General features: G+C 38.7%; 1 protein-coding gene and 1 pseudogene across 1 annotated transcript; both read left to right on the top strand.

Moving 5' to 3' along the window:
* Positions 1-4,690: 4,690 nt before the first annotated feature.
* Positions 4,691-16,440, top strand: LOC109058786 (serine/threonine-protein kinase 26-like; the record flags this gene model as incomplete). The annotated part of the gene is made up of 10 exons (XM_042711518.1): positions 4,691-4,943; positions 9,111-9,169; positions 9,267-9,375; positions 11,176-11,333; positions 12,969-13,154; positions 13,858-14,003; positions 15,002-15,095; positions 15,182-15,244; positions 15,393-15,529; positions 16,265-16,440. Coding segments are annotated over 10 exons (1,221 nt in total), but the record flags the coding sequence as incomplete, so codon positions are not given.
* Positions 16,441-36,152: 19,712 nt separating this feature from the next.
* LOC122134799 lies at positions 36,153-41,194 on the top strand (annotated as a pseudogene).
* Positions 41,195-64,973: the final 23,779 nt, after the last annotated feature.

Here is a 64,973-nt window from a genome sequence, read left to right as displayed (position 1 = left end):
AAAACCCATTAAACCCCGGTTTGTCTTGTAATTTCAAACTGTTTGGGGCTTGAGTCTGTTGAATGGGGTTAGCTTTACTTTGGTTTGAACCCCTTTGCTTTTTAAGGGCAGTGGTTTTTTAACCCTTTTTCCTTTTGCAAACCCACTGCTCGGGCACTTTTGGGTAGTTTTTTTATACTTCAGGGTTTTGTTCTTTGGGAACGTGTGCCCTGCGAAGTGGACACCCACAGAGAAACCACCATGTTTCCCAGTTCAAGGGGAAAAAACTTTTTTACATTAAAAAGGCCCTTTAAAAAGCCCGCGAAAATAAATTTGAATAGTTTTTTATTTCCCAATGGGCTATATTTTAAAACACTTCTTAATAAGTTTCGTCTCTCCCTAAGAGTGGCGTAGCTTTTTTAAAGGAAAAAAACCTTCAAGGGAATAAATTTGACTTTAAAATAAACTTCAGCTTTGTGCAGTGCACTGAAATCAGACTCTTTTTGGATAATAAAGTGTATTGTTAAATCAGGAAATACCTTGCCTCCGTTACATATTCTCCTTATCATGTCTTTTATAAGTGTTTCATCACCACATTTTGAGTGATCTTTGCAAGAAACTGTTTATGTGTATATATATTCTGTTTTATGTATATATCGCATTCCTATATTTAGTACCAGACAAAAAAGTTTGACACATGAATGGGCACTTTCGTATACATTACTAAAGAATATCGGTGATATATCACATCGGCCGCTTTCCACATCGTATCGAATTTCAAAACCCATATCAGTCGCGGCTCTAGTTACTACCAAATGAAAAATAGTAAAAGGAATTGTTGACTCCGTGTTTAATAGCAAGCATTGTTTTTTTATATTAATTATGGATCATTATATGTTAAAGAATGAGTACACTAGAAATGAGTAATACCAATTAACAACATGCATCTTATGTAGTTTTTTTGGTGAGTTTTTTTTATGGTAATTTTGGAGTATGTTAATTGATTCTAAGTGGTTTTTTATGTGTGTATATATATATTATATAAAATATATAGTATTAGTAAAATATATATCATATATATATATTATATTATAATGATGGATGGATGGCTTGGCTTAGTCACTGTGAGCTGATTGTGGTCCAGATCAGTCTATATTTGGATATCTCTATTCTCCTGGTCTGATCTAATGATGATATTTGTGTATAAGTTGGCATCTGCTCCCTAAAGTGGGCTAGTGATCACTCTTGTTCCTATCTCTCTTTATAAAAGCACAGGGAACTGCTTTTGCTGGCCGTGATCTGGGATGAGTGGTGCCAATCCTTTGTGTTTTAAAGCTATTTTGTGTGACAGCCTTCCTTGCAGCACAGAGTGTGAATGTGGTTCCGTGTTGTGGCTGCTCAACTTCACATTTAAAAGGCGCTTGGAGTCAGAACCTGTGTTTGGTTTGGCGAAGCATTGGGAGCTTCACCGATATTCCTTTTTTTGATGCTTGAGTGAGGAGGTCAGAAGGTCACTGATCCAGACCAACATAACTAAGCATGTGCTCCTTCCTGGAATAACACACACACACACACACACACACACACACAGGCGTATGTTGACTTCTCTGCCTATGACAACTGGGTTGTATTGGTGTTAATCATTCACGCTGTAGATGGGTAACAGAGGTGGGTAACTTGCTCATTAAGCTTAATACTTGTAGCGCCTTTCTAATGTTTATTTTGTGAGTCTGTCTAGCCGGGTTTAAAGTGCAGTCGTCCTTCTAAATGGCGATGCAATTGTCCATTTATTCATAGAAGCATGAAGGGGAGTGTCGGTCTCAGGCATAGTGTCTGGGTGTGGCCTGCAGGGAAGTGTTTTGAACGCTGGCTTACAAGTGGTTGCCAAGGGTCAGGAACCTGGCGAAGGGGAGAAGTCTGGAGGAACATGATGAAAGCTTGTTGTGTCATGTAGCAGCTTGTGCTCCGATGCACTTGAGTGCGTTTTCCCAAATGCATTTCTCCAGCCCCTGGGGTGCTGTACCTCTTTGTTTACTTAGTTCATGTGTTTTGTATAAGGTGGAGGAAATGCATCCAGCTGATAAAATCCTGTGGGGAGCTTGTTAACATCTTGGATAGCACTAGTCATTAATGTACCGGTCTGTGCACAGAGGTTTATCAGAAAAAGGCCTTGAACTTTGGAGCAGGATGCGAAGCTCATCACTGCTGCTCCACCGGATCTTAAACACTTCGGAGATGCCAAAGACCGATTACTTACTGCTTTTCAGTCCAGTCTAATTGGGAAGGGAAATCTAGCAATACGAGCAAGTTCAATATATCAAGTGAAATATATTTCCCATTAAAACGTATCAATGCACATTATCTGAATTTGCAAAGCAAGCAAAAATGTATCATGGTGTTCTTAGAGTTTTGGTTGACAGCAATTAGGGGGTGCAAATTTTGGCCATTATAACCAGTTCACAAAAAAGGTTAACCGCCCATGATCAAAACATGGGTGGTAAATGCAGTATTTGGGGTGGGAGATATAAGCAAAAGGCCATGTTTTTCCTACTCTTTAATATTTAGTTTATAAACAATATCACAATATGCATGTTTTGTGAAAGAAAACTTGCTTTAAAAAAAAATACTGAAAAACATGCGTCATTATGTCAATTTCCAAATGATATTACAGAACCGACTATATCAACAAAATTGATAATTTTCTAAGTAGTCTTGATCATTAAATGTAAAGCATCCGTTTATTTATATTGTGCTTTATACACTACAGAATTGTTTCAAAGCAAATTCATACCGATAAAACAGATAAAAACTAAAGTTAATTAACCAAACTTCAAATTAGCTGTAGAGCGTTTCACAGAAGACAATGTGACATTATTTAGCTTCAGTCCAGCGTATGATCAGTTCAAGGGAGACTGCACTGTTGCAGCGTATTATTATTCAGCTCAAAGTTTTGGTCTCATTGATAGCACTCAGTGCAGTTGAATCGATCATGATACGGATATTAAAAGGTCTTTCAAACTAAATTCAGCTTTATACACAAGAAATATTACAAAAGTTGCATTACAGATATTTCCACCTTGTGTTGGCCACACAATTTGTGGCGCTTGTTTCTTTGTTTATGGTACAGGTGTTCTTCTGGTCTCTGCTGGTAAAACATGAATAGTAAGTGTACTCCCAATGAATCTGACGTTTAACGGCTCAACATTAAGTCTTATGCATATTATTTTTGTGTCACATGTGCAGATGTTTGAACCATATCATTACACATACCACATGGAACAACTTTCTAAGCACATATAGTACAAAACACACCTTCGTTGAAGCCATCACAGTACAAACCACCACTATTATAATCACATTAATTGTTCAATTCAGTTTGGGCCTTTGGGCAGCAGAATCACAAAAACATTGCTTCCATGAGGTGACATTTAAAATGGTTAGAAAAGGTGAAGGCTCAATACAACAGTACTGGGTAACCAGGGGGGGCATTCTAGTAGGTCTCTGAACTGGCAGAAAAATATTTTAATGGGGGTGTCGTTGGGGACAGTTTTGTGCGTTAAGGTCCCGCAGAGTGCACGGCTTCTTGGTAGGATGGGGTGGTGGGGATAGGGATTTTTTGATTTATGTATGGAAATTTCCAAATAAATATTTATTCAAAAATCAAAAAATAAAAAAGAAACACTGTTTTGTGACAATGTATGCTGTTGCATTAAAAAAAGTCCCTAAGTATGGCACAACGGTTAAAACAATTTTTATATAAAAACTTAAAAGAACTAAAAGAAAGGTTTCCGTCTGATTTTAGTGTAAATCATTCAGATGACTTTTTGTAAAAGGATGGTTTTCATGTCATTTAATTGCTCACTTTTGTGATGACTCTTCACAACACTCCACTTATTCCTTTTAAAATAACTATTTGTCTATTGTTAATCTAAACGGTTGCCATAATTTCTGAATGAAAAATTAAGTTGTTTTTTAGATGAGTGTGAAGTTTTTCATCACAAGTAAGTTGGCATTTCACAGTCCCTGTTTCTTGAAGTGCCTTTGCACACATGCAGAAAAACAGCTCTGAATCATTAAAGAGAGAATCGTGATGCATTGGAGAATCAATCCCTCCCCAACTCCTGTAAATAACCATATTTTGATTTCATGCAGACTTTTCATGTGGACTTTAACGCTAATAAACAGACTAAACTCAACAACAAAACTTTAAATATTTTAAAAGACTAACTGTAAAACAGCTTTTGTGCCTCTTACTGTATGTTTTAATCAGTATTGCACTGGCAATGAAATGACTGTATCTGCAATAGGTAACCCGATATCAGTTAAACAGCTGCATATATTGATTCGTACGAGCTCCCCTCCCAAAGTTTCTTGGAATATTATTGATTAACCCGATTGTGGAATTGGTATTCTCTCTGTTATAAACACCTTATGAAAACTGCGTGTCGTCGATCTTCATTGTTCCATTGAACCCTTTTTACAACACACTGGAGGAATATAATCAAGCAACTACATATGTTTTTGGTGCCACTGAAAACACATGGTTTAAAGAAGAAAGAAAGCGAGAGGTCTTTTATGATATTTTTTTTTATATAGAGTATTGAATATGAGAGATTTTATACAATAAACTTACATTCCAAATATATCATTACAGCAAATTCAGCTGAGATATATTGTTAACTAGTAAACTATCCAATCTAGTCAACTCTAACTCTGTGTAACTTTTGTATTCCAGAACAGCCGAACAGACCCTGAAGAGTTGTTCACTAAACTAGAGCGTATCGGGAAGGGCTCGTTCGGTGAGGTGTTCAAAGGCATCGACCGCCGCACTCAGAACGTAGTGGCCATCAAGACCATCGATCTTGAGAAGCGGAAGATGAGATCGAAGACATCCAAACAGGAGATCACCGCACTCAGCCAGTGCGATAGTCCTCATGTCACCAAATACTATGGCTCTTACCTAAGGTATGGATTGACATTGGCTGTTTCACACATTAGCTTTAGCAAAATTTCAGTAGTGGATGCCAATACCAGTAAAATTCAGTTCTCGGTAATGTGCAAACCTACTGGAACTCTATCTTTTTAATGTGAGTCTTTCGTAATGAGTTAAGTTAATTATTAAATGATGATAATAATAATTTTTAAAAAATTGTTTTTTTTTTTTTGTTGTTTTTATTTTTGTTATTGCAGTTTTAGATTCAGTTCAACATTTAAATACGGATGTCACTCCTGAAACTTTGCAGTGTGCAGCATAACAAAACTCTTATTTAAATTGTGAATGGGTCGTATGCACCTGCTTTCATAATCAGTTCAGCGCAAGCTCACAGAGTTCTGCACTACTGCAAAAACCATTTATAGATGCAGTCGTGTATTATATCATGACAGCCTGCCAAAATAAAAGTTCAGTTTAACTTGAAAAATGACAGAAATATAATGTCATAATAATAATGCAATTTAAAAAGCAACATTAAGAAATCAACACAATTTTTCCTTCATTTTTTAAGTATATAGTAAACCTCGATTTATAGCAAGTTTATAAATAATATAAAAGTGATTTTGTTGTAAATTTGTTTATATTTTCATACACTTTAAAAGATTTATCAAATGGTTAAAGTTTTATGAATTAATTTGATTACCACTAGTTTTTATTTTAGATTTGTATGAAATCATTAATCCAGAAAACAAATCCACATCCAGAAAACAGACAACACAGAATTTGGGGAGAAAATTATTGTTAAAATATTAATGAATTATATCATTTTTTTAACTTTTTTTAAATACTATATGACAGGGGTCACCAAACTCGGTCCTGGAGGGCCGGTGACCTGCAGAGTTTAGCTCCAACTTGCCTTAACACACCTGCCTGGAGGTTTCAAGTATACCTAGTTAGAGTTTGATTAGCTTTTTAATTTGTGTTTAATTAGGGTTGGAACTAAACTCTGCAGGACACCGGCCCTCCAGGACCGAGTTTGGTGACCCCTGCTATATGCTGAGTTTGTTGATATTACCGTTCTATTAAAATCATTTGACAGAAATAACCATAACCAAAAAGCATTATTTAAGTATTGTGTATAATTTTTCCTTAATATTTAAAAAAAAAAAAAGAATTAAATCTTCAGTAGGTGTAGTACACCAGACATTCACAGAGACATGTAGAACATGTGGACTTCATTCAAATAGCAATCTTTTTGCGCCTTTATTTTCACAGACACTAGTCCATAAACCCATTGAAGGATACGCTCTCAGCACTTTGTCCAGATGTCGCACCAGAACTGTCTTCATTTAAGAATTTCACACATTTTGGAATTGTTCTAGATAAGCACCGGTTCTCTGTTCCCAGCCCCAGGTTTTTTGAGGCATGAGTAGCGTAATATTATCATAGCACCATAGTGCTGTGCATTGTGTGTAACACTAGCACATGTGCTGTACGCATGGTTGCCTTTGGATGAAAATGAATACAAAAGTTGGCTGAGGATATATTTTAATGGGGAGTTCGGAAGCAGTTTATAAAGATTTGATGCCACTGGTGACTCATGGCCAAACCCTTTGTGCTATGTCACAATACCTGTATTTCTGGAAGGCTGCCAGACAGAATGTACTCTCATAGATTTTGTCTGGCCACTTTGTGTGCATTGATGGTCAGTGTTTGTTCCAACAAATGATGAAATGTCTGCACCATGGTGAAGTATAAGGTTAAAAAAAGAACAGGGGCCTTGTGTATAAAATGTGCAGATTTCATATTAAAGGTGTGCGTATGGACATGAAGTAGATTTAGATTTTGCGTCCACAGTTTTCAGATTTATAATGTACGTTGGAACCTGCGCGCAATTACCTTTATAAATCCCAGCCAGTTAAAAATTGTGCATACATTGTGCACAGCCCCCCCACCATCCTGTTTCACTTGTTTCACATTGCACTTGCAATGCCAAGTTTCAGTATGCAATACCTTATATGCATATGATTTCCATATGTGTAGTCCCATCCATGTGATGCTACCACTTAAACAGAACAAGACACTCTGAAAATATGAGTTAACGAGCCCCTTAGAGTGTGTTTTTTATACTGTCTATGTTGCTAAGCCATCTTCAGTATTGTTAAATTTGCACTTGGCACGTTTATAAAAAAAATCCCATTATGTGCGAGGAAAATATATTTAAAAAAGAGCAAAAAAAAAAAAATATATATATATATATTATTCGACTGTAAGCATCAAAATAATGGCCTATCATATTGCAAAGCAGTCAATACAGCACAGTTAAGAGGATGCCAACGTTAACTAAACTATGGACTAGCTTTGACTCTTGCTGCTGATTTGAATGGCGATGCATCCCGTTTTAAGTGTCAGTTGGATAGCCTTTCATTTTTAACCAGAAATGTGCACGCTGCTTTTCTGATGTTCATTGAAGTTTTCAGTGTCTTTTTCCCTCGTCACTTGAAATGTGTCTGTTTTGAATCGTGGTTACCAAAGACGAGACACGTAAAAAAAATTTTTTTTTAAATCAGTCGTGGTACTATATTCTGTCATAAATCACATACCATTCATTCCTGAACTTTCTTTCATCCGTTACTGGAAATGAAATTACTGGTAGATATATTTTTGTCCTGTAAAGTAAGTACTGTTAAAATTCACTGGGAACATTAAAGTTAGCAATGCATATTGCAACCATGAGAGATAAAACCAACCTAGTGCAGGTTTAAATGAACACAACCTTAATTAAGCAAAACAAAGTGCATGTAAGAACCATATTGGGATGGGCATTTTATCCTTTCAAAGACTCGATAGGTCAGTAAAACAGAGGAGTATGAGCATCATGATGATAATGAATAGATTTTCATGAAAACATGTTGTGGATGATAATATAATGAGAAAAATAACACTGTTAGATTATTAATCATGTGTCATCAGTGTTTTTGAAAAAGAAAGATCTACAAGGACTATGATTGTTTCAGCTGATCAAGTCTGTGTCCTGTTTGTGAGCTCTGCAAGTGGGTAAACTAAAGCACCTGTGGGTTAATTAGCACTAACCAACTAAATTATGTGCTAGACAGAATGTGTAACTCCTCTTATGGTTGCACTCTTTCCATAACAATGTGCTAAAACACAGACTAAACTTAACACAAAGAATTCACAGCGTTGTATAACAGTAGAGTTCCCACGATAATGTTATGTGTATGACGCTGTACATCTTGCACTTCTAGTTCTTCTTTTTATAGCCATGATGAGCAACTAATTTAAGACGTACTGTTTCCCAGTAATATGACAAAAAATAACACTGCTGGATTATTAATAATGTATCTGTGTTTTTAAAAAAGGGACATTTAAATGGAATGTGATTGTTTCAAATAATCCAATCATAGAGCATTGCCTGTAATTGAATTGCTTTTGTAGTGGGTTAATTACCTCAACCAGACTGCATCCTATATGAGATTAATCAGATACGTACACAACAAAAACAGTATTCTATTCTATTGCATTCTATACATTCAATTACAATAGTGTTCTCTGTATAATGTGATGTTGAAATTTTACTGTGGAATTTTTCATCCTTTACTCGCTTGACAAAAACTTATGTAGGCCTGCTACTAATAATTAATTATTTTGATAGGTTTATTATTTCTTAGTTTAATTAAATGAATAAAAAAGCTGTTTTCTTATGTATGTATTGGGGGAAAAAAACATATCTTGGCTAGTGGTCTCATCCAAATTGAAAACTGTAAACAAAAAATAAAGAAGGCATGAGAAAGTTTTCAAATAAACAGATTATAATAAAGAAAAAGTTTAAAAGCAGAAGGACAAATTAATAAAGAAAAACAAAAGCACAAACTGTGTGTTAACTGCTAAGAGGTTAATTGTTTTGCTGGTGGACTCTCATTCACTCCTCTGACGTGTCATAATCCCATTATAGTTACTTGTCTCATAAAAATGTGATTATTCATCAAGTATCATGCTAGCCAGTGTTTCCTGTTTCAACAACAAGTCAGACAAAAAAATTATGAAACCGTCTCAAACTCACTTTTGAATCAGACTCACTCGGTGCGTCATAACTATTACACAATTGGTCACAATTGATATTTTTCAGCGCTTTCCTACCTCTACCTTTCCTATATCTAAATGTCTTGTTTTTTCCTTTAGGGTAGTAAACTATGGATCATAATGGAGTATCTGGGCGGAGGTTCAGCTCTGGACCTGGTAAGTCCTTTGACTTTATCTGTGAGCCTCCACAGCTACAGAAAGCGGCTGATCGTGTGCCCTAGACCTTCAACCTGTTTTGTGTTTATGTGTGCAGCTGAGAGCCGGACCCTTTGACGAATACCAGATAGCCACCATGCTGAAGGAGATTTTGAAAGGTTTGGACTACCTGCACTGTGAGAAGAAAATCCACAGGGACATAAAAGGTGTGTACGCAGAGGAATATTTGTGTCTGCTTGGTTGAGTGGGTGTGACTTCTTTGTTTTTCCACTGCCGTTTGTTTTCCACTTGTTTGAACTATACGCAGGCAGGGTGAGGTGGATTCCAGCTGGTTGGTCTGCAGATAGCTGCACTGATTGGTGTTGTCTTCAATAGTTTTGTGTTCTTAATATTTATTTATTTGAAAGGGGTGGGGCTCAACCCTAAACTTGTCATTTTTAATGTTTTGAACAGTAGTGTATATTGTTTCTACTTGAAAACCCCTGAAAAAGTGCCACAGGTTCCAAAAAAAATATTAAGCATCACAGCTGTTTCCAACGTTGCTAATAAATCAGCACAGAATGATTTTTGAAGGATCATGTGATGTGTAAGACTGGAGTAATGATGCTGAAAATTCAGCTTTGTATATTAAAACCATTTATAATAATTTCACAATATTACTGTTTTTCAGTAATTTTGATAAAATAAATGCAGCCTTGATGAGCATATGAATCTTCTTTAAAAAACATATATTTATATATATACACGCATCTTACTGATCTTAAACTTTTGAAAAGCGGTGTATATTTTATTGTAACGTGTATTGTTAATAGATCCTTAACCCTTAAAAGTAGGGCTGCAAGATAATGATAAATCGGCCAATCACGATTATTTCGCTCAAAAAAATATTCATGATTATTAAACACAATTGTCTTTTACATTACATTTCATCAGAATTATTGCACTTTCACATAAACACAAATCAAGAGAAAATCAATTCATGGTTTGCATGGCTTGCTCAGATTTATTTATACTTCCTTTTGATCTGAATATCTTAATAGAGATCACTGAACTCCAGCTTACATGTTTGCCATTGTTTTTAGCTCATCAGCGATTTCTTTGTAATGTAAAGAGAGCTCTTTGAAATGAAGTAATATTGCAATATCGCAATTGCAATATATGTGACCATGGACCACAAAACCAGTCATAAGGGTCAATTTTTTGAAATTGAGATTTATACATCATCCTAAATAAGCTTTCAGTTGATGTATGGTTTGTTATGATCGGACAATATTTGCTTGAAATACAAACTATTTGAAAATCTGAAATCTAAGGGTGCAAAAAAAATCTAAATATTGAGAAAGTCACCTTTAAAGCTGTCCAAATGAAGTTCTTAGCAATGTATATTACTAATCTACTAATGATATCTTTACAGTAGGAAATTTACAAAATATCTTCATGAAACATGATCTTTGCTTAATATCCTAATGATTTTTGGCATAAAAGAAAACAATCAATAATTTTGACTCATACAATGTATTTTTAGCTATTGCTACAAATATACCCCAGCGACTTATGAATGCTTTTGTGCTCCAGGGTCACATATAAAAAAAATAATCACAATATAATTTTATGCCCAAGACATTCAGCTCTAAATAATTTTAAAATAATAACAAGCAAAAAAAAGACTTAATAAAAAAAGATTAGTTATAAGATGTGACCGACATCAGAGAACCATGGCCATGCGAATGTGTGAAAAAAGACTTTTACAGAATATGTAAAAGGCATGTGTTGATGTACTGTGGACGATCGCAATCAAAAGGAGCCCAAAACAACATGATGCAAAGATGTTGAAGAAATCCCTTTGACTGCATGACTCCCCACATGGTCTCTTTAATGTTTTCCTGTTCCTATTATGAAAACATTTAATACATTGTAAAATGGAAATTCATCAGTTTTTGACTGAGTAAAATTAAAGCTGCCGTGTTTGTTGATCTCCATTGTCTCTTATTTTCACACGGTTACAGCTGCCAACGTGTTGTTGTCTGAGTCTGGTGAGGTGAAGCTGGCAGACTTCGGTGTGGCGGGACAGCTGACAGACACGCAGATCAAAAGAGAGACGTTTGTAGGTACACCGTTCTGGATGGCCCCGGAGGTCATCCAGCAGTCTGCCTACGACTCGAAGGTACGTCCCTCTGAATCCACTCACACCCCGTCATCTCAGCACTGTGAACGGAAATGTTTTCAGAATCACACTGTTGTTTTCTTTGTAGAGCAGGCTCAAGCTCGACTTTGTTGTAATGCAAACTGTTAATTTAATAGAAAACAGCATGAACATGCTGCAGATATTGAAGACTAAACTGTTACGTGTAAACACATGTCTCTCTGTATATAAACAGATCAGTCACACTTTAGTTTGGGAACCTGTTTTCACTATTAACTACAACTTCTGCCGCAAACTCCTAATTTGCTGCTTATTAATAATTAGTAAGTTAGTTGTTAGGTTTAGATATGGGATGGATTAAATGATTTAAAATATTTGACCCATGCTGGAAAAATGAGTGGGAATGTGCACAGGCTAATTTTGAGTTACAGGCAAAAAAAAAATAAAAAATTTAACTTTTGGTTAAATTTGAGGTTTTCACAAAAATTTGTTCATTAAGCCCTCATCTAGCAATCCTAATCCTCCAAAGAGTACTTAAAGGGATACTCCACCCCAAAATGAAAATGTTGTCTTTAATCACTTACCCTCATGTCGTTCCAAACCCGTAACAGCTTTGTTCGTCTTCGGAACACAATTTAAGATATTTTGGATGAAAACCGGGAGGCCTGTGACTGTCCCATAGACTGCCAAATAAATAACAGTGTCAGGGTCCAGGAAAGTATGAAAGACATCGTCAGAATACTCCATCTATCATCAGTGATTCAACCGTAACGTTATGAAGCGTCAAGAATACTTTTTGTATGCAAAAAAAAAACAAAAATAACCACTTTATACAACAATTCGTCTCCTCTGTCTCTCCAAATCACCGAAGCACCATTTTTGAGCATATGAGCTGAATGCAGGCAGCGTACGCTCTTCTTTGTCAGCTGCGCTGCACAGATGCACTGTTTTCGTTCAAATCAAAGCATAAATACAATTATAAAAAAATGTATCCTTGTGGCACGGCTGACACAGAAGAGCATACGCTGCCTGCATTCAGCTCATATGCTCCAAAATGACACTACGCTGATTTGGAGAGACACAGAGGAGACAAGTTGTCGAATAAAGTCGTTATTTTTGTTTTTTTCGCCTACAAAAAGTATTCTTATCGCTTCATACGGTTGAACCACTGATGGCAGATGGAGTATTCTGACGATGTCTTTCATACTTCTCTGAACCCTGACAGTGTAAGCACACGTTCTGTAGAGTTGTAAAATGCAGCATCCAGCTTTATGAATATTAATAAAAAATTCTGAGTCTGAACCGGTGAAAATGTGATGTTCAAAAACCATGCTGATGAGCATAAAGACCCGTCTCTCAAACAGAGATACATTCATACTAAACCCCCAATTCAGCATTTTTATGATTTTTTTCCGTTATTATGCCCGTCGTGAACAGTGTTTGCTCTGCCTGCTACAGTATTGCTGTTTTTGGCCCTTCAAAACTATTTCAGTTGAAACTGAAAATTGCTGTTTTAGCCGAAAATTTAGGGTTGCTGAAATTTTGGTGCATCGCAAAACTAAACAAATGTCTTGCTCTTTTTTGGGGGGGGTTATTCTCAAAATAATTGTATCATGGCAAGCTCAAAATGTGTAAAGTTGTTTGTTTTGCTCTCAGGCTGATATTTGGTCTCTTGGGATCACTGCCATTGAGTTGGCCAAGGGCGAGCCCCCAAACTCAGACATGCACCCCATGAGAGTGCTCTTCCACATCCCCAAGAACACACCGCCCACCCTCAACGGAGACTTCTCCAAGACTTTCAAAGAGTTTGTGGACTCCTGTCTCAACAAAGACCCTGGATTTGTAAGCACAGTTTGCAGGAATTCCTTTCTCATATATGTGTGTTTCACTTATACTGGAGTTGTCACAAAAGTTTTGATATATGGGGACAAAAAGGGCCCTTTATGAGCTTATTAATATAGTTATGCAGCCAGAATATTGTCAATATTGTGTATCTTTTCTCTGTCGCCAATGAAAATGGTTCCAAACAAAGCCACGACTGAGCCGTTATGCATCTCTGATCAACATGCAGTGTTGGATCAACGATTCAGTGAATCATTCTTTAAGACATTCACTTGTTTCGTTCCCGAATGTATCATTGCGTTTTAAAAAATAGCATTATTTATACAATTGTAATTGCTATATACATACATCTAAATCAGTTTTGTTAATACTGATTTCTTTCAGTTGGTAACAGCCTATAGTGTATAATTCTGTCTGAATTTGATTTAATGCAAGAATCTGTCATAAAACATCATGTATACTTTAAATAGGGAAAGACTGAATGCTTCTATTTAGGTAAAATGCCCATGGAGGTAAATTTAGGGTGGAAAACATATATTATAATGTGCATTAAGTGTAGTTTGCATTCTGTGTGTGAATGGCACCTGCAGAGCTCGGTTGGTATAATACTGTCAGTTAGTGCCACAATACTACTGGTGCAGCACTAACTGATGTGATTGTAAAGTCATAAAGGTAATAAAATGTCACTGTTTAATTTTCTTAGAGGCCAACAGCAAAGGAACTCCTGAAGCACAAATTCATCGTTAAATATGCCAAGAAGACATCCTACCTCACCGAGCTCATTGACCGGCTGAAGCGCTGGAAAGCCGAGGGTCACAGCGATGGAGAATCGAGTTCTGACTCTGACTCGTAAGCATGCGCCCAACACACAAATGCATTTACTCTAAATGATCATTTACAGAGGCTTGAGTTGACAAATCAGTATACATTTCAGCTTTCCATTGCACCAGTTTGCTTCTCTGGAAACAAAACACATACTGCTTTCCAAAAAGTGTTCTGTCCCTAACCATCTTGAGTTAACATTATAGTTCACATCAGTTTTACTGTGGAATACAAAAGGAGGATGTTGAAGAATGTCAATGCAGCTCTTTTTATACAGGGAAAGCATACAGTGACCAAGTTTCCAAGTCAGTGCAGCCCATATGACAGACTGAAATTTAAGTCTGTTCTTAGCTGAAAATGTTCCCCTCTGCAATTAACACTTCAGAAAATAAATTAGTTTTCCCCCCACTTAAATTCTTTCAGTATTCAACTTGTATTTGAATTCTGAAGACTACTTCAGTTAGGGTAAAAATCACTGAACACCAGTTTTTTTTTAAAAACAACAGTCCACAAGAGGGTGCAATGAATAAATCTAAGCCAAACAGCACCATGTTATGTTGTTTATTTTTTAACAAAAAAATGCATTTTGTTTTAAATTAAACTGCAGTGTTTTCAGGATCATTCCAGTAATTTTAGACAGTTTTTTCACGCTTGGTACCTTCACAGTTTTTAATAAATAATATTTTTGTATAATTTTTTTAATGATACTATGCAATATGTATACAGTTTGTATGAGCTATTTTATTTATTATTATTTTATTTTTTTCCTATTTTTTCATTTTTCCCATTCATTGTTTGTCATTTTTGACCGCAAAGGTACCAAGTGTTACTTTTTATTATTCAACCCTTTAACATATTATGTCCACAATTTTTCAATGAAGCGAAAAACTGTAAAACATTTTTTGGTGCAAAGTGACCAAAGAGGCCCAGAGGGTTAAAAGTCTTTCTCTTTCTTTCTGATACGTATTTTAAATTGATCAAACTACACATACACAGCGAGTGTATTCTTCCTGTGTGACTAACAGGGAGCCCAGTAGTAAGGACAATGACTCGTCTCCTGAGTGGTCCTTCACCACTGTCCGTAAGAAGAAGCCGGACAAGAAGCAGCCCAATGGAATGGTGAGTTCTGAATGATGATTTGGATCCTCAGTGTTCAAGTTCTGATTATTGAGAACAAGTTTGTGTTTTTGATCTCCTCCCTTCAGGACGAAGAAGTGCAGAAGAAGTCAAGCAGTTTAACCACCGTCATGGCTCCTGTTTTTTCAGAGGTAGGGGAGCTAGTCTTCTCACATGCTTCTGTTTGGGGAGCTGAACAGAAATTAAAATGCCGTTCAGAATCATCATTTGACCAAACGTCAGTCTAGTTATATAGTTACACAAACAAAAGTGGGATTGACTGTGAGCTTTTTGTTGTAGCTGAAATCACAGCACAGAGACGATGACATGACGAGAGGAGTTCTGGAGCAGCTGGAGAAGAGCCTGCATGTGGCTGAGGACATCTGTCCCGGTGTCACAGACAGGATGATCACCCACATCCTGGAGAGGGTGCAGAGGTCAGACACACTACATACATGTTTCTGATAGCAGGCAAAGGCTTTAATTTAAGACTGTCTGAATGCAGTTTACAAATCTGGAATTTGTGTAATTATCATTAACATTAAAAGCAGCGGTCGACTGATATATCCTTAAAGGGTTAGTTGGGTTAAGAATGTTAATTCTGTCATCATTTACTCACCCTCATGTCGTTCCAAACCTGTATGAGTTGCTTTCTTATGTTGAACATAGAAGATATTTTAAAGATTGCTGGTAATCAAACTGTTGGTGGATCCCATTGACTTCCATAGTATTTTTTTTTCCTACTAAAGTTACAAAAGTGATTCACTTAAGATTGTAACTCTTTTGTTGTTTGATTAACATTAATGACACCGAAAGCAGCAGGTTAATTAGGCTCCTCTCACTTTAAGACCAAATGCACAGATCTAATATACTGATAGAAATGCCTTTTCTTTACCAACTGTCTGTGTTCACTTGAGACATAAACAACTGTTTATAGATGTGCAATTTGATACATAAGTGTGTGTATAAGACCATTTAAGCCCAATAAAGCGCCAGTTCAGAGCTCAGTCCGGTACTCATACAGTATTTGAGATGTGGCTTTATCTGCACAAATCTGGCCAGTAATGCTATTTGTTTGACCGATGAACAATGCTGATGATTTCAGCATCAGATATCTGTGTTGTTTGTCAGTAATCCATGATCAGATCTCTCTCCTCATCTTTCCTCTGTAGGTTCTCTATGAGTTAGTGCTACATTGGGTTGCTGGGAACACGCCACCCTTCTGCTGTCAGCCCTGATGACTGCACCTTAACACACTCACACATGTACAGAGACGGAGGGACGCGGGGTCGCACACACACTATCTTATCATAACCAAAAGGATTTTTTTTTTTTTTTTTTTTTTTTTTCTCCAAAGAATGGAATATATATACATACACACATATTATATATATATATATATATATATATATATATATATATATATATATATATATATATATATATATATATATATATAAATATATAAATATAAATAGTGTGTGTTCAACTGTATTTATACAATTTTGCCACATGCTTTTATATTAGTCTTCTGCTGGTGCCCAAGGATGTGTGTTACTGTTATTTTATTCCACATTTTACTTTGAAAGTCACAAAATATCCTTACCGGTTAAGTGCATCTGCTCTATTAGGTAAATCTTTTGGTTCACATATATTGATATGTATTTGATGTCCCAATCCATTACTTTATTTTAAACTATGATCAGTAATATATACGTTTGTGAGATTAACAGTGTCTTTTTGTTCGTCTTGGTTTGGGATTTCTTTGTTTCTCTCGACACACTGTTAACTGTAGCATTGCAGAACTGCTGTATAGGATCACATATATATCATATCAGTAAAAATGAATAGAAATACCTAATTTAAGCAATCAAAAAAAGAAAAACAGCTGGTTAGTGTAGATCGATAAAATTTTAACTGCTAGGAAAATTGAGAGGAATTTTGCTGTGCAAAAGCTACCTCCACTTCTGGCCCATTACAATAGGGAATTTCAGTTTAATTCTTTTCTCTTTTGTAGTTTCTTTTTTTTTTTATTGGCAAGGTAATTAAATTTCTAGACCTTTTTTATAAACAAGACTGTAGCGAAATGTTTTGCCCTTGATTTCTCAGCAACGCCCTCTTTTTACAGTTTTGTCTTGTTTTTGAGCTAATATTTTTATGCAAGATTAGAATTATACTGTATTTTTGAAGGAAATATGCACTTGTGCACACTTTGTACGGGGTGGGCCTGTTTTGTGTTGTAATTTCAGAGCTCTCTTGCTCCAAAGACATTCCACTCACTTTGAGTAGATCTCAAGGCAGCCTGCTTCTGTAACCAATGGGGAATTTCTACACAAACTGATGCATTTAAGCTACCGACATGACCGCAAGTGATTCACGCTAAGCAGCAGTATAGAATTCAAGCTCAATGCAAACTTCCTGTGATGAGGGATTTCTTTTCTTTTTTGCCAAGAGGGTGCCATTGCTGGTGCGGTGGTCATATGGAGAGACTGTGCCAATGTTGCATCCCATTGTGCCTAAAGCTCACTTTTTTATGTATATGATGTTATTGTCTTCTCAAACAGCTTTAAAACTAAGTTTCACACATGTTGCCAGACTGCTGGAAGATTTTAGAGCAATAAAGGTGTTTAGTGGATTTGTATATTTCTTGATAGCAATGTAGATGCAGAAGCTAGGTTTTGTACATTTCTTCACTAGTGCTTTTGTAAATTTAAGATGCCAGACTGTATCATATAGATGCTGTTCTCTTCATTTTTGGACTTTTAACTGTTACAGATACATTTTTGTTTGGTGTGGCAAATAAAGATTTAAGTTATGTCATTACATAGTTATGTCATCTGTATTTTTTTATTTATATTTTTTTAAATCGCTTGATAAAGGTCCAGACTTATTGCACGTTTAGGGGCCGTTCACTCAGAACGCATCTTTGCATCTAAAGATGCGAGACGCAGCGCTCAGGAGCGTTCTTAAAAAAAAAAATTATTAAAAAAACCTGATTGGCAAGCTGTGTGTCCCGGTCAGAACACCGGCGCGACAAGACAAAAACAATAAAACTCATTACTAACAAGCCATTTGTTGCATCCAGTGGGGACATAATTACTGATTACTATTACTATTGAGTTCTACTATGGCAAACCCAAAGGTTCAGAATTACGCTATAGATTAATCGCGTTTACATAGAAAACGCCGTTTTTTTTTACGGTGTTTAAAACTGTATTAGCGCCGTCAAATATGCCGTCCTCATAGAAGACGCCATTAAAAACTACGTATTAACGGCGAACAAACAAAAAAAAAAAAAGCCGGTTTTAAAGAAGTTCGGCTTGCCACAGGACACCGTAAAAAAACGGCGTTCTGATTGCACAAAGCCACGCCTGCTGATTTCCACAGCCAATAATATTGAACTGTTCTCACCCAATCAATGATGAACGGAACCAGACCAGACTAATTTACCACAGATCGTTTAACCGGAAATAGTACCTGTGAAGTGTTAGGGAATATTAAGTAACTCTTTGTATATTTTCATCTCTATAAACATTGAACATAGGCCGATTCCACATCTTTATCATACTTTAATGTAATTGTTAATTACATGGACAGCATTTTAGCATACCAACCCCTAGTTTATATATCTTTATATATTTACTACCCACATACCTTTTATGTATATAAATCAGTGCTGGTTGATAATATTCAATTAGCTTTGAGTAATTTAATTTCCAATACAATAAATCATACATGATAACGGAAGTCAGAGAGTGTGTAAAAGCTGTGCAGCTACAGAAGTTGGAGGCAATGGTCCTTAGCCTTTTTGTTATGAGTGTTTGACCACACCGCTACGAGTCCCGCTCGGTCCCGCTCCACAGATTCTGGTATACGGGGAGTTTATTTGCTGTTTAACAAACAAATATATGGTGACACATTGCTTCGGCATATTTTATTTTTTCCGCTCACGTCATAATAATATGTTATGTAGTTAAAACGACATATTTTCTCGTAATAACGAGATGTTACGTCGTAAAAACGACATAACTATCTCCTTAAAACGACATATTTCTTTCTCAACAACATGTCATAAAAACAATATGATTTTTCCCGTTATAGATCACATAATGTGAGCAAGCTAAGCGATTGTCCGCTCTGCTGTCGCCGTAATCCTAATAGTTGATCTTCCCTCAGTGTGCATCATTAGTGATTATCTGAACATGTCCCTCATCTGCTGCTGGATCAGTGAGTGTAGTGCTGGAGATCCAGGGGTTGGTTAGTTAGTTAGTTAATTAGTGGACGATTAATGTCCCTCTCCACAGCTGTCAGGTCAGTTTTAGTTATAAAGCACTTTTCAGAAATCATGATGTTGGCGAATGTCAGTTTTTAGATGTTATGTGTCCAAAATTACAACATTTCTGGAATTTATTTATTTTTAGCGCTTGTTAAGAATTGATCAAAATAATAAAATAAAATGCATTCATTAAAAAGCTGAGATTCTACGCTTTAAAACAATACCTATTTTGTGTTATTTCATTCAGGAGTTGCTTAGTAATTTGATTATGATTTTTTTTCGTGCGGGAGGTGTCAGAATTAACAGAAAATAAGAAGTTTGGAACAACATGACATGAGGATGAATAAATGAGGACAAAATTTTATTTTTATTTCGCACTATCCCTTAGGCAGGCTGGTTACACAACAGAAGTTTGTTGTAGTTGAAATGTACACATTTTAATTGGGTGAATAAAAATATATGAAAACATAAATATATTTTTTAATATTAGATATGGTCTGTAGTAAAGTAAGTAGTGTGAGTGGGATGTCAACAAAAAGCTACTGTTTTCAATATTATACTATATAAAATAGTCTAAAGCAGGGGTTCCCAAACTTTTCCATCCCACGACCCACCTAGACAAGTATAATCTATTTCAAGATTCAAGAAAATATCAAAATATTTGAGATAAAAAAAATTACATTATGTTTGTTATTAGTTTGATGTTTGATATGTTAGGTATTTAGTATTTATGAAAATTTTATTTTTTTTTTTAGTTTTAAAATTTAAATTTAATATTTAAGTTTTAATTTCTTTGGTAACAGACGTTAAAATATGAAACGTCCATAAAAACGTGAAACAGGCTCACTCCAGTGAACTGTAATCTGCGGTGCTTTTGTTAAACTCATCGAGGGGTTCAGCGCAGAAAATGCATTCATGGTCCTTCCGTGTGTGTGTGTGTGTGTGTAAGGGAGAGCGACGCACAATCCAACACTTTTTTAGGAAAGCATAAGAAGTAAAGCAGAACTATCTAAAACAGTTTGGAGATTAAAATAATTGTGAAATAGGTAAAAGAATTAACAGATGCATCTCATTTTAAATAAACACTAAAATAAAACGAGTTGACAAATTTACTTCAGTCAGAAATTAACTTTTGCAATGGTTAAATAAATGTTCAGCAATATCTTCAAAAGATTTTTGAACTTTGGCAATTTTTTTTTCTCTATATAGAGATGACATGTCAAGGAAATATTGCGAAATGTTGTAAATTTTGTTAAGTGGAAATGTGTAAATCTTGTAGTGTTACAGTTAACCCTGCGTTTATGCCCTGCTCACCCCGTACATGTGAAATGCTTTTTACAGACCGTTTCCCGAACGAAAACAGACAGACAGTCTGAAAAGCAGTTCAAACAGACGATAGAAATGAATGAACATACCCTACCTGTAACCATTTCCGTAACAGTTGAATTTTCTGGTGTATGCAATCTCATGCAGAATACAGCGCATTGAAGTGAGCGAGTTTTTTTCGCAATTCGTAATTAATGTTGGTAGGCTATATCGTGCAGCCCTAGACTGACCTGTGTGAGTGTGTGTGTCATTTTAGTGATGGGATTTATGGCTCTTTGAGGGGATCCGGATCTTCGCGATCCGTTCCTTTCAAAGAGCCGTTCAAAAGAACGGCTCTTTTGGCTCTTTTTAAATATTTAGTCAGTTTTAAGAAGCCAGCTTGGGGGCATCTCAGTTTATCCTGGAAATAATCATTGGGAGGAATGATGAGGTGAGATTTGTAGTCAAATAATTAAAACTCAGATATCACACACCAATATCTGAGTTTGAATTATTCTGAAATATTGATTATTACCTCATTTGTCATGTGTGGACTATATTCCATAGGGTTGCACAAATCCCTCTGCTTAGAGAGTGACATCACTATTTTGGATTTACCTTTAGTACAAAGTGTGTGTGTGTGTGTGTGTAAAGCTACGTTGACTTATGTTATTCATACAATACCTACTCACAAATAAACATAAAAAACAAAGCCGGCTGCAATGAATTTTTGTGCAAAAAAGTAGATAAAATTAGAATAAATAAAATGGAAATGTCTACATACTACATACTATTACTACTGTAAACTTTCGCAAATAGGACTTTGCGTGCACAACTAATAACTAATATCATCACGCTATAAAGGGTTGGCCTGCGCTGGGTGCGCCCCTCCCCCTATAACTGTTTCTGTCTCGCGGAGGAGCTCATTTGTGTGCATCTGTGTGAAACACTCATAGGAAAAAAAGAACGACAGAAAGAACGGCTCCCCTCCAGCCGCGACTCGGCTCCCATCGTTCATGTTTATGAGCCGTTCAAAAGAATCGGTTCGTTCGCGAACGTCACAACTCTATGTCATTTAAATACAAATTTAGCTGCAGCCAAGTGACTGTGGGACCCACCTTGCTCCATTCTGCGACCCACAGTTTGAAAACCCCTGGTCTAAAGCACAACTGCTTGAGACTCGCTGAGAATGTGATGCTGCTCTGCGCCACTAGAGGTAGTGTGACTGTTTTTCATGCAACTCACCTTAACCAGGTAGAAACGAAAGTAAACAAGCAGAAAAGAAGAAACGCCATTTTTAGGCTTTAAAAACCAGCCTGTTTTTTGTGGTAAGTTTACAACTTATTCTACATTTAGCCATTTAGTCATATAAAAATGAGCTTTGTTTATATGAGATTTTAATCCTGAATGATTGTATTTAGATTTAACAGCTCTAAACCGAATGGCAGAAACGTCGACGATTGAAGTGCTTCAGTCAATTCTGACATATAACATTGATAAATAGCCTACTTCTTATTTCACTGGCATAATGGAAACAGACGTTAATGTACATATAGTACATGGGACACATTATAAATATTGATCTGATTGTTGATTTGTTACACAAACGTGAGTAAAATATCTGTGATACACTTATATAGTGCGGTACACTCGACATAGGGTGAATTGCCCTAATCAAACACACCTGAACAAGCTCATCAAGGTCTGAAGGGTTAGAAAGCTACAGGCAGGTGAGTTTTAATTGGGGTTGGAGCTGAACTCTGCAGGGCTGCGGCTCTCCAGGACCGGAGTTCGGCACCCCTGGTCTAGTTTTTGTAGGTCCTCTATTATTACACGAACGCCAGTGAAACTATGGGTTAGCCAAAGCTGTGGTATAATGTCATCAAAATCACATGAACTCTCAGATGTCCAGTCATATTTGAGGTCAGAGCAATCATCGGACAGGAAGCACATTGTGTAAAGACCACCTAAAGGTCAGTGACATAGAGTTTGGACAAATATGATATTAAGAAGAATAAATTAATTTTAAACAAGACAGTCCTGTTTACTTGTTGGTCTAATGTGCTTATAAAATATTTGTTTAACTTTTTTCAAAATATAGTATAACTTTTAATGTATAAACTATATATTTTATATTTTTTATCAAATTTCCTAGTGTCCCACTTTAGAAAATGTGGTTTTGAAAAGTGGGACAGTACTTCAGTCGGTCAAAAATGTGTGGTATGGTTTGTGGGACAAACATGGTTATTATATATGTTATATATATTATTCAATATTAGAATGCTGTTACTGCAGATGTTTAAGGTTATGGGAATTTTTTTTCTTTCTTGCGGGATGGTTTGAAGGCTCTTTGTGGTTCTTGTGTGTGTGTGTGTGTGTGTGTGTGTGTGTGTGTGTGTGTGTGTGTGTACAGTACCTGGTATCCTCTATGTTATATATGAGGACCAGATGTTCCCACAAGTATAGTAATACCAGTACATTTTGACCTTGTGGGGACATTTTTTGGTCCCCATGACCCACATGAGGAAACAAGCTTATAAATCATACAGAATGAAGTGTTTTAAAAGTCACAAATGTTTTTAAAGTATAGCAGAAAGTTTTGTGTGAGGGGTAGGTTTAGGTGTTGCAAGATTTTATATTTTTCCTTCAAAAAGGCCTAGGCTATGCCTGTTTGTTGTTGTATGTGTTTGTTGTTAACTAAAATTAACTAGAGAACAATCAAGAAATTCTGACTGTGCATTTAAAGGGGTCATATGATGTTGCTAAAAAAGAACATTACTTTGTGTATTTGGTGTAATGAAATGTGTTTATCAAGTCAAGTCAAGTCTGCTTTATTGTCAGTTCTATTAGAAGAAGTAAAGATTTAAAAGCTCTCAATATTAATGGTGTCAGGTGCACAGATCCAAAATTGATTTCTACTTTTGTTACTACCTTTTATAATGACCTTTACACTTCTGAATTTAATATGGATAATTGTGAGAATTTTTTGGAAACAATTAGGAATCATATTCCTGTCATTGATAATGATTTTAAAGATATTTGTGAGGCCACTTTGACAATAGAGGAAATTAAATCGGCTCTATTTTCTATGAAAAAAAATAAATCCCCTGGGGTTGATGGATTTTCCGTTGAATTTTACATTCATTTCTGGGATTTAATACAGTCCCCTTTGCTTCTCATGTATAGTGAATGCATTGCTCAGAGAGAAATGACTTCATCAATGAAACAGGGTATTATTTCCCTTATCCCAAAGCCTGAGAAAGATTCTCTCTTAATTGATAATTGGAGACCAATTACACTTCTTACAGTTGATTATAAGATCTTGGCCTTGGTATACGCAAATAGATTAAAATTTAAGCTTAGTCATATTATTGCAGAAACACAGTCAGGTTTTGTTAAAGGCAGGCACATGAGTAATAACTTAAGACTTGTTTTAGATTTATTGGATTTTGCTGACTTTGTGAAATCTAAAGCTATTATACTTTTCTTAGACTTTTATAAGGCCTTTGACACCATTAAGCATGAATTTCTTCTGCAATCTCTCTAATTGTTTGGTTTTGGGTCTTTGTTTGTTAATATAATTGAAATGTTTTATCAAGGAATTACCAGCTCTGTTATAGTTAATATGTTCACCTCACAAAGATTTTCTATAAGACGTGTCATCAGACAGGGTTGCCCAATTACTACTTTTTTATTTTTTTTGGTTACTTTGTTTTTATAATTGTGTATTTTGCACAATGTGAACTTTAAAGGTATTTCCATCTTTGATAGGGAAGTTAAAATCTCTCAGCTAGCTGATGACAGCACTCTTTTTTCAAAGATAAAATCAATTTTCTATAGCCATTCTGATAATTAAACATTTCTCGTGTGCTTCTGGGTTAAAGCTAAATTTGTCCAAATGTGAGATAATTTTGTCACTGCATAAATGTGATGACGTATTAATTCAGGGTATTCCAGTTAAGGAAAAAATTATTTATTTATTTATTTATGTAAAAATTTAATAGCCAGACAACAACATAATTTTTCTAGTAGATTAAAGAAGACTCAAAAAATTTTTAATCTTTGGCTACAAAGTGACCTCTCTCTTTATGGTAGGGTTCTCCTCTCTAAAGCGGAAGGTCTTTCTCGCTTCGTCTATCCTTCACTTTCTTTATATGTCAATGACTGTACTATTAAAGGTGTTAATAAACTTCTCTTCGACTTTATATGGAAAAACAGGTCTCATAAACTTAAAAAAGCAGTGATATCAAGTTGTAGAAGTGATGGGGGACTTGAAGCTTTAAACTTTCATAACACCATTTACACATTTAAAATAAACTGGAAGATGTTTAATAAATCCAAATTCTTTATGGTTCTTTATTCCTAATTATATATTCAGTAAAATTGGAGGCCTCCCCTTTATCTTAAAATGTAATTAGATGCATAATAAACTCCCGGTTAAATTAGCTAATTTTCATCAACAGGCTCTTCTTGCATGGAAGTTTTTTTACGTTCACAACTTCTGACCACATAAAACTCTCTTGTGGAATAATATGGATATAACTGTTAGGAACAAATCTCTTTTTTTCACTAATTGGTTTAATAGAGATTTAATTTATATTTTTTTCTTTATTTGACGATTTTGGCAATATCTTGTCGTGTGAACGCTTCATGACTGTCCATAACTTTCCTATTCCTTTCAAAGAATATAATAATGTTCTTAGAGCTATTCCCTCAGGTTTAATGCATCTGGTTAAGGGCCATATATTATACACCCACAAAGATATAAAGGAGTCGGCTTTGTTGCTGGGCGGCATTGGCATTTATGACAAGAAATGTAATAATAAACATGTTTGCCAGATATTTCAGAAGAGAGACCGCATTGTTCCTCGAGGTAGATCCCATTGGGCTGCCTTAATTAATAATATAGTTTGGAGAAGAGCGTGGTTGTTGCCTCATAAATATCTTCCTAATAAGACAAAAGAAGTCCAATTTAAAATACTGCATAAAATGTATCCTGTTAACTCAACTGTTTCCAAATATGTTGATATTCCTAGTACCTGCACATTTTGTGGCAATGAAGAGGAAACCTTAATACATTTATTCTATTCTTGTGAGTTTGTTCAGAAATTTTGGCTTGACTTGTATTCCCATTTAAACAAACCCCCTATCTTTGCACAATCTTTTAGCTTGAAAGATATTATTTGTTATTACTCTGACTCTGCCAACAAATCTAAAGAGTATATATTCAACTTTTTTATTTTGTTTGGCAAATTTTTCATCCATAAGCAAAAATTTATGGGCTCAATTCCAACTTTTTCACATTTTCTGACTGAGGTTGACTCACTGCTCACATCTTTTTGTTTGACTAACAATAAAAAATGAGTCAGGTTTTTGGATTTATATGAAAAATGTATTTCTATTGACTCTAATTAAGCTTAGATAGCTTTTCTCATTGCTTTTCATTGCTCTTTTATTTTTATTGTTATTATTATATTTTCCCTTTATTGTAAGCTACATACCCCCTTATTGTGTTTTATTTCTTCTCTTCTTTTTTTCTGACTTCTATCTTCTTTTATTTGTTAATGTTCTCCTGAAGGTGATTGTATATTTTCATCCAATTTCTTAAAAAAAAAACTCTGTCCAGCTGCTCTGCTCGTGCACATCCCACCATCGGTTCTCTTTTAGCAGTTCAGTCAATGTACTGTTAGGAGTAACTGAATCACTCGGGATATTGGTTTATCTCGCATCAGAGGTAGTGTAAGGCACGTTTATAAACCAAATAACTTAAGTTATTTGTGGATTAGTGCGTACTGTAGACGCGAACCGTTTCAAACGATTCTGTTCGATTTGGTATACTGGTTTGACCGGTTCAATAAGAAGATCCGGTTAAATAGAAAGATTCGTTCTTGATCCGAACATCACTAGACGAGACAAAACCAATAAAACCCATTACAAACGAGGCGTTTTGGTTAGAAATAGCAGCCGAGGGCCAAGTTTGAACATAGCCTTATATTGTCTTTTTATGCGTTGGGTAGCGCGTGTAAATATAAAACCATTTCTGCATTTGTGATTGGAGAAACCGCAAACAACAAGCCTACTTTACACTACTCAAAACTCACGTTTGAATCATTGGCAAATTATTTAGATATAAAAAACATACTTAGAGACTGTGAGTCAGAAGTGCAGGGTTGCCAACTTTGGGACTTTGGCTGGAGTGAGACTCTGTAAAAATGTCAGTTTGCGCGTGTGCGCGGAGAAAATGTTTGGTAACCCTAATTTTGAAAATCAATGTCAGTCCTTGTTTACTTAGTATAAACCCTGATTTATGCACAAAAAACCTGAGTATAACGGTTAACGCTTTTTCAAAATGTACAATTAATTTACTGATTGCACTATAAAAAATAAAGATAAAGGTGAACAAAATAAAGGTGATTAAATAACATGTAAAACAACAACATCAGAACAATAAGAAATATAAAAAAAAGGTTCATATTTTGAGTTATGGTGAGGTATCAGGTGGAGGGCACACTGGCTACGTTCACACTGCAGGCTGAAACGACCCAATTCCGATTTTTTTGCCTCTATGCGACCTGTATCTGATCTTTTCATGACAGTCTGAACGACACAGATCCGATCTTTTCAAATGTGACCCAGGCCACTTGGCGATCTTTTGAAATGCGACCTCCGTCTGAACGGCCAGGCCACATGTATCCGACCCGTACGTCATTGATACGCTACAAACGTCATAATTCTGCGTTGAAGTAGGCGGGAACGAGAAGATAGAAGCCACTCACATCAGTATCCCAACACTCCTGGCTGCGACTCTGCACCCACACACGTTTCTCTGTACCGACGTTGCTAACACTGCTCCACAAAAACGCCATGGCCAAAACACCTTGCTCTCCTCCTTCTTTTTAATTTTCTTCTTAAAACGAGAAGATTGTAATTGTGCTGGCTCCGTTGGGAAAATAACTTTAATATTGCAAAAAGAGCTCCGCTGTTGCCTACACTGTTGTTGACATCCATGTTTAACGTTAGCTACTTCCGCAAACAAACGAGTGACGTCGTTGGCCGTTGAGTAATCTTCTGCGGGGGCGCATAGGGCCGGCGGGCGGGTCACTTCTGGGTCATTTCACGTTCACACAGGAGATCACAAAAGGTCGCATTTAATTTGAAAATGTGAACGGCCTTGCAAAAAAATCGAATTTTTTCAAAAAATCGGAATTGAGCATTAAGCCCTGCAGTGTGAACGTAGCCACTGTCCATCTTTTAATGAATAGGTAGCCTAGTGTAACATTTTTTGCTAACAAACAACTGAACATTATTAATTATGTGACTAGCTTACCTGCTGAAGCTCTTCTTGATTCTTCTCTCCATCATCTCCATCTTTCTTTTGAAATATTTCAGCCAGCTCATCTAACAAAACGTAATTAGGTCAGAAATTAATTTTTTTGCGTGAGTCAAAATAATAAACAGCCTTTTTTTTTGTCACATTAATTTCAGTACATTTAATTGAGATAATAAGGTAGGCCTATTATGTTGAATACAAACATGAAAAATTGTCCAGAGTAAAATTTGAAATGTATAATAAAAAAAAAATCTATATATTGATCAAAATGAGAGAAATGTATGAAATATTACTATCATTGGGGTGAAATTTATTATTATTTTTTTTTGGTCAGTTTTGTTACCTGACTCGGAAGGTACTCGGTTACTTTCGTAACCTCGGTTTCCTGAGAGATAAGGGAACGAGTATTGCGTTGCAAACGCTATGAGAAAACTCCTTTTCTCGAGAAAATAACGGCCATGATGTGTAAAGCAGAAGCATCCTGGACAGCGCCGGAGTGTGCACGATCCGCGAGTGCTGAAGACGTTCTGCGCGGCTTTGATGGGTGCGCGGCCACAAATGGGCGGCAACCGCTTCTTCCAGTGGCAAGAGCTTCACATATCCTTTTTTCCTCAGTGCCGTCAACAAATAGAGCGTTAACTGTACATACACACAGTCGCCGACTTGACCTGCAAAGAAGCTCTGGCCGCTTTGTCAAAGACGGGGAAGCTTGATGCTTTGGCCGCTCTGAATATTGAGTGCGCATGCGCGGCCGGGGCGCTCTCTCTCTCTCTCTCTGCTCGTGCGCGCTGAAAGTTTCATATTTTGGTATGAACATTAACCCACTAGTGTGGAGGATAGCCTGTTGAGATTTACTCACCAAACGGAAAATCTACCCGCATTTGGCGCTTGACGGGTGTTAATTTCGGACCCTAAATGAGACTATTTTTATTGAGCAATTTAGCTAGCCCACATCATAACGCACGTCAGACAACATTTGCAACTATAGTTGAAGTCTGTAACTTGGCACACAGACTGATTAGGCAAGGCTACGTCTGTAGTGACAAGGCTCACCATTTTATTATTCGCTTACCTTCATTGTCTTACAAACTTTCACACGTTCCGACTCCGAACTCTCTCTGAACTTCTCACACGCAACTGGTCGTATCAGGTGCAAGGTTTTCAGCCAATCAACGATCAGAGGATACTGCAGTGAGAACGTTGTAGGGAGATGTAACAGCTGTGGGCCTTAAACTCCTCTCCTGTCATTAATACGCTGTGGTCTAGTCATCAACAGAAAATTAACGGATTGAGAGGGGAGAAAAATAGATTTTGGCGTGACATTTCTTGCGTGTGCGTGAGAGCATGAGATTGATGCTGAAAGCGTGAGTGTCTGGCCAGATGCGTGAGAGTTGGCAACCCTGGAAGTGCCAGACTGTCCTTGCAAAGTTGGAACTCCACTTTATAAAAACAAACACCGGCATTGTAGGCTACTCTCACAGGAGACAGTCCTCATCCATGCATTGCACACATCTGAATATTTGGGTTGAACTGTTCTGTTCTGTAACAGTGTTGTAAATACAATTTAACCACTGATTTCTAGTTGTGTCCTCGTTTGGAAGGCCAAACAAAGTAGTTTCGCTTTCACAACGAACACACAGCTTCTCCACGACATGGAGCCTGTGGTAACAGAAAGAATAAACGCCTACTTTCCTGAACATTTGGTTGGTGTTATGAAAATCTTCCCACATCGTGACCAAGACATGGTGGGGTGTGTTAGAACGAGCCAGTTTAGGTAGGAGTGGTTGATTCTTAACTTTATAAAGAATATATATTTGAATTGAGACTTTAGTCTTTGGAACTATACAAATCTTCTTTATGCACCAAGAGCTTGTAACACTCCAAAGAGAAAGGAAAACTTGAAATCGCATCATATGACCCCTTTAACTTCTATCTACATAACAACATAGGCCAATGATAATAGTTGCTTTGTCTTTATGATAAATACATCAGTGCATCGTATTGTATTATTTGTCTGATGATGTTCAGTTATCCATGTTTCAACCATACATAACCAAAAGCATTTTACTATTCCACATGAACCAATATGATTTTGGCCTTTTATCATATACTTTTCAGTGTCCCACATTAGGAACACAACTGTCCCACATTCGGAAGCTGCAGATTTTCGATTTGCACTAAGAGCACTAATACAGGTGCTTCTCAATAAATTAGAATGTTGTGAAAAAGTTAATTTATTTCAGTAATTCAACTCAAATTTTGAAACTCATGTATTAAATAAATTCAATGCACACAGACTGAAGTAGTTTAAGTCTTTGGTTCTTTTAATTGTGATGATTTAGGCTTTACCCACCAATTCACCATCTCAACAAATTAGAATATTTCATAAGACCAATAAAAAAACATTTTTAGTGAATTGTTGGCCTTCTGGAAAGCATGTTCATTTACTGTACATGTACTCTATACTTGGTAGGGGTTTCGTTTGCTGTTATTACTGCATCAATTCGGCGTGGCATGGAGGAGATCAGTTTGTGGCACTGCTGAGGTGGTATGGAAGCCCAGGTTTCTTTAACAGTGGCCTTCTGCTCATCTGCATTTTTTGGTCTCTTGTTTCTCATTTTCCTCTTGACAATACCCCATAGATTCTCTCTGGGGTTTAGGTCTGGTGAGTTTGCTGGCCAGTCAAGCACACCAACACCATGTCATTTAACCAACATTTGGTGCTTTTGACAGTGTGGGCAGGTGCCAAATCCTTGCTGGAAATGAAATCAGCATCTTCAAAAGCTGGGTCAGCAGAAGGAAAGCATGAAGTGCTCCAAAATTTCTTGATAAACGGGTGCAGTTGACTTTGGTTTTCAAAAAACACAATGGACCAACACCAGCAGATGACATTGCACCCCAAATCATCACAGACTGTGGAAACTTAACACTGGACTTCAAGCAACTTGGGCTATGAGCTTCTCCACCCTTCCTCCAGACTCTAGGACCTTGGTTTTCAAATGAAATACAAAACTTGCTCTCATCTGAAAAGAGGACTTTGGACCACTGGGCAACAGTCCAGTTCTTCTTCTCCTTAGCCCAGGTAAGACGCCTCAGGGGTGGCTTAACAAGAGGAATACGACAACTGTAGCCAAATTCCTTGACACGTCTGTGTGTGGTGGTTCTTGATTCCTTGACACCAGCCTCAATCGATTCCTTGTGAAGTTCACTCAAATTCTTGAATCGATTTTGCTTGACAATCCTCACAATGCTGTGGTTCTCTCGTTGGTTGTGCATCTTTTTCTTTCCACACTTTTTTCCTTCCACTCAACTTTCTGTTAACATGCTTGGATACAGCACTCTGTGAACAGCCAGCTTCTTTGGCAATGAATGTTTCCTTGTGAAGGGTGTCAATGATTGTCTTCTGGACAACTCTCAGATCAGCAGTCTTCCCCATGATTGTGTAGCCTAGTGAACCAAACTGAGAGACCATTTTGAAGGCTCAGGAAACCTTTGCAGGTGTTTTGAGTTGATTAGTTGATTGGCATGTCACCATATTCTAATTTGTTGAGATTGGGGTTTTGTTAAATGTGAGTCAAAATCATCACAATTAAAAGAACCAAAGACTAAAACCACTTCAGCCTGTGTGCATTGAATTTATTTAATACACAAGTTTCACAATTTGAGTTGAATTACTGAAATAAATGAACTTTTTCGTGACATTCTAATTTATTGAGAAGCACCTGTATGTCTATAATTTCTTTAAAGAAAATGTTATCTGTATTTTCTCTTTTGATTTGATTAGGACACATCCTGGGGTTTTTAAAATGTGACACTGGAGCACAAAACCAGTCTTAAGTCACTGGAGTATATTCAGGGGCATTTCTACATTGAATTACACCCTGGGCGAGACCCCCTTCGAGAAAAAAAAAAAAAAAAAAAAAAAAAAAAACTTTAAAGGGTCAAAAAAACTTTAAATATAAGAATAAATACATTTTAATTAACTTATATTATTTATTAATTACAATTGTTGCTCTAGACCGTTAACTATGGCTATTTTTTATTAATACAGTTGTCTGATTGATTTGATAGTCTCAAGCATTCAGAAATCACACAAAATAAAATTAAGCAGTTTTCCTATGATAAAACCATGGTAAATTTTGGTAAGGGTTGTGATGTCCACATTTTTATTGAAGAAATAATTTCTATAGCAAAAAGGTGGCCAAAAATTAAAAAATTAAGTGGACATTTGAATTAAATGTTTGGTCAATATTAAACAAGGATTTGATCGTCATGTAAGTGTACCAACAGCAATTATCAGGCCTTTGGTGAACTTTGCAGGCATTTGTAATAATGTAAATTGTTTATTTTGTATTACATTATGTATTTTAACAGTGTTTTTCAATGAAACTATATGATTATTATTAATTAACCAATCGCCTCGTTGTTTTATATAATACATTTTAAGTCATGGAAACTAGAATATTAAGTTAGATGCGTTGGTGAAATTATTACAGACATTAAAACACATTACTAAGGTCAACAGTCAAAAAAGTTTCACAGGATTATGAAAGTAGCTACCTGAAAGTGATGCATGGGCTTCATCTCAGGCTTTTTCTTTTCTCTGTGCTGATGTCTTTTCTCTTATATAGCCTAGTTGTCCATTAATTATGATGATCATTTATATTCAGCAACAAACATGAGGTGGGCGCAGATGCAGGAATGGCGCATCACATGTGCTTATATTGCCTGCGTTCATCATAAAATTCCTTTTTTTATAATTGTGTATATATATATATATATATATATATATATATATATATATATATATATATATATATATATATATATATATATATATATAATATGTATGTGTGCTCATGTTTAGATTTGTATTTTTATTTATGCATATGTTAATTTTAATACAAAACTAAAGGGTTTTCTTTTTTTTGAGCAACTGGAATGGTGCCCCCCTGGGAGTTGGTGCCCTACACAAACTGCTTACTCTTCATATAGGGAGCGGCGTTACTGAGTGAAATGATAGATAATAGAAAACCGCTTCATGGCGCAGAGGATTGTTCTTCTTATTATTTTTTTTTTAACCTTATGACTGGTTTTGTGGTCCAGGGTCACAAATGGTATTGTGTGTAATTTAATGTTATGGCTACACATCGCAATATTTTACAAAAGTCTGAAATGCAAAAAATGTCCCACATTAGGGCTATTTACCCTAGTACAAAATAAAAGCTGAATATGGCATCCAAATGACCACATTAATATTAAAAAGTACTAAACACGGGTGAAATTGCATTGTAAAATCACATGTAAATGATCACAAATGTTGGGGCTACTACATTATTTCACATATCCAAATTTCCAATTTCTGCATTTATACACTACTGAAGCAAACATTAAAAGCTCAATAAACAGTAAGAAAAGGTTATATAAATGTACCAGAGTATTACAACTAAAGATTTTTAAAGAGAATCATTAACGGATCTGCAATTGTGCTGTATTGAGTTTAACTTGTATTGCACTGAACTTTAGCTCTAATACCCTAATTGTTAAGAAAAATAATTCATTCCAGACTAGGGTTATTTGGCTTTCAACATACCAGAACCCTTTTTGGTGCTTAACCATCTTTTAATATGCTTCTGTAAAGAACTATGCTTTGAAATTTCTTCATATACCCTTAATATATATACAGTCATGCCCAAAAATAAGGGCACCCTTGGTAAATATGATCAAAGAAGGCTGTGAAAATTAATCTGCATTGTTAATCCTTTTGATCTGTTATTTAAAAAATTCACAAAAATCTAACTTTCATTGGATAATAAGAATTTAAAATGGGGGGAAATATCTTTATTAATAAAATGTTTTTCTCTAATACACATTGGCCACAATTAATGACACCTTTTTATTGAATTCTTTTTTAAACCTCCATTTGCCAGTTTAACAGCTCTAAATTTTCTCCTATAATGCTTGATGAGGTTAGAGAACACCTGACAAGAGATCAGAGACCATTCCTTCATCCAGAATCACTTCAGACCCTTTAGATTCCCAGCTCCATGTTGGTGGTGCTGCTCTTCAGTTCACCACACTCATTTTCTATAGGGTGCAGGTCAGGGAACTGGAATGGCTATAGCAGAAGCTTGGTTTTGTGCCCAGTGACCCATTTTTGTGTTGTTTTTGGGGTTTGTGTTTGGGTTATTGTATGGTTGGATGATCCAAACATGGTCCATTTATAAGATTTCTAACAGAGTCAGTCACTTTCTGATTTTTTATCTGTTGGTATTTGATAGAATCAAAGATGCCATGTATCTAAACAAGATGTCCAGGACCTCCGGCAGAAATATAGGCCCACAACATCAAAAATACAGCAGTATATTTCATTGTACACATGGGGTACTTTTTATCCCTGTTTTCACCAAACCCATCTTGAGTGTTTGCTGCTAAAAAGCTAATTTTTTTGTTTCATCTGACCATAGAAGCCAGTCCCATTTGAAGTTCCAGTCATGTCTGATAAATGAATATGAGGTCCAAACACAAACCTCAAAAACAACACAAAAATGGGTCACTGGGCACAAAACCAAGCTTCTGCTATGGCCATTCCAGTTCCCTGACCTGAACCCTTTAGAAAATGAGTGTGGTGAACTGAAGAGCTAACAGATCAAGTATTCACATATCCCTGTGATCTCCCAGAAGAAGGTTAGTTTTAAAGTAACCAACAGTTTAATGTTTAACATCAGCAACACTGACTCAATGACAAACAAGTCATTCATAAGAAGACAAACGATGGCACCTGTATTCATAGCAACTCGTTTCTAACTAATTTATCATTAATCATTATACATAAATGTAATAATATATAATGTGTCAGGCAATCATTCATGCAATGGTATGTAAAAATCATGATCCTACTAAACAGCTACTTCAAGTAGGGTACAATATTCAGCAAACAAATATTTATTTATCAATTAGTGGACACCTATTTGAAAGTTGAAAACAAACATTTTAGCATTTAACATTTTTATTAAATGATCAGTATGTTTTGATTTTAAATGTAGCCAGAAACTTAATCAGAAAGTAGCAACAGAACTCGTCAAGGAGTATTAACCCAACTCCAACCACTGAATCTATTGAGAGCCATAGAAGTAGAGGACACATAAAACACACATACACTTATAATAAGTGCAATTGCACAAACCACATCACATTCTATTACTCATTCATCCATGCTTCCTTTTTCACTCCAACATTCCAATTATTCCTGCTCACTAAAAGCTGCACAGATATTTTTGCTTACCCCGACAGGCCTATCTATCTATCTAATCGTTCAGTTAATTAACACTTTATATCATCGCCACGATATGTATTGTCATATCACCTAGTTCTAACATGGAGCAATGCTTTAAACACATTTGACAAGCTAGTTGATAAAATTCAACAACAACCAATTAACTATTAAAACTGATTGGCAAATGCTATTTTTCCACTTGTCAGTGCACTTTTATTCTTTCATGTTAACTGAAGGCAAATCTGAATGATGCACTATTTTAACATTAATCAACATGTACAATTGACCATAACACCCTCACCTTATCTTATTCCAGAAAAGTTGCTCACCCAATGCTGAATAGAGTTGTACAGCTGCAGCTCACGTGATTAATGTTGGGGTTAGGGGGAGGGGGCGTGTCTGAATTAAATCAGTACCCTGATAAAGAGGTTGACTGTCACAAAGTATTTTATGGATCTTAAATGTGTTTAAATACAAATTACATTGGATTTTGGCCAAAAGGCTTTAAAATACGAAATAGTACTTTGTATTTCAAATACGGATTTTAAATACATGTATCTGAAATACTGCCCGTCCCTGTACACAAGCATACATTATACAGATGCACACACCACATGCAAAAAGTCTCGCTTAGCCTCCTCCCAAGTCTCATCAAAGATCATCCCAATCACCTCTTGTGCTGTGTACTCCTCCTTCGCCATGTTTTTGTTCAATTCTGTTATTATTTTATGCAATCCAAAACTCCATAACCATAACTCCTAATGATTTTGATAGTGCAAACAGTTGAGGAGTTGTGGTAAGTAACATGAATACAAGTTTGATTTGATGTGTTGGCGCCGACAAAGACTATTTAAAAGGGTTAATGGTCATTCTAATGGCTACAGTTTCTGCTCTTTTTCATTTTAGTAGGGGACAAATACATGAGCCGATCATATCTGTGCCATCCTCTACATCCCACTATCAGACCCACATCATGGAGGAAAAAACTGAAGTAGTCCTAAAGACACAAACACTGGAGACTGGAGTCTTGCAGAGAGTCAAAGACCAGCACAAAACCAGAATGAAGAACAAGTATGAGAGATTATTTGAGGGAAACAAACTACAGGGGAATAAAACCTTCCTGAACAGAATCAATATACAGCTGTACATCATAGAGGGAGAGAGAGAAGGAATGAATGAAGAACATGAGGTTTTACAGATGGAGAAATCAGCCAGAACAAAACACTCAAAAGACACTCCAATTGACTGCAATGACATCTTTAAAGCCTTACCTGAAGCAGGATGTGAGGAGAAAAACCAAATCAAGACTGTTCTTACTAAAGGCATCGCTGGAATCGGAAAAACCGTCACTGTGCAGAAGTTCATTCTGGACTGGGCTGAGGGAAAAGCCAATAAGGATGTAGATTTCATGTTTGTGCTTCCATTTCGAGAGCTGAACTTGATCCGAGATCATCAGTACAGTCTTCACAGACTTCTGCTGGACTTTCATCCTGAACTTCAAGATGTGGACTCAAAGATTTATGAGGAGTGTAAAGTTGTGTTCATCTTTGATGGTCTGGATGAAAGCAGAATCACAATGATGTTTTCAGATGCTCAGAAAGTTTCTAAAGTGACTGAGACTTCATCAGTGAGTGTGTTGATGTCAAACTTCATGAAAAGAGAGCTGCTTCCCTCTGCTCTCATCTGGATCACCTCCAGACCAGCAGCAGCCAATCAGATCCCCTCCAAATACATCCACCGTCTGACAGAAATTCAGGGATTCAGTGAGACTCAGAAGGAGGAATATTTCAGGAAGAGAATCAGTGATGAGCATCAAGCCAGCAGAATCATCTCACACATCAGAAGAGCAAGAAGCCTCCACATCATGTGCCACATCCCCGTCTTCTGCTGGATCTCATCCACTGTGCTTCAGAAGCTCCTGGAAGAAGATCTGAGTGCAGAAATCCCTCAAACTCTGACTGAAATGTACATCCACTTCCTGCTGATTCAGATTAACATGAGGAACCAGAAGTATGAAGAGAGAGATCCAGAGAATCTCCCGCAGTGCAACAGGGAAGTGATTGTGAAACTTGCTGAAGTGGCTTTCAAGCAGCTGATGAAGGGCAATGTGATGTTCTACAAGGAGGACCTGATTGAGAGCGGCATAGATGTCACTGACGCCTCAGTGCATTCTGGGATTTGCACTGAGATCTTTAAGGAGGAATCAGTGATTCATCAGAGGAAAGTCTACAGCTTCATTCATCTTAGCGTTCAGGAGTTTCTCGCTGCTTTCTATCTGTTTTATTATTATGTATTGAAACATGTTGACACAGTGCGGTTTTTGGATGTAGTTCACAATCTGCATAAAGGAGCAGTAGATAAAGCCCTTGAGAGTGAGAATGGACAGCTGGATCTGTTCCTGCGGTTCCTGCTGGGCGTCTCAGTAGAGTCCAATCAGAGACTCTTACAGGATCTACTGACACACACAGAGAACAGCTCAAAGAGCATCAGGAGAACCTCACAGTACATTAAAGAGAAGATCAAAGATGGACATGGACTCTCCACTGAAAGATCCATTAATCTGTTCCTCTGTCTGCTGGAAGTTAAAGGTCAGACTCTGTCCAAAGAGATTCAGGAGTTTTTGAAATCAGACAAACACTCAGCGAATAAACTCTCTCCTGCTCACTGCTCAACAATCGCCTACATGCTTCAGATGTCAGAGGAGGTACTGGATGAGCTGGACCTCAAGAAATACAACACATCAGATGAGGGTAGAAGGAGACTGATACCAGCTGTGATCAACTGCAGAAAAGCTCTGTGAGTTATTTGTCTGTTAATTTTCAAACATTCACAATAATAAAAAGCAACAAGAAAACAAAATTCTCTACAGTTAATCCAAAGTGATACTGTAGTTACTTTTAACTGTAGTAATTAATTCTTTCAGTTCAGTACTCAAATCTTCTTTCATTATATATTTTGTCTTATAGTCTTTCTGACTGCAATGTGACTGCTCAGGATTGTGAATTAGTGTCATCAGTTCTACAATCCTCAAACTCTGTCCTGAGAGAGCTGGATCTGAATAACAATGACCTACGGGATTCAGGAGTGAAGCTGCTCTCTGATGGCCTGAAGAGTCCGAACTGTCAGATGGAGATACTGAGGTGTGTAGCAATATTTGTCCATGTCAAGTCTCTAATGATGTCCTTTCATTCTGGATGCTATGTCTACCCTCTTGTTTCTGTCCACTTTCCTGTTAAAGCGTTCAGCAGATTACAATAAATTGCTCTTAATAAAGAAACAGCTCACATGTTTGTCCAAAGCCCTATTCGAATGGTAATTGTTTCTCATGTGTAAGTCTGTAAAAACAAATTTACATGGAACCTCAGTTTATAAAACTGATGGATTTGGATGGAGATTTATTCACAGTGGAGAAGTGAGTTCTCACATGATCAGGGGCACAATTGTCTACTTGTAAATAAAATGTCATATGCTTGGAATAATAAGAATAAATTCATATTTAATAATATCCTATTTATTATTTGATTATTTAAATCTCCTGTTTAAAAATAGGAAAATAGCTATAGTTGAAATGGTTTTCTGTCTTGCATTTTATCTCTCAAAATGATGGATGTCAATAAAAAATGTGGAGATTAGCAGAAATAAGTTAATGCAACCTCTTATTTACGTAAACATAAAGCTGCTTGGTTTATATGTAATTGTGGGCATATATAATACATATTTTAAAATGGTATTGCATACATGTTGCTGCCATAATAATGATTTAAAATGTTTTCATGCTTTTCTTCCCTTTCTTCTTTTTGTTCTTAACAGCTCCCACTCACTGTGGTTGGAGCAATTATGAAATATTGTTCTTGTAAATACTTTCAAGCATTTCAATATTAAATATGCACACAAATTCCAACAAAGTGCAACAGTTACTGTACAGTGTTTGGCAGTGGTCAAAAATGATTTAAACATTGGATTTTGAATCAATTTCTTCTTGTAAACTCAGAGATGTGGATTCAGACAGCAGTTAAATTACCACATGACCTTGGTGTTTGTCAAAAAACAGTAGGTAATTCGGCTGGAGATTTTTATGTGGGTGGTGGGAGAAAAACATCGGCATTCTGGATTCAGATGGCAATAAAATCACAGTCTAACCCCTGTAGATGTTGAAAATAGCTTACGTGCCCATAAGAAACAATTACCATCCAAATCAGGCTCAAGATGCTCTTTTCTATATAATGTACCTATGTACCTAATCACCTATGGCTGTCAAGCTCCAAAAATGACAAAGACTGTCTCTCTGCAGGTTGTCTGGCTGTATGGTGACAGAGGAAGGCTGTGGTTATTTGTCTTCAGCTCTGAGTTCAAACCCCTCACACCTGAGAGAGCTGGATCTGAGCTACAATCACCCTGGAGAATCAGCAGTCCAGCTGCTCAACCACAAACTGGAGGATCCAAATTATAAACTGCAGATACTCAAGTATGTGGAGCAGTTATGAATCATGTCTAGTAGGGCTAGATGGGCTTCTTTGCATACTCATGCATGGGTGCCAGGTCTGTGTACAGTTAAAACTCACTGTGTACAGTTAAAAAATAAATGAATAAAAACAGTTTTTTTTTTTATTCTGCTGCCCTGCACCCTAAACTGCCCTTGTTTATGCCGTTTATGAAATTGTATTGGTTGTAAGAATGTTATGCACTTCTTTTAAACAGTCATGCTAATTAACTGCTTTCAATACATTTGATGCGGTGCTTGGTTTATATTTACTCACTGAACCCTCTTGTGGGCTTAAGAGATGAACCAGTAGCTCAGGGGTTCTGAACTCTGGCCCTCGAGTTCCACTTTCCTGCAGAGTTTTTGACCAATCTTGGTCAAACTCCCCTGCCTGTAACTTTCTGGCAAACCTGGAGACCTTGACTAGCTTTATCAGGTGTGTTTGATTAGGGTTGGAGCTAAACATTATAATCCAGTTTTATTTTTTCCTTTGAGCGGGGGTATTATATTACACTGACATTAATACTAGGAGGATTGAATGTTTAAATCACAATTCACAGTAATTTTTTTTTTTTTTTGTGGTTTATCAGGTTCAAATACAGAATTTTTGTCTGCTGTGGTACTGCTATATCTTATTTACACAATAGTAAAACCATTTGCATTGGTCATTACTTATCAGACTGCATTTAACATTGTTTGTTTGTGTTTATATTTATGTCTCAGTTTGGACCATGGAGGACATTTCAGGACAAACCAGGACTGAGAAAATGTAAGTCCCCCCTCTCTCTGTCTCTCTCTCTCTCTCTGTGACACACACACAAACTCACCTGTGCATATTTAATAAAGTCATAGATGTTCTAATGTCTCTTGTGTTCAGATGCCTGTGATCTCACACTGGATCCAAACACAGCAAATACTAAACTCATCCTGTCTGAATGGAACAAAAAAACGACATGTTTGAAAAATCATCAGCCGTACCTTTATCATCCAGAGAGATTTGAGAGCCTTGAGCAGGTTTTGTGTCAAGAGAGTCTGACTGGACGCTGTTACTGGGAGGTTGAATTGAGAGGTTGGGTCACGTAGCAGTGGCATATAAAGGAATCAACAGGAAAGAACGGAGTGACTCTAGGTTTGGATACAACAAAAAGTCCTGGAATCTTTACTGTTGTGATACAATTTACTCTGTCTGGCACAATAATAATAAGACAAACATTCCACACCCTTCATCCTGTAGTATGGTATGTTTTTATGTGGGTTTGTCTGCTGGAACTCTGTCCTTCTACAGCGTCTCTGACACACACACACTCACACACTTACACACATTCAACACCACATTTACTGAACCCCTCTATGCCGGATTCAGATTTTATCCTGATTCTTCTGTGTCTCTGTGTCAGATTTAATTGCAGAGACATATGGAAACCCATTTCCACATCAGAGCAAGAAAAAAAAATCAGTTGTGACTTTTTTTTATCACATCATTTAGCACTTTACAACTTTAATAAGTAGCTGCAATTCTAAGCTATAGTTGCTTTGTAAGATATAAAGTCAGTTTGTAAACTACTGTTGTGGGAGCTGCAGTTATGAGAAATAAAACTGAGATATAACTTTTTGAGACTGTCAGATAGTGAAATAATGTTTCATAACTTTAGTCAAAGGTGTTGGTCTGTAGAAACAATCTGGACTCTTCATTTGGTGTGATCTTATAAAATCTACTGTAGATGTCTTCACTGTTTCAGAGGATCCACAGTCTCAGTTTCATCTCGCTGGATTGTCAGAAACTGTTACTGTTAGGTCAGTGTGTTTTCTCTCTGTTGAAATACACTCATCAGCCACTTTATTAGGTACACCTGTTCAATTGCTTGGTAACACAAATTGCTAATCCAGCCAATCACATGGCAGCAACTGATCAACAAAAAAGATGTGGTGAAGATGACTTGCTGAAGTTCAAACTGAGCATCAGAATGGGGAAGAAAGGGAATTTAAGTGACTTTGAACGTAGAATGGTTGTTGGTGCCAGACGGGCTGGTCTGAGTATTTCAAAAACTGCTGGTCTACTGGGGTTTTCACACACAACCATCTCTAGGGTTTACAGAGAATGGTCTCTTAAAGAGAAAATATCCAGTGAGTGGAAGTTGTTTGGACGAAAATGCCTTGTTGATGTCAGAGGTCAGAGGAGAATGGGCAGACTGGTTAGAGATGATAGAAAGGCAACAGTAACTCAAATAACCACTCGTTGCAGCCAAGATATGCAGAATACCATCTCTAAATGCACAACACATCGAACCCTGAAGCAGATGGGCTACAGCAGCAGAAGACCACACCGGGTGCCTCTCCTGTCAGCTAAGAACAGGAAACTGAGGCTACAAATCACTCAGGCTCACCAAAATTGGACAGTAGAAGATTGGAAAAACTTTGCCTGGTCTGATGAGTCTTGATTTCTGCTGCGACATTCAGATGGTACGGTCAGAATTTTGTGTAAAGAACATGAAAGCATGGATCCATCCTGCCTTGTCTCAACGGTTCAGGCTGGTGGTGGTGTAATGGTGTGGTGGATATTTTCTTGGCACACTTTGGGCCCCTTAGTATCAAATGAGCATCGTTTAAAAGCCACAGCCTAAAAGTATTGTTGCTTACCATGTCCATCCCTTTATGACTACAGTGTACCCATCTTCTGATGGCTAGTTGTAGCAGGTTAATGCAGTTGAGCACCATTTTAAAGTGTTCTCAAATTGTTTTATTTAACATGACAATGAGTTCACTTTACTCATATGGCCTCCAAAATCACCAGATCTCAATCCACTAGAGCAGCTTTGGGATGTGGTGAAATGGGAGATTCGCATCATGGATGTGCAGCCGGCAAATCTGCAGCAACTGCATGATATTTGTCAATGATGCTGTTATGTCAATATGGACCAAAATCTCTGAGGAATAATTTCCAACACCTTGTTGAATCTATGCCATGAAGAATTAAGGCAGTTCTGAAGGCAAAGGGGGTCCACCCTGGTACTAGCAAGGTGTACCTAATAAAGTGGCCAGTGAGTGTATATCATACAGACAAAATCACCTATTAATGATTGGTATGATAATTTAAATTAGATCATTATCTGCAACACTGAAATGATTTATTCAAGACTGTTTTGTTGTAAAGCCATTTTGGCTCACACTGTTGTCTTTATTAAATAATGAATGTTAAAACTATAATTCTGAGTGATTCAGTTTTGCTCCTTTCTTGCCTTTTTTACAGGTTAATATTTTTCTGTTCAGATTTTTTCAGTGTTATGGATTAATTTTGTTAGTTATGTAACCTAAAAGTGTGCTTCATGTGGAAACATAAATATTAAACCTCCAGGTTTTATTTGAGTGAAAATTAATACTATTGTCTAGCAATGCCCTGTCATTGTGGTGTTGAGTTTTGCAAATGCAAGCACCTAGTTTATTTTACTACTGTTGATACAGTAAATAATGCACAAATCTGTAAGTAAATCTTCTGTTCCAGATGTATACATTATTATTATTTTGTTTTTTTTCCTTAGTCCTATTTAAACATTCTTTCTGTTCTCATGTCATATATGTATGTTTGTACCAAGAGCTCCTAAAAAACCCACTACAAATAAAGCTCATTCTGATTCTGATTTCAGCTTTATTAAGAGTTGCTAACTTGTATTATTTTGGTCCTGAGAAGCTGTTTGGGTCTCTGATTGATATTCCTGATAATGAGGCCAACCTGAGGTTTAACCCTCTGAGGTCTAGGGGGTTTTGCGGGCCTGGAGAAGTTTTGACATCCCCTGACTTTTGTGCTTTTTTTCAGTTGCTTATAAACATATACAGGTGCTGGTCATATAATTAGAATATCATCAAAAAGTTGATTTATTTCACTAATTCCATTAAAAAAAAGTACCTGGTACACGGCTGCGTTGACCTTGGACCTCAGAAAACACACTGGACCAACACCAGCAGATGACATGGCATCCCAAACCATCACTGACTGTGGAAACTTTACACTGGACCTCAAGCAACGTGGATTGTCTGCCTCTCCTCTCTTCCTCTAGACTCTGGGACCCTGATTTCCAAAGGAAATGCAAAATTTACTTTCATCAAAGAACATAACTTTGGACCATTCAGCAGCAGTCCGGCCCTTTTTGTCTTTAGACCAGGCGAGACGCTTCTGACGCTGTCTGTTGTTCAAGAGTGGCTTGACACAAGGAATGTGACAGCTGAAACCCATGTCTTGCGTACGTCTGTGAGTAGTGGTTCTTGAAGCACTGACTCCAGCTGCAGTCCACTCTTTGTGAATCTCCCCCACATTTTTGAATGGGTTTTGTTTCATAATCCTCTCCAGGGTGCGGTTATCCCTATTTATTGTACACTTTTTTTTTCTACCACATCTTTTCCTTCCCTTCGCCTCTCTATTAATGTGCTTGGACACAGAGCTCTGTGAACAGCCAGCCTCTTTTACAATGACCTTTTGTGTCTTGCCCTCCTTGTGCAAGGTGTCAGTGGTCGTCTTTTGGACAACTGTCAAGTCAGCAGTCTTCCCCATGATTGTGTAGCCTACAGAACTAGACTGAGAGACCATTTAAAGGCCTTTGCAGGTGTTTTGAGTTAATTAGCTGATTAGAGTGTGGCACCAGGTGTCTTCAATATTGAACCTTTTCACAATATTCTAATTTTATGAGATACTGAATTTGGGATTTTCCTTAGTTGTCAGTTATAATCATAAAAATTTAAAGAAATAAACATTTGAAATATATCAGTCTGTGTGTAATGAATTAATATACAAGTTTCACTTTTTGAATGGAATTAGTGAAATAAATCAACTTTTTGATGATATTCTAATTATATGACCAGTATCTGTACATGGCTAAAGTCTAATAACACTGTAAACAGTACAAACTGGGCTGCAAAAATATGTAAATAACATGTATGCGTGGTTAGTAAAAAACTATAATTGTGAAGTCACTGAAATAAGGTCATAAAACACGTACAGAATATTTGTTCACAAGACTGTCAAACCTGGAGCTTGTACCCTAGAATTTTTCAAAATGATGTGAAAATCATCTTGTTTACTCACTCACAGAAAACAATAGATTAATTTAAATTCTCTAAGACACTTTTTGTTTCTAAAGGGCATATGCGAATAGGCGTGATTGACCATGAATATTTGTGTGATTCACACCTGAGAAGACAAAGGCCTGCATAATGAGCTGCATAATGAGCCTTTCAGCCAGGTGTGTGACTGAGAGGGAAGAGTTACAATAAAGAATGTGAGAACAAAATAAATGTATATATTTTTAGGTTTATAGTTTATTTAGAATATATTTAATTATCCCACAAAATAACTTGAGATTCACTTGCAAGTGCAGTTAAACAGTTATTAGGAACAATCAAAGGTGACTTTCAAAGCTGAATTTTTAGCATCATTACTCCACTCACACGATCCTTCAGAAATCCTTCTAATATTCTGATTTGCTACTCAAAAAAACATTTATTATTATCATTATTATTATAATTATTATTAATTTTGAAAAGATATGGTTTTTTTTGATTAATTGAAAGAACAGCATAGTTTCTAACATGATTATTGTATTTATCATCACTTGTGTGCTAAAGTTTTATATATATGTGTATATATATATATATATATATATATATATATATACTGCTTTTGAATGGTTTAGTGTATATTGTTACACTTGGAGTAAGACTGGAGTAATGATGCTGAAAATTTAGCTTTGATCACAGCAATAAATTAATTTGTAAAATATATTCAAATAGAAAGCAGTTATTTTATATAGTAAAAATATTTTACAATATTACTGCTTTAGCAAATGCAACTTTCTGTATTTTGGATGAAATAAATGCTGGCTCATATGTCATGTTGAAATATATAAATGAACATCACATACCTGGCATTTCCAAAATGTATATTGTTTATGTGCTCTGAAGGACATACTTTTTTGAAGAGACTTTGAAGAGAGGGGAGTGTGTGTCTCGCTTGGTCTTAGCTGTGTTCCAGGTTCCTAAATGTGGGCTGCTTATTTGCATTTGCTCGCTTTGCAACAGGTTATTATTTATCTGAAATAAAAAAGTAAGCATGCTGTTTACGCAGATAAACTGCATTATTAACATTATTGTGATAGTCACTGATACTATAAGTAATTTATAGGAAAAAAGAACACAATTACCACATAGCACATTTATTGTCAGTGATATTTACAGCTTACTTGATACACTTTTTTTTTTTACCTCAGACGATTGCAAACACCATTGACGCATTAAAACATTTAACACATTAAAAATATTTACACCAGAGCAGATATTCATGAACAGAAGCTTAGTTACATTCTTGAAAACACAAGCATGCTTTGTATGTGTATACAATATATATAGTTATAAAAATATATGGCTATATTCGTGAACAGAGAATAGCCTATCACAGTAAAGTTATGTCTAATCATTGTTACTGACATTAAGCTAGCAACAATATAACTCATATTACTTTTATATCGTATTGCAGTCTGTTACAGAACATAAAAAAACATCCTTGCACCGTGAAACATTGAGATGATGTAAATGAAACTTAATATTTCACCTGATTATACATTAAGTCAGGAATTATAGTTTGGAAAAAGTCTAACTAGTAAAATGTGTACAAGTTGTATGAAAACTTATACAAGTAGATTAATAATAAAAAAGACTTACTTATGTTTATGATCTCTGCTGGGTCAGCCGCTTCTTTCTTCTTTCTGAGGTAATCCAAAGCTTATTCCTCTCAGCAGTCTTATTGAGGTGAATTATGTCTTATTCCTCTCGAAGCGAACAGTAACGTTTAAAAAACGTGAAGTACAGTCTCGGTGCTTTGTTTGCTCTGATGTGGGTGGTTACCCGCGCGAGCTTCACGTGGACGCTTATAATAACAATAGCGCATTCAGCACGTGGGCGTGGTCACATTAGATATAATGAAGGGAGATGTGAAAGACAGGACATCGCGTTGTTTTCATATGGATTACTTTATCACAGAATATTTTCTTTCGATACGACCTGCTCAGTTTAAAAGTAGACATGTCAAGCTTTCTATAGATCTATCTCTAATGTCTCTGTGTTGAGTATTTGCTGAGTTACAGTTCATTTTAATGACTCGTTTCTAAATGAAGATCACCGCAGACCAAGGCGGTAGATAGCGCACCCTGTTTGTTTTCTTTATTCTATAAATGCACAAAGTTTTGTTGTTATTATGTGTGTATACAAATAAAAGTAGACCCTTTACAGATTTGTTTGATGTATTGCTCTTATCTGTCCGATCAAAACTGAAAGTGTAATTTAAGTTCTTTTCGGGGTTATCAGGAGAAAATGCCACAAAACGCCTATACGCGTGAATCGACTCGGGTTAAAGTGTGAAAGATGATGTTGAGAGTCATCACCTACAGTGAGTCAATTCTGTATGTAAAAAAATATATATATTTTTTTTAACATGAATGTCTTGCTAGTGTTAGCCATTCTGGACCACCACACCACATCACACTCTGGCCATGTGTAAGTTGTCCATCAGATAGTAGTCTGGCAAAATTATAGATTGGTGACCTGTTATTTTTTTATTTTTTATTTTTTATTTTTCTGTTGCAACTTTTGAAGTGGATTCTAAAACCACCTAAAAAAGTTTGAGAACCACTGCTGTACAGAATATGGCATTGAGGACATTTCAGCACACTTGTTCAAGTAAAGTGAACTTAAAAAAAAAAAAAAAAACTTAGTCAAGCGATGACATTAACACTAAATATTCAAATGGCCTCATATTTTATGCTAAGTTCAGAATGTATTCTTCATGTAACGATTTAGTAATTTAAAATGAGTTGCTGTTTGGATTTTTGCTTTTCTTTAGTAGCCTACATGGGATTTCAAACCTTAAAGGGATAGTTCACCCAAAAATGAAAATTTGATGTTTATCTGCTTACCCCCAGGGCATCCAAGATGTAGGTGACTTTGTTTATTCAGTAGAATGCAAATTATGATTTTTTTAAGCTTCAGCTGTTGCAGTCTCTCAGCTGTACAATGGTCACAGAATCTATGAGAGAAAAAAAAACATGCACAGAAAAATCCAAATTAAATCCTGTGGCTCGTGATGATACATTGATGTGTTAAGACACAAAATGATCGGTCTGTGCAAGAAACTGAACAGTATTTATATCGTTTCTTTAGCTCTGATTCACGCAATGTCCGAACTGTTAGCACTCTTGTGAACATGCTTCACAGCAGCCTGCTCAGAGAACTTGAAGACCCCACAAGAACCATCCATTCATTGTTGCAAGCTGTAAGGGCCGTGGATGAGTACAATTCCTGTTTACGGGAACTGGAGAATAAATTTCACTAAGGTTAATCAAGGTTTTCACTAGTGTATGTAAGAGGGTTTCAGTAATGCGTATGAATGAATTTCACTGAGGTAGATCAATGTTTTCACTAGTGTATATAAGAGATTTTTCATTAACGCATATGAATAAATTTTATTAAGGTTAATCAAGGTTTTCACTAGTGTACGTAAGAGAGTTTCAGTAATGCGTATGAATGAAGGTATATCAATGTTTTTCGTTTCACTAGTGTTCATAAGAGGCTTTTCAATAATTATGGGCTATACGGCCCCTCATAGACAAACATCATTTCAACATGCTAAAACACAGCAAGCAGCTAACTCCTGTTTCACACACTGATCAGACCCATGTCTGCGTTTATCGGCGTTACGCCTATTTTGAACATACTCCATTTGCGTTTTTTTCCATGCCCATCTTAATAGGTTAGTGCATTTACACTGCACAAAGACGCGGTCCAGCAATGCGTTCCAGGAGCAGTGAGTAGCCTACAGTATGCAGCATTGCAGCGATCATTTCCACACCAGGTCTATTTGCTGTGCTGCATATACTGAATTAAAGTTAACATGGATTGCGACGAAAATGTAGTTATTGCACCATAAATGCATATAATTAAATCTACTGGGTTCACAGGGTACTGGGTACTGGGTTTGAGCCAGGAGACCAAGTTCTTGTGTCACGTCTTTTGCCATCTTCTCCTTTTGAAGCAAAATTTAAAGGACCGTATGTGGTGATGTGAAGCGTAAACTGAGTGATGAAAATTATGAGATTTTCACTCCGTCTCGGAGAAAGTTAACTCAATTATATCATGTGAATTTACTGAAACCATATTATGAGAAGTCTAGTGTGGAAGTAAACCCTGTTCGTTCTGCTCTCCTTGCTGTTTCAGGTGCTGGAGCTGGGTTTTGCTCCGGGCAAATGGAGAATGAGGGTAAAGATCCAGATGATGGTATTTTACGTGGACGGTTAAATAATTCTGAGTCTCTGGAAAGGTTAAACGATGTTCTGGTCCACTTGTCTCCTTTGCAGGTAGCGGAGTTGAGTGCACTTTTGTGGAGTTTCCCTGGGTTGTTTGGAGATACGCCGTCGCGAACAGATTGGGTTGAGCATGATATTGATGTGGGTAATGCTTCCCCTGTCAGACAGCGTTATTATCGTGTGTCACCAGATAAAAAGAGATTTGATGGAAGCAGAGATTAAGTATATGCAAGAAAATGATATTGCAGTTTTTTTCGTGTTCCGACTGGGCGTCTCCATGTCTATTAGTAGGAAAACCTGATGGGTCTGTAAGGTTTTGTACAGACTTTCGAAAGGTAAACGCTGTGACAAAGCCTGATTGTTTTCCACTCCCTCGGGGTGGATGATTGTGTTGACCATATGCCTTGGCTACGGGACTTTATTACGTGTGATAGTCAGCATTCAAATTAAGTTTATCATGAATAAATAATAAATTGAATGAATAATTGTTAAAATAATGAATGAATAAATAGATTTATTTGTAAATGAAAACACAACACGCTCATTTATCATCACATCACGTCAAAACTTTATTGGCATAATTGTCAGATAAATAATAAATGAGCCCGTTGTGTTTTCATTTACAAATGAAACTAGGGGCTAAGCAAGTTTCTGATAGGGCCCTGTCAAGCACCGCCCTAGAGCCGCCACTGGCACGTAATAAAGTCCAGTAGCCAAGGCATCTGGTTAATATAATAATTTAATAATAAAATATTTTCTATAATAAATAAAATAATATTTTCTTAATTCAAAATAAAATATTGAATACATCTCTGATAATCATGGGTTGCTATGGTCATGCAGGTTTGTTTAAGCATTAAACTAATGGCGTTCAGATAATATGACGTTACCACAAATTATTATTTTGTGGCCACGACAAAACTAAGTGAACCAACCATGTCCTCTCACAGGCACCCTAGTTTAACTACGCGTGCATTTTTGTCAAAACAAAAGCGCTGTGAATGACTCCTAGAGCTCTGTGAAGGAGCATAAATTTAGCGCATCACACGCATAGACAGTAAAAGAAATGGACACAGCGACCCCATTGGATTCAACGGAGACAAGTGAAGTCAATTAGAAGCACACACTTCCTGGGGGTCGAGCGTACTGCGCAGACTCAAACTGAGCTTGATGACGTAGATGTGACGTGAACAACCTGTCTGACAATTGTAAGTCTCCTAATAGCTGTGCCAAGAGAAATCTGAATCACGATTCGGCGAGTATTCTGATTAATTATTTTGTAATTTTCCATAATCACAATCCCCCCGATTGCCTCAAGACAGTAAAAGATTGCCTGCGAGCTTCTCCTCTTGTCCATACGGTAATTTCTCTACTTCTCTAGCCTATTTTTACAAAAACTGCTTCTACGGGGCCATAACGTAAGATACAAGGTAACAGAGCCTTTTATACATTTTCTTGTTTCTTTAGAAGTCTTTAAACGCCTCAGATGTACAGTTATTCGCTGTCAAAGTGACGCCAAAATGAATGGGAGTCAATGGAATGCTAACAGCAGGTGGGGGTCCGCTAATCAACGGTGGTACCCGGGGAAGCTTCAATAAAATATGAAACCCTGCCCCCCTGAGCAGTTAATCACGTGCGCCGACATGCGGTTGGATCGTCCTTATTTTTTTTTCTTTATTGTTATCACCAGCATATTGTTAATGTGTCTAATTCTAACATTCCCAGATTTCTAAAAAATTAAATCATGGCGAAACAATAAATTCGAATTAATCATAAAATCGGGAAAATCGCCCAGCCCTACAAAAATACTAAGAGTAAATGTATTTAAATACAAAATACAATGTTATGTTGCCCTTCCCTGAGTGCAACATAACAGATAGCACAGAAAAACAAAATTCTTGACCAACAGGATTGCTTGTAATAAAGATTTATAACTGGACAATTCAGCTGCATAATTTATTCATGCTGCAATGCATGCTGGGAGTCATAGATGAGTTTTGGTACCCAGCATGCATTGCAGCATGAAGCTTTTTATTGTCACCATTGCTGAGATTCATACACTAATTCTTGATGTCTCTCTTTGTGTCTAAATGCTGTAGTAGTTCAAAATATTTTAAGCAAAAATTGTTTTTAGATTCTTAATAGTTTAATCATTACATTATCAAGATGTCACCAGTGTGTGTGGCCTGCCGTCTTATCCTGCAGTCATTGTGTGTGTTTGTGCTGTTTGTGTCACTCGTTGTTCAACATGTTGACTCTCTACTGGTGTAAGAGCGCCAAAGTTTACTGGATCTTCGACTTACTGTTAAGTTTGATCATGGTGGACAAAATACACTGCCCCCGTTCCTATCTGGGATCCCAGCTTCCCTCTGCCGTTCTACGGCTTTACATCACCGGCGTAAGCGACATCGTCGCCGGGGTAAACGCAGCAGATGGCTGGTGAGAATGACATGATCCCCAGTACCAAGTACCGAGCGGTGTCTCGTCCTTTTATTCTTGCCGATCACTGGACCCTATCGAGGCCTGGTTGGTACCTGTCGTCGGACCGGATGAGGATTTTCAGGACCGCGTTCCTTGCTCTCCTCGGCCCGTTGGCATGGGGTGAAACTGCGAGACCTGCGGCCTCTGTGCCGGGTCTCTCGGAAAGACAGCATTGTAGACCTGACGGCCCCCTGCCAGGATTGGCGTGGTAAATGCTAGATCACTAGCAAACAAATCGTTTTATATCCTAAAGGAGATTTTACCGCATGATTGCAGTTATTTTAATTCCCTGCGAACGTCGGGTTGAGGAGGAGGAATAGCAACTGTTTATAAGAACACATATAAATGTAAACAAATATTTTTGTCACCATCACCATCCTTCGGCAGTTTTGAACTTTGTTTATTTGAGCTGGGTCATACTCATACTGTATTATGTGCAGTGGTCTATTAGCCTCCCAAATACAATAAGGACTTTATAAATGAGTTTTCTGTCTTCCTGGCTGAAATTATGCCTAAATATGACTGCGTCCTCATTGTTGGGGATTTTAATGTGCATGTGTGTTGTACTGACACCCCAATGGTAAAGGATTTCTTACACCTCATTGACTCTTTTAATCTCACGCAGTCTGTGTCTGGCCCCACACATGAACGTGGACATACACTTGATCTTGTTTTATCCTTTGGTTTGCCTGTTGGTAATCTAGAGATCGGTGACGCAGTGTTTTCTGACCATATACCTATACCTATACTATTTGAGACTGCTCTTGCTTGTAATACAGACAAACCTCGTACTGTTGCTCGTGCCCTGCCGCATTATAAACTCTTCTACTATTGATAAATTTACATCTGTTTTTAATCAGAATTGTTATATACCACAGCATATATATAATGATTCAGAGGAGCTTAGCTCATGGTTACAGTCCACCTGCCAGTCTGTTATAGATATTGTGGCTCCATTGAAACTCAGGGAGCCAAAAACTAAATCTGAACCATGGTTAAATGAGACGCAAGTGCCGTCAAGCCGAGCGCAAATGGAAAAAAGATAGATTGCAAGTGTCATTTCAGCAGCTAAGGGACTGTTGGCGTCATTATCAGACAACTGTGAAGGATGGTAAACGAATATATATCTCTAATATTATTCTTTTAAACTGTAATAAGCCTCATGTTTTGTTTAAAACTATTGATTCAGTTATTAATGTTCCACAAACTGTCTGTGTCGATGCCTCCCCGGCTGCCTGTGAAAACGTTTTAAGCTTTTTTTATTGATAAAGTTACTTCCATTAGAGCTCTAATTTCACCTTCTGCCTGTGACCCCTCAGTCTCTGTCCTCTGCTGTCTTCGATAAGTTTGAGCCTGTGACTTTGTGTGTGTTGCAGGAGATTGTTGGTAATTTGAAGCCCTCAGGTTTATCACATGATGCTATTCCTCCTAAACTCTTTAAGGAGGTTTTTTCTACTGTATGACCATTTGTTCTTGCAGTTGTAAACAGCAGTCTGTCCTCAGGTGTGGTCCCTAAAATTTTTAAACACGCAGTAGTGCAACCTCTGCTCAAAAAACCTGGTCTTGATCCTACAGATCTTGCAAATTTTAGGCCAATTTCAAAACTACCTTTTCTTTCAAAAATCCTTGAAAAGATAGTCTGTTATCAAATAATGGCTTTTTTGAAAGACTATAATATCCTTGAAGTTTTCCAGTTCAGTTTCATATCTTTACACAGTACAGAATCTGCTCTTTTAAAAGTTTTTAACGATATTTATTTAGCTACCGATTCTGGTGACTATGTTGCTCTTGTGCTTCTTGACTTGACTGCCGCATTTGATACTGTGGACCATAAAATTTTGATTTCTCGTTTGGAGCATTGGGTGGGCATAAAGGGCATAGCGCTTGAATGGTTCAGGTCATATTTGGAAGGTCGGACTCTCTGTGTCAGCTGTGGAAACTCTGAATCCTCTTCTGCCTCTCTTTCTTGTGGGGTCCCTCAGGGCTCAGTATTGGGCCCTCTTCTCTTTTCTCTTTATTTGCTGCCTCTTAACACAAACTTATGCCTTCAAATACAGCAATTTAAAGATAATGAATAACATAAACACAATCACTCACTTGTATATGAACGCACTCAGTAGAAAACAACAACGGCATGAACAACAGCAAAGAATGTCTGAACTGCGTCCTGTTAATACTGTTAAAGGGATTGTTAAAGGGAAATGCCAAAAGTCATCAGCGCAATAGCTCTTAAAGTCACAAGGGGGGACTAATGGATATGTACATAGCCGGCCTTTTCTACAGCCGCCCCCACATTTGCTGTGGAAATGTGTAATTTAGATAAGGCACTAAGGTAAGGGATCGTACTAAAGAGTACTCAATCTGGTAAAGCTGGGAGGCTGATGAGCCGGGTGATGGGACGAAGATAGGTCTTATTCTTGACTTCCACTTCTGCAGTCCGGGTTCGCCCATCTTCTCCAGGAAACACTTTTGTTACTTGTCCAACTGGCCATAGAGCTTGGGGTAATTGATGATCAACAATCATGACAACTGTGCCTGGCTGTAGATTTTCTGCCTCTCTGTGCCACTTCTGTCGGACTTGCAGGTCTGGGAGATAGTTACGGAGGAAACGTCTCCAGAATTGGTCTGCCAGAAGCTGACTGTGTCTCCATCTCCGTTTGCTCAGCAACTCTGATTCAGGATATACTACTTGTGGCAAGGATGAGTCAGGCTGCCCCATGAGCAACATGTTGGGAGTGACTGGGTCAAGGTCAGCTATCTCTGAGGACGTATATTCGATTGGCTTTGATTTGAGAATGCCTTCAATCTCAACAAGCACAGTACGCAGTACTTCCTTGGTCACAATTTGATCCCCTATAGTAGAACAAAGAGCTGATTTCAGGGATCTTATTTCTCTTTCCCAACAGCCTCCAAAGTGTGAAGCTCCTGGGGGGTTGAACTTAAAACTAATCTGGTGGCTGGCTAATTTTTCATGAAGGGAAGGATGGAGCACAGCAAAATCTTCTTGTAGTGTTCTCTCGCCACCTCTGAAGTTTGTACCTTGGTCAGAGATGATGTCAAATGGCTTGCCCCTGCGGGAGATGAATCTTCGGAGGGCCATTAAGAATGAATCTGTGTCCATCTGATAGAGCAGGTCCAGGTATACAGCTCTCGGTGTCAGACACTTAAATATGATACCCCATCGTTTCTCACGTCTGCGCCCAATCTTGATGAGGTAAGGGCCAAAACAGTCCACTCCAGTGGAGTAGAAGGCTGGTTGAAGTAAGCGCAATCTTGAAAGAGGCAAGTCGGCCATCCTGGGAATGCTGGGCTGGCCTCTCCACTGTTTACAGCCTAAGCACGTTCTCTGGTGATGCCGAATAGCTTCTCGGCCACTCAGTATCCAGTACTTACAAAGTATTTCAGCAAACACCTTCTCTGCTCCCGGAGGGTGTAGAATTTCATCGAAGTCCTGGATGATGAGTCTGCTTAGGTGATGCTTAGGCTCGAGGACTATAGGGTGTATGGCGGATTCGTCTAGCTGCTCTGTTCGTCTGAGACGACCACAAACTCTGATGAGGTGGGTACTGCTGTCATACTCTGGGGCAAGACACAAGAGACGAATGCTCATCGGTAGAGGTTTTCCTGACTTAAGATGATCCATCTCGACTGGGAAACTGGATTTGTGCTTGATGAAGGAGGGCTAGTTCGGCTTCTCTATAATTCTCAGCTGTTAGCACTTCTGTAGGGGTAGCTGCCCCATGCAAGGCTCTAGCTGTAGCTGCTAGTAGTTCCTTATAAGATCCAAACTGATTGCAATCAGGCAATGCTGGGTGGGGGACAGGAACTGTAAGTCCACAGAATGTGACCTGTTTCAGCTCTGCATCTTCAGTAGGTAGCTGTAGGAGAGGACTCTGAGGCCACTGATCTGCAGGCAGGAGAAGGAATGATGGGCCTTGACTCCATCGGCTTTTCTTGGCTAATTCGGCCAAGGTCTTGCCCCTAGTGATGTCATCAGCAGGATTAGACTTGGAATCAACATAACGCCAATCCTTGGGGTCTGTTAGCTCCTGTATCTCTGCTATTCTCGTTCCGACAAAGACTTTATATCGACACGAATCCATGCCAGCACAGTGGTGGAATCCGACCAGAGTGTGACCTGACGTATGGGAACACTGAGCTCGGTCTTCAGTAATTTGGCTAGTTGTGCTCCTGTCATAGCGGCACACAACTCAAGACAAGGTATGGACTGTTGTTTCTTTGGAGAAACTCTGGAACGGGCAGTCAAGAAAGCTATCTCCATGTCTCCTTGAGGACTGAGTGTTTGGATGTAGGCTACTGAGCCATAAGCTCGCTCTGAAGCGTCACAGAAATTGTGTAGGGTTCTGATACTCTGGGGGTTATCCAACTTTAAAGTAACGTAACATCTGGGAATTTAGATGTGCTTAATGCTCTCGTGGTGTAAGGGACGATGTACCCTAGGGGATCATACTGACTAGCCAGAAACTTGTAAATATGAGGCATAGTAGGGGCAGAGCATTCAATGGGGCGATACTTGTATGACAGTGTGTCGGAGGTACAGTGCCAGAGTAGTCCAAGTGCGGACTCTTGTGCTTCTGGTTGCTCTTGGGTCAGCCACAATACCAGGGTTACTTGACTTGGCTTCAGACGGGATAGAGTCCAGTACTCGAGGGGCATTGCTGGCCCACTGTCTTAGATCAAATCCTCCTGTGGCTAGGAGGTCTCGCAACTTAGATGCCCATGCCCTGGCTTCTTCTTGGGTATGGAAACTCTGGAGGAAGTTGTCTACATAGAAGTACTTCTGTATACTTTCTCGGAAATCTTCGCCTGGCTAACTATGGTCGATGACATGCTTTTGGAGGGCAAAAGTCGCGCAGCAAGGGCTGCATGTTGTCCCAAACGGGAGAACTTGCCACTCGTAAACTTGGGGGGACTGATCTCTGTTGAGGTCCCTCCAGAGGAATCTTAGCAGTGGGCGGTCTTCTGGTAGCAGTCGCACCTGATGGAACATGCCTTGAATATCCCTACTCAAGGCAAAGGTGTGTTCACGGAACCTCAGGAGGACAGACATCAGAGAAGGACCCAGTGTGGGACCAGGAAGAAGCAACTGGTTGAGATTTATCCCTCCATGTTGAAATGAACAGTTGAAGACGACTCTGTTCTTGCCATTATGTTGTGTCATATGGTGGGGAATGTACCACGACTCCTCAGCTTGCTCCACTTGTTCGGGATGTATCACTTGCACATATCCTGCCTCCTTCAACTTGTTCATCTCCACTTGGTAGGCTGCTGCTTGTGCTGGATCTCTGACTAATCGCCTCTCAATTCCTCTGAGACAAGGCAGAGTGGTATCTGGGGAAGCTCGCAGGAGAGGCATATCTTTCACTCTTAATAAGGGTGTGGCATATCTGGCTACTCCATCTACTGTAACTCTAGTAGTCTTGGACTCGAGCAGTGCAAGGGCATCTTGATCTTGCTTAGAGTGAGTAATGAGTTTCTCACTGTGGTACGGGAGCATGTCTAGTTGCCACAATTTCTCAACTTGTCTGTACAGGTTGGTATATGAGCTTGAAGTAGCAGTAAAGAGACACTGCTGGCTGGGAAGGCAATGCTTGATCTCTTGAGTGGGACCTTGCAGGGTCCAGCCTAGTCTGGTCTTGATAGCGGCAGGACCGTTAGGTGGGCCTAGACGAACTGGCTCTACTGGGGTTATGAGGTGAGGGTAATCTGACCCTATAAGGAGGAGTGGTTGGACGGATTCAACAGGTGGCAACTGTAGACCTTGTAGGTGGCTATACTTGCGTTGTAACTCATCTACTGGATATGTATGCTCAGCTAATCCCAATGTCTCTGCTGTAAAGGCTTGACGAATCCTGAATGAAGTCTTGGGTTGGGACGCTGGTGACACCGTGAGGGTTACTGATGCACCATGCAGGATGTGAAGGTCTTGTCTGACTGTACGTAGAACAAGCTCTTCGGGTCGACCAGTCAATCCAAGCTGCTAGGCCGCTGAATGAAGGAGGATGGTGCATTCTGACCCGTCATCCAAGAGGGTGTACGTCTCTAAGCACTGACTGCCATTTCTGAGGAGTACTTTACAGATCTTTAGTAAGACACGTCGACTGTCGGTGGGCCGATCTAGATACAGTGTCTCTGTGGTTGTGTTAACCAAGCAATTCTCTGAAGGTCCAACCTTAGGTGTCTCAGGTGTTTTCACAAAGAATCGATCGTTAACCTCATGGAGGATGTACAGATGGCGGCGATTACAACTCTTGCAGGGTGTCTTGAGGTTACACTGTGCTGCTTGATGGGTTCTTCCACAACGCCAACATCTCTTGTGCGATTGTATCCAATGCACTTTCTGATCTCTGTTAAGTCTCTGGAAACTGGCACACCCATTCAAGTAGTGGTCTTGAGCATCACAATATGGGCAGAACATCTTCCTGTCTCTGGGCTTAGGGTCTGAAGCTTTACCTGGCATGTCACTGCCGTCTGTCTCTGTACCGAGGAAGATACTCGTGGCCTTCATTGGCTGTCTTGTGTCTCTCTGGTGTCCCCTCTTGTGTATAGGTATTGGCCTACTCATTGAAGGATAGAACCTGGTACTGTCTTCTTGAACTTGCAGCTCGAATTCTAACCATGCTGAGAGATCGAGCAAGGTAGGGATGGGAACTTGTTGGGGATGGACAGACCGTCTAAAACTAGTCTGCAGATCATGTGGAAGCTTACACAACAGTCTTGATACCGCACTCTAATTCCATGTAGCCTTTATTCCCCAGCTGCTGAAGCATACTAACTAAAGAGCGAACTTTCAGTGCAAACATTCGGAAGGCTCTCACGTCCCCTTGGCTGATGTTCGGACCATCCATAAGCTCAGCTATTCTCTGAAGGGCCAACTGGTGAGGCTGTCCATACTGTTGGTTAAGTGCCTCCATAGTATCTGAGAAGGGGTATAATGAGTTGCAATAGGAGTCTTGAGTGATCGGGGATTGTTGAGTTTTCAGGTGATCGATGAGAATCTGGTATTTAAATCTCTCTGTAGCGTCTGCTGGCAGAATGTTCTCCAAAGCGATGCGCGGGTGGGAAAACTCTCTCGGATCTGGCTTCACAAAGTTCGGGATGGTTAGAGCTGGTCCCCTATATGTACTCTCTTGACTGGGAGGAACACGTAACTGGGTCAAGCTGTAGCCACTTCTATGGTCTTCAGTTCTCTCATAAGATCTATGGGGGAAGGACTGGTGCTGTGAGGGTTGTGCATGAGTTGGCGGTGATATCATCTCCAGCTGCCGAAGCCTCTGTTCTAAGTCATGCAGGCGATCTTGTCTGAGTGAATCTGCTGCACTCTCAATCGGTCTCGGAGGTAGCTTGGATCTAGGCAGAGGAATGGGCCTGGCATCTGTAGTGACAGGCGGAATATTGGCACGGGGTTGAGGAACAGGGGAAGATGTACTCTGTGGATAATGACTGGGCCGATCACTCGCTGCAAGTAGGCTCAACTGAGTTTCCAGGGCCTCATTCTTCTATTTCAGTCTCCTTATCTGCTCATAGGAATGACGTCGCAGTTCCTCTGTCTCTTTCCGCAACTGCTGGAACTCTGCTAGAACTTCTGATGACAGCTCAGGGAGGGGTGAAGTAAGTGCTTGCTGCTGTTCATACTCTCTACTAGGACTCCACTCTGTCAGCGGCTGCCATGACTGCATACCCATTCCATACTCAGTGGAGGTGTTGGTGAGCTTGGGTGCAGTCGCTCCTTGCAATTCTGAATCATCACTCATTTCAGAATAAGTATCTACTCTCTGTCCTGACTGTAACCTTTGTTGATGATCAGTGAGCTCAAAATCTGACAGGTAACTAGGGAGCCGCACCACTCGTCTGGGTCTGATTGGAGGCTCAGGAACGTCAGGTCTATGATCTGGATCACTGTGATGCATCTTTCTTATGACAGCTCTTCAATCCGGCTCGAAGGACCATTTGTGAGGTAGACTATTGTGGGTGCTGGTGGAAATTGAGTAGACATAAGTCGTCCGGGTCAGAGACGAAGTACACTTTAATGGTTTCAGACTTGTAGAGGATTTACAGTTCTTGAATTTGGTTGAGTGAATGATTGTAGTACAGGCAGCAGAGAGTATGCCAGAGTTGTACAGAGTAGTTCGGAGTCTAGCTTAATATAATATGAGTGGTTCTAAACAAACAGAAATAACAATAACCAATTAGTAATGATATATGAACTCACTCTATTACTTATACATAATATTTATACTTAAACATAATAGCAACATAGCATAGTAGCAAATTAGTAATATAACGATCGATTCAGACATGTACAGACTAGATTAGCAATTGTGAAAATGGCATCAAATTATCTGGCACATGAGCTCGGAAGAACGGATAAATATGGCTTAAATACCATAAACAATCTCACTTATTCAATAAATAATAAAATACACATACTCAAAGTGACTTTCAGTTTACAATATTATACACCAATATTGCTATTTAACTGTATCTCATATGCATTACTAGCGCCGTATGTGGATGATGCAATACGCAATGTGGCACACATACACGATTAGAATTAGCAACTAGCGATACCACAACCTTATGCCTTCAAATACAGCAATTTAAAGATAATGAATAACATAAACACAATCACTCACTTGTATATGAACGCACTCAGTAGAAAACAACAACGGCATGAACAACAGTGAAGAATGTCTGAACTGCGTCCTGTTAATACTGTTAAAGGGATCGTTAAAGGGAAATGCCAAAAGTCATCAGCTCAATAGCTCTTAAAGTCACAAGGGGGCACTAATGGCTCTGTACATAGCCGGCCTTTTCTACAGTCTTGTTGCTGCATCTTGCCGTGGTATATGTTTTACGCTAGTACTGTCTTCAGCAATCTTGTTAGCTGAGTTTGGCTGTTACTCACCCAGTTGTGTTAATGTTAATATTACTTAATATTACTTATAACATTCATGCCAATAAAACCCCTTGAATTGAATAAATTTTTGTGTGCGTTTAATTTTGGAGGGAAAAGGGGACTGCTCCGATAAGGTATAATACATTTACAGTATGTGCTGTGTATATTTTTCTTGTGCTTCTATGGTCATAATTACTAACATCCTAATGTTATGTTAAGACACATTCACATAAATATATACATGCACAACAAGTGATTATCAATGAATGCCAGAAGCTGCTCAGTTTTAAGTCAAGAAAGAATGTCATGAGTGAAAAATATACAAGGCAACCAATTGCATTCAACAAAACATTTAATTAAACATTACATCCTGTGAGAGGGTAGGTAAATTGTCTTCAAAGAAATTTCGCTTGACTTCCTACAGGGAAGCTGTAAGTAATGCTATAGTTAATTTAATTTTTGGGTGAGAGCATTCCATTGCCAGAAGCAAACCAGGTTACAGGCCCCAGAGGAGACTTGGTCTTGAGTCAATCAAGCCCATTGCAGCTGGACAGAACGTTCCCGGTTACTTAGCTTTAACATTTTTCAGTTAGTGGGTGGAGTTAGATGTTGCGCTGCTCAGCGCATTGGGAAACGTCTTGTTCGTGACCAGCTGTGAATAATGTGTGTAACACGTCGATAGAATTGACCCGGCGGTAATATAGCCTCGGTTGATGATGTCATCGGAGCACGTCCGCAACACGGGGCTATAAATAGATAAGCCACAGGTGCATCAACAGGACATTTTGTCTGAAGAGCAGTCCTGGGACATATTTCAGTACAGCTACGCAGCGCAGCATCTCGTTCCGCTTTCTCAGGGAACAAGGTTACAGCTAAGTAACCGGGAACGTTCCCTTTCGAAAGCTTCAGTCGATGCTGCGCTGCATATTAGCGCATTGGGAACGAGAATACCCACGCCGCCGTGCTTGAAAATGTCTGGACCCCTAAGGTTGTGCAGGTGTGCTACCAAACCACAAGAAGGCCTCAGACATTAGCTTGTGATGTTGACTCAAGGACATGAGAGCCCGGAGTAGCATGGACATCCAAACTATAAAATCTTATGAATGTGTGCGGAGAGGACCAACCTGCCGCATCACAAACCTGTTGTAAGGGGGCACCCCTTGCTAAAGCACTAGAGGAGGCGACCCCCCTTGTGGAGTGAGCTCTAAGACCTATAGGCGAAGCTTGACCGCGCGCCTCATAAGCCAAAGCAATAGCATCCCTGACCCAGTGAGACATGGTCTGCCTGGTGGCAGCTGCTCCTCTGTTACCACCACCATATCAGACAAACAGTTGCTCCGACTTACGCCACTGGCTAGTGCAGTGGACGTAAGTCTGAAGAGCACGGACTGGACACAGTCTATAAGATTTCTCCTGCTCCGGCGTTGTGAACGGCGGAGGGCAGAAGGCCTCTAGAATGACCGGATGTACAGCCAAAAAAGGAACCTTAGGCAGGTAATCAGGATGAGGATGCAGAATCACTTTCACGCTCCCTGGGGCAAAGTCTAAGCATGATGGTGAGATAGACAGAGCCTGCATATCCCCAATTCTCTTCAAAGAAGTTATTGCCATGAGAAAAACCATTTTTAGAGTTAGAAGTCTATCAGACGCTGACTCTAAAGGTTCAAAGGGGGTTTCAACCAGACCCTCGAGAACTATAGCTAAGTCCCAAGAAGGCATCTTGGTTTTTACTGTAGGCCTCAGTCGTCTGGCCCCACGAAGAAAGCGAGAGAGCAGAGGGTGTCTCCCGAGTGGCATCCCGTGATTCAAGGTGTGGCAAGCTGAAAGAGCGGCCTCTTAAACCTTAAGAGTAGCAGGGCATGTGCCTGTTGACAATTTCTCTTGCATGAAGTCCAGAACTGAAGCAATATGGCAGTTGACTGGATCTAAATTGTGTACCACACACCACCTGTCAAAGACACCCCATTTACTGGCATAACTCTGTCTGGTGGAGGAAGCCCTAGCACTAAGAATGGTATCAATAACACCCAGCGAAAGCCCTGTGTTCCTCAGTTGGTACCCTTCAGGGGCCAAACATGAAGATTCCACAGGTCGAGCCTGGGATGGAATATCGTGCCCCCTGCCTGAGACAGAAGGTCCCTCCTCCCCGGAATCGCCCATGGCGAGCCGTCGAGGAGAGATATTAACTCCGAGAACCATACCCTGTTCGGCCAACGTGGCGCTATCAGCAAGAGGCAAGACCCTTGTTGGCGAACTCTGGCTAGGACTCCCGGGAGCAGAGAAACTGGAGGAAACGCATACAGTCGCATTTCGGGCCATGTGTGCGCCATCGCATCCAGACCCAGGGGGGCTGGGTGACTCAAAGAGAAGTAGAGGGGACATTGCGCTGTCTGATGGGAGGCGAAGAGGTCCACTTCTGCTTCGTAAAATTTTTCCCAAATCTGTTTCACTACCTCTGGGTGGAGTTTCCATTCCCCTGTAGGTGGTGTCTGTCTGGACAGTAAATCCGCTCCCACATTCAAACGCCCCGGAATGTAAACTGCCATGAGTGACAGGAGCTTGTCCTGGGCCCAAAGAAAAATCTGCCTCGCTATCTTGTTCTGATTGCGTGAGCGCAGACCCCCCTGGTGATTTATATACGAGACTGTTGCTGTGTTGTCCACCCGTACTAGGACATAACAGCCTCTTAAATTTCAGAGCCAGAAATACGGCCATCAGCTCGAGGCAATTGATGTGCCAATCGAGCTGATGACCCCCCCCATTCCCCTTGAGCTGGGTGGCCATCCAAGACTGCTCCCCAGCCCATCGGGGAGGCATCTGTCGTTAGCAGTCTGCGATGACACTGTGCCCCTAGAGTGGGACCCAAGGCAAGGAACTGGGGTCTGAGCCACAGAGATAGTGTACGAAGCCCACGGCGCGTCACTTTTATTTGCCTTTGAGGATTGGTTCTTGGATGAAATCCTCTGGGTTTTAGCCACAACTGAAACAGTCTCATGTGCAACAGCCCCAAATGAATCACCGTGGATGCTGAAGCCATGAAACCTAACATCTTTTGATACTGACAAACAGTGTGATCCTGGCCTAGCCTGACCTTGCTCATGGTCTGCTGAATGGTCTCGATCCAAGCGGGAGACAGTTGTGCCCGCATCGTGATCAAATCCCAAACGATCCCGAGATAAGTCGTTCTCTGGGCCGGACAGAGAACACTCTTCTCGGTGTTGAGTCTCAACCCCAGAGAAACTAGATGAGCTAACATGATGTCCCTGTGTTGTAGCGCCATCTCTCGCGATTGTGCTAGTATCAGCCAATCGTCGATGTAATTCAAAAGGCGAATGCCCGGGAGTCGTAATGGAGCCAGCGCTGCATCCATGCATTTTGTGTAAGTGCGGGGTGATAAGGCTAGGCCGAAAGGAAGAACCCGAAACTGGTATGCTTCGCCCCCAAAAGCGAACCTCAGGAATTTCCTGTGTTGTGGCAAAATTTCTATATGAAAATATGCGTCCTTCAGATCGATCGTGATGAACCAATCGCGATGCAGAATTTGCGACACGACCGTCTTGACGGTTAACATCTTGAACTTGGGTGCTCTGATTGTACGGTTTAAGCCTCGAAGATCCAAGATTGGACGCACTCCCCCACCCTTTTTGGGAACTAGGAAGTATCTGCTGTAATAGCCCGACTCTCTCCATGGAAGAGGAACATGTTCTATGGCCTCTTTGCCCAGCCACGCTCTGCTTTAACTCGTATTAACCGAATCGCCAAACAGGCCAGATGGAGAGATAGGAGAGTCTAAAAGAAACAAACGTTCCTTCTCTTTAATGCCCCTCAAATTAAGCCACAGATGCCTCTCCGTGCTGACTAAAGCTGACATCGACCGGCCAATGGCACGAGCCGTCTGCTTGGTCGCCCGGAGAGACAAATCTGTGGCCCGACGAAGCTCAGCTAATGTTTCCTCGTTGATTGTACTGCCCACACTCAAGTCCTTCAACAGGTCAGCCTGGTATGCCTGTAACACTGCCATAGTGTGCAGCGCAGCACCAGCCTGACCTGCAGCTTGGTAAGCTTTACCCACTAGCGATGATGTAATTCTACAAGGTTTAGTGGGGAGAGTAGGTTTCTTCACCGAGGATGCAGATTCAGGCGAGAGATAGCTCACAAGCGACTCTTCAACCCGAGGCATCTCCGAATACCCCCACGACTTTGCATCCACGATAGTTGAAAAAGTCAACGTCAAGGGCACAAAGATGCGGGAAGTATACGGTTTGCTCCATGACTTTGATAGCTCATCATGGAGGTCCTCGAAAAAGGGGAGCGACTGATGTTGCGGTCTCTCTCCTACCACCCGACAGAAACCTATCCTCCAGCTTACTACGTTTTTTACTACGTCAAGCTGCAGCCTGTCCACCGCGCGAGTAACAACCTCGAGCAGCTCCTCGACCGATTTCCTCTCGTGAGAGGAACGTTCAGAGGCG

The sequence above is a fragment of the Cyprinus carpio genome, chromosome A21 (genome assembly GCF_018340385.1).
Source record: "Cyprinus carpio isolate SPL01 chromosome A21, ASM1834038v1, whole genome shotgun sequence".
Classification (NCBI taxonomy): domain Eukaryota; kingdom Metazoa; phylum Chordata; class Actinopteri; order Cypriniformes; family Cyprinidae; genus Cyprinus; species Cyprinus carpio.
This window is presented reverse-complemented; position numbering and strand designations above follow the sequence as displayed.